General features: G+C 30.4%; 3 protein-coding genes across 3 annotated transcripts; all 3 read left to right on the forward strand.

Moving 5' to 3' along the window:
• Window positions 1-3,145: 3,145 nt before the first annotated feature.
• Window positions 3,146-7,458, forward strand: LOC132933359 (zinc finger MYM-type protein 1-like). Its single transcript, XM_060999654.1, has 5 exons — window positions 3,146-3,254; window positions 4,600-4,751; window positions 4,854-4,995; window positions 5,065-6,670; window positions 7,449-7,458. The coding sequence occupies exons 1-5, from the start codon at window positions 3,146-3,148 to the stop codon at window positions 7,456-7,458; spliced, it is 2,019 nt and encodes a 672-aa protein (XP_060855637.1).
• A 13,412-nt stretch (window positions 7,459-20,870) lies between these two features.
• On the forward strand, window positions 20,871-23,289 carry LOC132933360 (uncharacterized). The gene is made up of 2 exons (XM_060999655.1): window positions 20,871-21,516; window positions 23,078-23,289. Exons 1-2 carry the CDS (start codon window positions 20,871-20,873, stop codon window positions 23,287-23,289), a joined length of 858 nt encoding a protein of 285 aa, XP_060855638.1.
• A 7,919-nt stretch (window positions 23,290-31,208) lies between these two features.
• On the forward strand, window positions 31,209-32,063 carry LOC132933361 (uncharacterized). Its single transcript, XM_060999656.1, is given in 3 exon segments — window positions 31,209-31,253; window positions 31,323-31,488; window positions 31,567-32,063. Coding segments are annotated over 3 exon segments (708 nt in total).
• Window positions 32,064-72,089: the final 40,026 nt, after the last annotated feature.

A 72,089-nucleotide genomic window follows, 5' to 3' on the forward strand; every position in this document is an offset into this window, starting at 1 on the left:
TGTACGCATAGTATATTTTTAAACTAATGCTGTTGCTATCTAATTAGTATATGAGTAGTTGGAGCATAGAATAAAATTGTATTGTTAAAAAAATTCACAAATGACTAATAATTAATATACAATAATTACGATTGACGTAAATCGCAGGACTACGCAAGACATCGTCAATAGTATTATATTACGATTATTAGTAATATATTATTATATAATATTACGACGATAATAACGACAATGACTTTTTACAATCTGTATAACCCAGCAAAATATCCAAGTAAAATTGTGTTTTCCCAAAATATTATGATATTGATATTTATAAATATTTTATTATTATTACGATATTTCGACGAGTTTTACAATAATTAAAATTTTAAACGGTAATTTAAAAATATTATTGTGAAACTACAACTTGTGCAATTTTTTCACTCCGTTTAGAATTTAAAATAGTTTTTGATAATATTTCAGGTGATGGTGACACTAGTGTTACCAAAAACTCAATGAAGTATTACCATATGGGAGTGATTTTAAAATACAAAAGATTGAGTGTAAAAATCATCTTATGCGAAATAACTACAAAATTTACCGCGCTTACTAAAAGGACTGAATATTCAATTATAATACAGAAGTTTATAACTCAAAACATTATGCGTTTTCGTTCTGATATAACCAAGGTTATTGAACATCATAAAAACACTAATGTACCACTTCGCGTAAAAATTAATGGTCAGTGTATTTTTTTATAATATAAATTGAATATTGGTTGTGAACTTTTTATTATTATAAAAATAGCATTGTTTTTAATGTGTATTATTTTATATTTAGAACTTAAAAATGATATTTCTAATAGTGTTTATCATAGACTAGGATATCACAATAAGTGTGCAGCATATTTTTGTTCTGGGCCAAAAGTTGGTAAAATTAATTTAGTACCAGAAGCAGAAAAAACAGGAATCATGGCTGATATTAAGAATATAGTTTATAGATTGATTATTAATGTGGACAGTTTAATTGAAAGTATAGATACTAATCCATGTGAGCAGTTTAATGCTATAATAAATAAACATATAGGAGCAAAACGCATTAATTTTATACAGGGGTCTAACTATAAAACTAGGGTAGAAGCAGCTGTAAGCAGCTGTTATAGCATTTAACTCAAAAAATTATATACGAACAATACATAAGAAAATTGTTGCAACTAGTCCAGGTAGGAACTATATTATTTGATAATAACTGTACATAAATAAAATAAATGTAATTTTGATACTATAATATCATATCATTATAGGAAAATTTTCTAAACTGCACATTAACAACATTGAACGCATTAGAAAAAATACAACAATGAGAAGAAGAAAACTATTTGCAGAAGGAATTAAACGATCAAAGTCCAAATTAATGTCTAACGGACCCGATGTGGATTATGGGTTGGCCCTACCATTAGACGATATTATGAGCTCTGAAGAATTGCAAAAGAAAAAAATGTTGTTTTTAGAAAAATTAGAAACAATTGATAAAGAGGAATTAGAATATAATATATTATAATAATTATTATATTGTAATAATTTATCAATTCCTTTTAGGCTTTAGGTATATCTACTAAACTAAACTATATTCAGTAGTTATCTACTAGTTATCACTAGTTTTACTATTAAAAACTTGGCCATTTACCTGCATACCACATTTATATTTGTATATATAAATCTATAATAAGTATTTAATTTTATAAAAGTGTATGGTACACTAATGTAAGCATTCGGTATACTTAATATAGACATATAGTATCATTTAAATATTTTTGTATGGTTTTTTATCAATTTAAAAATGTTGAATACTATTTTAAATGTATAATACCAAAAAAACCATCACTAATGAGTAGGTAATGGGTAATTAGTGATTGTAGTAGTTTGCTAGTATTATTTCAGTAGTATAAAATTATAAAAGTAAATTATGACAACTACATACATAAAAATAAAACTTATTAAAAAAAAACAAAATTTATTAAAATACTGAAATATTAATTCAGACATTTGAAATATTTCATTTTTTTAAATTTCATGACATTTTCAAACACTACATACAATGCAATGGACCAATATTCAAAACATTTATTACGATAGTGAATTTTGGAACACTAAAATGGTTGAAAAATTAAAAATATATGATAAATTCATAAATTTTGCAAAAGTTATTTATATTATTTAATATTTGTATGGGTTACAATTTTTTACAGGTTTTACTTGGATCAACTATTTCCGGAAGCAAACATTCTAACTTTACGGAAAGAGAATACAAATTGAAGACATTAGAGAACCAGCTCATATAACAGAGTCAAAAAATTTGCAAAACCAAAAAATTGCAGCAAAACGACAAGTGGTTTAATGATGTTTTTATGTTTATGATATTTATTTTTACATTCAAAGTATAATAAAATATACTACTACATAATTTACTAGTCTAATTATTAATGCATACATTCATTCAACATAAGCATAGGCGTGCGCACGGGGGGTTCCGGGTGTGCCTGGGCACCCCCCGACAATGTAATTGGGGCCCTAAAATTTAAGACCTATAGTATATATATAGGTCCGTATTTTAACTAATTTTACTAGAATAAAAATGTTATTTTTTCTAAAATATGTGATAAAAAAAAATATATGTTTGGGCCGTTTGGGGATAAAAAAATAATACAACGTAAAATATTTTAAATTTTGCATGGTAAAACTTGTTACGATTACAACAGCTAGCTGCTAGATGTTATCGACTACAAAAGTAAAAATAATAAATAAATAATGCAATTATCTAAAAATAGATTTTAGATCCAACTATTTAATGAAATATTATATATAACTTGGAACAGTTGGAACTAGTAATACCACTGAATAATTTGTGATTTAATTCCGTGATACCATTAGAGACCATTATACGGGTTATGGAGTTATTTTTACATTTTGTAAAATCGAAAATAAACACAACAACTGATATCTACTATTTGTTATAATAATTATAACATTGAAATATTATGATTTGACTGTTAACTAAAATAAATATTATTTACGAGTTATTCTACAGCGATCACTGTCCAGTGTTCACTGATTACTGAACCAACGTTGTAACTTGTAATATTATTTTATTTTTTTAAATTTAAATCATGCCACCTAAAAGCGGTTGCCAAAAACGTAAAGAAAAAATTAAAAACGATTTGGAACTGAAGAAAATTCGAGGTTCTTTAGACAAATTTATTCTGCTCAAAACAAATCGTAAGTATATCAATTTTATAGTAATAGTATTATAGTAAAAATGTAAAATAGTAATGTTTAAGTCCTATAGATACTATTAAATTTAAATCCTAGATATAAAAAAAAACTAAAATATGTTTATTGTCATTTCTTTTTGCCATTAATTGTTATAAATTATTTATTAATTATTATTATTGAATTGAAAAGTGAGTTACCTACTTACTTAATAAAATAAATGAATAAATTATCGAAATAATTTTAATAATCAACTAAATATAAAATGTAATTAAAACATAAAAAAATCTGAATACAGGGCTGGATTTAGAGGGGGGCTCGGGGCCCAGGTCCCGGGGCCCCCACAAGATTCAATTAATAAGAGGGACAAAAATAATTACCAAAAAAATTAAAAATTACCAAAACCTTTTTTTTTTTTAATATTTCTAGTAATTTGCAAAAAAATATTATAATTTTTTTTTAAAAGTTTGACAAGTGGTGCTATTAGTGTGTGATTAAACGAATCACCAGATTGGGATTGGTAATATTATACCATTACTACTTAATTATAAATAAAATTACTCAACTACAGTGTTGAATGATGCGTCGTAAATCATTATAGTTATTTGAATATCAAAATACTATTGTAGTATTATTTCGTTGGTGTTGTATAAATTATTTTACATTTATATACACTACGTTCAAAATATGGTTTTTATTTCCCTTCAAAAATATTACTCAGTGTCTAAAAATAATGTTTTGTTTGATACTATCTGTTTTTTTTTTGCCATATCAATAATTAATATAAACTAGTCAACTAGATAGTGTTACTTTCATCAAGTTTATCTTTAGTGCAATAATACATTTTTTTCTAGAATAATAATTTATTTAAATTCAATGGTTTTGATGTACTAAAGTAAAAAATGAAAAGAGATGACTATAAAGGTTACTTGTATTTACTTATTAATTGTTTAAATTTAAATTATTAATTTTAAAGTTTAAGTTTTAAAGTATGTATATCAACTAAAAATTCTTATATTTCAATCTTATGTGGGCCCTGGTGCCCCTACAACCCTAAATTCGGCCCTGCCTGAATATAATGATAATATTAGGTAAAGTAAAAAATATAAATTATAATTATTTAAACAATAAATGGTCAAGTAGAAACTAATAGTTACAATATTGAATATATTTTTAAAACTATTAATTACTAAGTTTATATTTTATTATATTTTAATAATTTATTAATATTTTTTATTACACAAAATAAGTGCAACTTGCAGTTGCAACATAATTCATAATATCAAATTAATATTTGTATTATTATTATTATTGTTATTAAATATTAATGATTATAAATATTATATTCTAGCTATAGTTGGTGACGAAAAGAAAAATGATAATTTAGTATTAATTACATCTACTAGTTCTTCTTCTATACCATTTGTAAAGTTGCCTGCTGAAGAAGATAATATCACTAATTCTAATTTATCATATACTAGAAATATCGATGAATTAAAAAATGTTAATGATGGTAATTGAATATATATGGTAAATATTGTCTGGTAAATAGTTTTTCTATATGAATTATATTTTGCAGTTTGTATGGATGGAAATTTTCAACAGAATAATGATTCAACAATTACTGAATTAATGACATTAAATTCGCCTCAAAAAGAATGTTCTGATATTGCTATGAATGATACAGACTTACCATTTTCTACTAAAAATGAAAATATTTTGCTTTCATCTGATCCTTCAGAAAACTGTAAATATTATAATATCAATAACTAAATGTTTACATTTTTATCAATAAAATTGACAATTTTTGTTTCAGTAAATACGATTAGTCTTTTAGATCTTGTGCATACATTGCCAATAGACCGTTTTTGTTTCAAAGATCAAGTATTAAAAGGACCTTATCAGCCAATCTTAGACATTTATCCATCAACTATTCAAGGGAACAAACGTAGATCTTTTCAAAAAAATTGGTATACTTTGTATAACTGGATAGAATATAGTACCAAATTGGATGCTGTATTTTGTTTCCCGTGCAGATGTTTTAGAGGTAATGAAAGTAATAATAGTCAAACAACAATAACATTTTCAAAAGTTGGATTTAAAGGATGGAACAAGGCCAATGAAGCTTTTAAAAAACATCAATTGTCAAAATGTCATGTTAATAGTTCAACTTCCTTACATAATTTTTTAAATGAAAAATCAATTGACTGTGTATTAGACAATGCTAAAGAAGTATCATTGAGTAAAAAAGCAGAAGAACGTATTAAAAATAGACAGATAATGAATAGGTTGATTGATATAGTGATTTGTTTATGTAATGGAGGAAGGCCGTTCCGTGGTCATAATGAAAGTTCAACAAGCAATAACCAAGGACTCTTTAAAGAAATATTAAATTTGTTATCAAAGTATGATGATTTACTTAAAATTCACTTTCAGGAAGGTCCAAAAAATGCACTTTATAGAAGTAATAGAATCCAAAATGATATTATTACATCAATACATACAGTTGTTCTACAAAAAATTATTTCAAACATTAATAGTTCATTTATTTCAATCATGGCTGATGAGACAAGTGATGTCGGGCATCGCGAACAAATGTCTATTGTTGTAAGATATTTTGATGATAATGTTAATAGACCTATAGAAACATTTGTTTCGTTAAAACGCATGACATCAGTAACTGCTGAATCAATTTTCAATACATTATGTGAATTTCTAATTTTAATTAAAAAAAACTGGAAATCAGTGGTTGCTGTATGCTTTGACGGAGCGTCAACTATGGCAGGTAGTATAAATGGTGTACAAATGAGATGTAAAGAACAAAATAATGAAATTATGTATGTGCATTGCTATGCGCATTGCCTAAATCTTACACTAATTGATGCTGTAAATGAAAAAAATTCTAAAAAAGTAGTTAAGAATCGATTGATTTTTAATTTCCTTGGAACTATACAATATGTACACAACTATATAGAAAGCAGTCCAATGAGACACTCAACACTAGAAAAAGTTGCTAAAGAAACAGGAATTACTCTTCTAACATTAAAGTCCTGTTCAATTACACGATGGGCATGTCGTGCGGAAGCTGTAAAAGCTATTAAAAATAATTATAATGTTTTATTAACTGCAATTGATGAAATATGTGAAAACACTTCAGTACCTGAGATGAGAGCAAAAGGAATTGGTATTTTACAACAACTCCAAACATTTGAATTTATTTTTGGCATGGAATTAATGAGTCCTGTTTTAAATATAATATTAAAAGTAAGTTCTATGCTGCAGTCTCCAAAAATTGACCTTTTGATTGCAGCAGAAAGTGTAAATACTTTAAAGAATACCTTATTAAACATGAGAAATAATGAAGAAGAATACAAAATTATATTTTCCAACACTGAAAAAATGTGTACAATGCATAAAATCAATATTCCAGAAGTAAAAAAAAGAAAAGTTACAACTAAAATTGATCCGTCTCCTTCAAATCAAGTATTTTTTAAGACTAAATATGAAGAATTAAAAGTTTCTGTATATTATCCATTACTAGATGATCTTATTTCTGGAATAAATTCAAGATTTAAACAATGGCCCAAGACCGTCTGGAATCATTAATTTTACTTTTTACAGAACAAGAAATGGCCTCTAATGTTGAAGTAGATTTGGTTATAAATGAGTTTAGTAATTTAAGTAATAGACGCATGTTGTTATAAATTTATCATTTTTATATTAGAATATTAAATAAAAAACTGTAAGTAATGTTTATTTGTGCATTATAATTTATTAAAATATGTACATGTCTTGTTAAGAGAGGGCCCGAATTAAGAAAAGGGCCCGAAAAAAATTGTAGGCACCCCCCGAATTTCAGGTCTGCGCACGCCTATGAACATAAGTCGATCAGCTATATTGATCAGCTATATTAAGATAATATATATATGTATTTTTTTAAGTTTATAAGTTGTCCATAAGTTTTCCTTTAAATAACTATAAAGAAAACTATAACGACAACGATTTATCCCCAAACGATATTAAATATGTAATATAATTCAAAAAGCATAAATCATAGATACTTGAAATTTTCACCAGTTGTTTAGATTGCCATTTACTTTACATAATTTAATTTACAAAATTTTTCGTTTATTTTAAGACTATTTATAAAATAGTTCATTAAATGTTATAGCATTTTAAATATTCGATTTTTTTTTATAGATGTCGATAAAAGATTTGGCTGAGTCAAAATACTTGAAAAGTAAAGCAGTGTTTTGTTTTTTGAAATACATTTTGAACAATATTCTACTATCCTACTTGTCCAGTGTCTATATAATAGGTACATTAATTATGAATCACAAACTAATAAATATATTATTGAATTCACGCGTAATATTCATATCTTTGTTATTACTTATTAGTTATTAGTAAATAACAGGTTTCAAATTATTATAAGTAAGATAGGTAGAAAGGTACGACCTTTTAAAAAACATACCTATGTGGTAGCAGCATAACGTATAGTAATACTGTATTGAATATATTTTTTATGAAGTAAGTATTTAATAATGCAATAAATACAAGCCACGTAGGTACGCGCGAATATTAACATGATTACGGAGCGCCGCGGTGGCAATGTGGCATAATATGCGTGTATGCATTGTATACATATATATATATTATATATATTATATATATACTTGACCTGTCACAGACGAAGGTTGAGAAAATAATAAACGTCACTCCCGAATGAGCAAAATCTTCGGCCAATCGTCGACTACGAGTAATGGGCGCGGCTTAAATGCCGCGTGCCTGCGCATCGCGAAAACACTTAACAGCGTGTTCTCTCGGCCGTTGTATACATTTCGCTTTAGGTGTGGCGTCCTCTTAAGCTAAATTTTGTAAAATAATTGTATGATATCCTTATGTTGCAAAAATAAATTACTATTATTATTAAATTTGACATCCCAATCGTCTGGGTGCTCTATAGAACATTTTGATAACACTGAAATCATAGTGGCGTTTGAACGTTCTACCAGTCCGTTTGCTTGAGGGGTGTATGGTGGACATAGTGGATGTTGTATTTCAAATTTTTCTAAAAATAGTTTAAACTTAAAACTAGTAAATGAAGAACCATTGTCAGAAATATATGTAACTGGTAATCCATAGTGATTTATGATATCATTTTCAAGTGTATGGATGATGTAATTTGTGGCAGTGGTACATGTTGGTCTAGCTAAGAGAAATTTGGTTGCGTGACAGATGTGTGCTATTATATAACAGTTTACTGCTTTTGTAGTTGGAAGCGAAAGGTAGTCAGCTGAGATGATTTCGAAGGGGACTTCGGGTATGGGTCTCTCACCTAACATTCCATACGCTAGTGTAGTTCTTCTGTTAACTTGTTGGCAAGTATTACATCCGTGAACAGTCTTGTCTCATGGAACTCCACCAGTAACGTGCTCTAATCCTAGATAAAGTCTTCTTAATGTCGAAATCTGTGTTATCATGACGATGTTGTAAAATTGTATTATGGTATGAAAATGGAATAACAATTTTAGGTACCTCACCTACAGTTTCCATATTAACATGGACTAAAATGTTATTTTCATGTTTGTACATACGTTTTATCTGTAGAATATGAGCTGTGTTTTCTGTGCTCTTAAGTTTCTTATTGATTTGCTGGCAGAAGGCATCTGCTTGTTGAGCTTGTACTAATTTCTCGTTTTGTGAATTCATGATTGCCAAACAACATAGATTTTCATCGTTTACAGGTTGAGGATATCTTGATGGATGGTCTGCAATGATATTCATTTTTCCAGCTCTGTAGATGGGTTTAAAATCAAATGCTGACAAGTCAACAACATATCTGGCAAACTTTCTGTTAAGCATTGCTTTGTCGACAATGTACGCTGTGGAATAATTATCGGTTATTAGTTTGAAGGTTAGACCGACCAAGTATAATCGAAATTTTTCAGTTATAGCCCAATGTACTGCTGTAACCTCTAACTCATTACCGTGGTAACGTTTTTCTGGATTTTTAAGAGTCCTACTTGCATATTAAATTATACAAGTACTGTCATAATGTATCTGGGAGAGACAAGCGCCTAGGCATTCGTAACTTGCGTCTGTCTCTACTGTGGTTGGCACGTTTTGACGAAAAGCTGCAAGAACTGGGATATAAGTAATTGCTACTTTTAATTTAACAAAGGTTTGATATACATCATCTGATAAAACAATTTTGTAGTTAGATGATATGTTACTTGATATTGGTTTATTCTTCAAAATGTTGGTCAAGGGACGCAAAGTGATTTTTGTACCGTCGTAATGCGTTGGCAAATCCTAAAAAGCTACCAAGTTCATAAAGTGTACTTAATGTTTTATACCTTGGGACTGCTTGGGCACGTTCAGGGTCTAGTCTGTCTCCCTTCTCATCTAGTATTCTACCTAGAATCTTTATTTCCTGTGCAGCAAAACTACATCTTTTTTTGGTAAATTTCAGGCTGTATTTTCTTGTGTTTTCAAAAAGTGACTCTAGGAAATTCAAGTGCTCTTCAAATGAATCATATCCTACTGCTAAATCATCATAATACTTTGCTAGTCCTATTTTAAGTAAATCATCATAAGCAATCGAAATTGCCCTAGCTAGAAGTGCTGGTGCGTTAGCAAGTCCAAATGTAACTCTGCAAAATTCAATGTGGTAGTCGGGAGTCACCGCAGCAGTTTTAAAAATGTCATTTTCTTTAATCTTAAAATTTTTAAAAGCATTTGTAATATTTACCAGTGATTTGAATTTTTTTTCAGCTATTTTATTGATCATTAAGTCCATTTCATCCATAGGAAATTGGTTTTTTATTGTGATTGGATTGATAGTTCTTGAGTAGTCGACAACCAATCGCTTTGGAATTGACTCATGGAATGGTTGATGTACAACGAAGGCAGGTGCTGCATACGGAAAGTTAGACATGCGACACATTCCTAGTGCTATCCATTTTTCTACTTAAATTCTCATCATTATTCTGTCCGGATCTGTTGCTTTGTAAGGTTTACATTTAATAGGCTTGTCGTTTGTCAAGAAAATATCCATCTCTATGTCAGAAAATTCTCCGATTTCAGCTTCAGGTGTTGAAAAAATGTCTTCATATGAGTTAAGTAAAGATTCAAGTTTCTGGGGTTGTTCTTGATTAAGAAACGGTTGGTCTACTTTTTTGGTTTTCATCTCAGATGTTTTGGTAATATGTGGCATGTTGTTATATCAGTTTTGTACAACGCATCCAACAAATGCCTTTTTGGAATTAACATATCCAAATTCTTGCATTGATGCTGGTGTTGTTATACATACAGCACCGTTTGGTTCAATAGATATTGTTGCCTGTACAGCTCTTTGCCAATCACGGCCTAGAATCATTGCACCTCGATTAGCATCGTAGGTACCTTTGGCATAACATAATCCATGTTTCCAACTTGTACTCTGAGACTTATCCGACCGCTTGTTGTGCAATTGCCTTCAGGTGTGACGTATGATCCATCTTGCCATGGGAAAATGGTTGTGTTTTCTGGAACAAAACCCCTTCTAAGTAACGTTACACATGATCTGATATCGGGTAAAGAATCAATAGTCATATTGCCGTTTATGGCTGGAATTTGAGATACTTTAACAAGGTATTCTGAAAATAAATCATCTTGAATACAATTTATCGTTTTGGTTGTCACTGTTTCTTTAGATTTTACTTCTTTATTTAAATTATTCTTATTAAAATTGGTGGTATCTTTCGAACTTGTCTAGTAACTATGTGCTAATTTTTCTTGAGGTGTATTTTTACAATTATAACTGATATTTCCTACTTGCTTACATCTGTTATTCTTTGTGAACTGAAACGAGGAATGTAGTTACCATGTTCTTTATGGTTATCTTGAGATTTATGACTAGTTGTATTTTCTTTGGCATATTGACATTTCCGAATGACATATAACTGTACAGCCCTGTCTGGGAGGTCCTTAACAGAAACACACATTGCTGTTGTCAATGGAATAGCCCATTCATTTTTGGTTATGCCTTGTAAGATTAAAGATACTCTGTCTGACTGTTGTAGTTTGAACGGGGTAGTCTATGATAGTATCATATATATCATCTGCAATTAATTCGTTTGGATGTAGCGTACGTTTGGCTTGGAACTGTATAAATTCTGAAAGAGTCATCTTGACTTTAAATCTATCTATAATACCCTCTTTCCACGTGAGCTATTCTTCAAATGAGCGGCCAGATACAAATGTAGGGACCTGCGTCTTGCGACGCCTCGACAATATACGTGCTAGTGTAGGGAGGGGTTGGGGAAAAGACAAAATAAATAAGTTACGACATTTGCAGGGCTGCCACTCACATTTTGTTCAAAAAAAGTGAAAATAGCATGAATATAAGGAGGATATAGTGAACAAATAGGCTGACATGTGTGTATATACACAATATGTGCTTCAACTAGATCTCCTTTCTGAAGAGCGTTCTTCAGTCTTTCGTTATCTTCTTTTAAAAATTTATCTGATGCTTTTCTTTTATTTTGAACTATTACTTTATCATTTTTCAATTGCTGTTCAAGCTTAGAAATATCTATTTCTTTCTCCAAAACGTCTTCTTGTTTTCTTAGTTTTTTTCTGCTTCTTCTATCTGTTTTTTATCTTGTTCTATTTTTTATTCTTTTCAGATTCTATTTTTTTTTGCTCTTCAAGGTACAAAATATATTTCTGGTAAGTATTTCTAGCAGAACATATTAAATCTTTTGTAATTGGAACAAAATATGGTTTATTTTTAAATCTACGCAAACCGTCTTTAATGTTAAGACGAGAATTCAACATTTTACATGACGTAGCAGATTTGTCTTCTGTTAATACTTTACCAGAAATTGAAAACCCTCTTTCTACATCTGCGCTTCCACGAGACAAAGACAAAACACATTTCACAATAGTAGTTATTAAAGGAAATTTTGGTCCATCCATAGTATTTTTCATATTAAATACTTGTCTCCAAAAATGATCAATTCTTTGTCCACTAACATATGTTAAATTTTCTAATCTTAAAAGTTTCCATTCATCAGATAACATGGTTATATCTACCTTCACAGGTAAAAAAAACGAGCCACTTTGCCAATATCATAGCAACTTTGTTATTTTTTAATTTCTGGAGGCTGTAAACATCTGAAATACTTGATTTTTGGCGAAACACCATAAGAACTTTTATTCAAAATATATTTAGCTCCATTAATATAATGCTTTTTGATATTTTCTACGAATATTTTTTTATCAATTTCTTTGGTATTACTATTATTTAATAAATCTGAAACTTCTGAAGGCAAGTGAGGTATTGTCAACAAATTGTTACTATCAAATACAGATTCATTACCATACCATTTAATTGAAATATTTGGTTTGCATATACGTCCAGCAATAATGAGAATTAGCTTTTTAAGTTCATCATGTAACACATGAATCAAAGGTTCTTCTCTTTGAAATAAAATATTGAAATTTTCATATATTGAAGCACTATTAATTACAAAATATATTTCAGCTTTAAACAAAGAATTTTTTAATTGCTTAACAATACTTAGATACCTTGAGGCATTCATGAGATTGGAAAATTTTTGAGGGATAAAAACGGTAAAATACTCAATGGACAGTCCCATTGTTCAATAATTCTTAAAGCTGCTTTACCTAAAGTCAGCCATCCTGAAGAACAATGTTTTAAAAATTTGTGTTGAGTATCCGAAAGTTTTATTTGAACATTTGTAAATACTTCACAGCGTTTAGGCCATCCAATGAAAAAATAGTACACATCAATAATATATTCAGAAACAGACATTTCAATCACATGTAAACCCTTTAAAAAAGCATTATGCACAATATGTATATTACACGTACCCATATTGATTAGTCCACAACCTCTGCTACATAAAATATTTTCATTGATTAGTCGAAACACCTTTTTATTGACATTAGGTCCGTCATTTCCAAGCATGAGCATTTTCAAATGTGATATATTAGAGTTGTGTAAAGACAGCATTATACTTATATTCTTCCAATTTTTCACCAGTTGCAGATGCAATAAAAAATGTTTCTAAATGACAAGTAACTATTTCATTTTCTTGATCACTCCAATAACGTAATGCTACTTGTAGTTCTTTTTTTCCTTCGACATTTGTTGTTTCATCATAAATGAGGGTATAATAAACTTTGTTACATTCTTCAAGTAATATATTTCTGAAATATGGTCCTTAAGCTTCTGTAATTAAATATGATAATTTTGTACGACCAAGTGAGAAACACGAAGGAACTCCATCACTAAACATTGCTTTAAAAACATCAAATAAATCATTGCACGAAGCAGCAGAATAGTTACACAGAACTGTTTTCATTGACCAAATTATTTCTGCATTAGTTGATAGGTCTTTAGCACAAAAAGTATCTAATGTCAATGTTTTTGTTGATACATTTGAATCAGATTCTGAGAGTGGCAAAGAAGACAAATGTAGCTGGTTACAACCTAGTTTTAAACTACAATTACTTTTATGTATTTTTGTTGAAACGTGTCGAACAATGGCTTGGAATCCTTTTTTATCAATTTTTATGGAATTCACACATAGTTTACAAAATATTTCTGAATCGCCACTTTTGCTTGCCCATTTTGATATCTTGAAACCTAGACTATCAGTTCTATCAAGCCTAGAATATTGATTTGCACTTTGGTTTAATTCATTATTTATTCATTCACTTGTTGTCAGTGGTGTATTGGTAAATATATTTATGGGTATACCCACTAAGCCACTAATAAAATATGTATATTCCACATAAAAAATTTTGTCGCTCCGCTCGAATTGTTTTTTCTCAGAAGTCGTTACATTACAATAATTAACTTATATTATATTTTTTTATTTTTTATTTTTTTATTATAATATTTTGTTTTTAGATTCTGAGCGAAGCGATGAATGTATTGATTCTACAATGATGTGTGTTTTTTTTTTAAACATAAAAAATTTTGTCGCTCCGCTCGAATTGTTTTTTCTCAGAAGTCGTTACATTACAATAATTAACTTATATTATATTTTTTTATTTTTTATTTTTTTATTATAATATTTTGTTTTTAGATTCTGAGCGAAGCGATGAATGTATTGATTCTACAATGATGTGTGTTTTTTTTTTTATTTTTTTTTTTTATTTTTGTGTCTGTCATCACCTTTTAGGACAGTAAAAGTGCTTGGATTTTCTTCAATAGTAACTTTTCTGAGAGGAAAGTGAATCTAGTTGGTACTTTGGGGGGTCAAAAGCAAAAATTTCCCAGTAGTTTTCACAAGCGACGTTTTTGGTTTTTGGTGTAACTCTAAAACAAATGACCGTAGGGACATGACATTTTGACTGAATGTTTATATTAGCATTTTCTATACACCATAAAATTTACAGAATATTTTGACTCTTTTTGAGCTGTTTACGGCCATTGTCAGTTTTCAATTTTTTTAGTTTTTTTTTTCTATAAATATCAATAAAATTTTATCTTTTGATTAAAAAAGCTTGAAAATTTAATAGAAGGCTCCTAGGTTATTGTTTCAAAGGCAGATGAAAAAAATTAAAAATCCTTAGTCACAGTTTTTAATTATAAGCATTTAAAGTTCAAATTTTGACAAAATACGGAAAAATCACGAAAAAAAGCAAATTATTTTGAGTTGAGAATTCATAAAAATTTTTCTTTTTAAATCTAAGATTTGAAAATGTAATATAAGATTACTCATAAGTTTGTCTACCTTTATCAAAAAAAAAAATGTCTAGAAGAAACTTAAATTAAATTTTTATGAGCGTCTGAAATTTATATTTTTACAACATTTGATATTTACTCGATTTCTCATGTAACAATTTTCTTATTTTATTGTAATTAAAAAACGAATGACTGTAGATACTTGAAAATTTCACTGAATGTTCATATTAGCATTTTCTATACACCATAAAATGTTGAAAATATTTTGACTCTTTTTGAGCTGTTTACGGACATTGTCAGTTTTAAATTTTTTTAGTTTTTTTTTCTATAAATATCAATAAATTTTTATTTGTTGGGTAAAAAAGCGTGAAAATTTAATATAAGGCTCCTGATATATCGTTCTAATAGCAGTTGAAAAATATTAAAAATACATAGGCAAAATTTTTTTTTATAAGCATTTAAAGTTCAAATTTTGACAACATTTTTCAAATTTATAATTTATTAATTATTTTGTGGTTAAAAATGTATAAAATGTTTAACTTTTATGGCTAAAGATTGAAAATTTAAAACAAGGCTCCGAGTAAATAGGTTATATATAAATTACTTTATTCACAATAATATCATCAAATATACTTGGTAAAATCATAGGCTGACTGACCGTTTTCGCTCAGAATCGTTTTTCTTTTACAATGATATTATATCATTGAATTCAAATTTAACACCATCCATTACAGTGACCCACTTGTAACCTACTGTACAGCAGAGCGATATCCACTTATCCACCTTTTTTTGTAATGTGTTACTATATCTGTAAAATTAAAGGCCGGTAAAGTTAACGTTAAGTATCTATATTCTATGTCAACTCGTCCGGTAAACGTTGTTATCATATTATATCATCAAATATTTTTTCAACCACTGACTAATCTTAGTTCGAGGTTTCAACATTGTAAATCACAATATTCAAAATCAAAATAATAAACAATTTTTAAATTAAATTAAATTTTCAGTATATCTACTATTCATATTTTTATAAGAAATTAATAAATAAGTAAACCTCAACCAAAAAACACATAATGGATAACGACAATGCAATTTTGTAAAAGTTTTGATAGTAAATACTGTTTATTAGGTAGGTACTTAACGTTAACAAAAAACAGTTATTGCTCATTACAATTATTTAAATATAACCTTGGGCATATTTTATAATATTTGGCCCACTTAGAAAAAAATGTAAAAAAACAATAACGGTAAATATAAAATAAAACAATTAAAACAATATATTAAATAATACTATTAATATACAATTTATATTAATTATATATATTAAATATTAATATACAACAATTTATACAACCTATAGAATTTTCCACAAAGATTTTTTGTATTCAATATTGGGTTCATCAGTTTTCAATATCTTTGTTCTAGTATCATCAGCTTGTCTATGTTGGCTTATTAGCTATGACTTAACATATTTTTCTGAATTCCATTAATTCAGAGGTGGCCCGTTTATATTTAAAAACATTTTTTTTTTTTTTTTTCAACCCGAAGGTTGGTTTACAACTCCAATTCTCCATTCTAACCGATTTCTCGCCTTTTCTTTGAGTTCTTTGAAGGTTTTGACTTTTGCATCGATTTTAATTTGTCCTATATACGAGTTCCGCGGGCGTCCTGCAGTTTTCTTTCCTTCTATCATACCTTCCAATATTATATTATGCAATTCTTCCGGGTGTCTCAGGGCATGTTCAATAATTTTCCAGCGTCTTTCTCTAATCGCATCTATGAGTGTACGTTTTTCTCCCACTCTTCTAAGTACTTCTTCATTCGTTTTCCGCTCTATCCAGCTTATCCTTTCCATACGCCTCCAGCACCACATTTCGAACGCTTCTAATTTTTTCTTTTCGGTATCATTTATTACCCAAGTTTCACATCCATATGTTGCAACACTCCATACATATGTTTTTATAAGTCTTTTCTTGATATTAAGATGTATCCTTTTTGAAATGAGCAACTTTTGTTTTTTACTAAAGGCAATTTTTGCTAATGCTATGCGTTGTTTAATCTCGTGGACACTCTTGCCATCAGATGTGATTTTACTCCCTAGGTATACCATTTCTTCTACCTGTTCCAGTTTTCGATTACCAATGTATACCAGAACCACGATACAATTACGACGATTACTTATTTGATTTAAAAGAAAACATGCAAGTGTCACATAAGATAGCTAGAGAACAATTAGTTAAAAACAAAATAAAAAGTAAGGAAAGATACGATAGGAACGAAAATCCACAAGATATACATGTTAAGGATTTAGTACTCCTAAAAGAAAAGAATCATAGAACAAAACTCGATCCATTATGGTTAGGGCCATACGAAGTCATAGCAATAGTGGGAAATGAAAATGTAGTTATACAGCGTGGGCGGCGTAGCATCACTGTTCATAGAAACAATGTTAAAAAATATTATAATGATGCACAATCCGATTAAAATATATATATATATATAGTTATTTATATTTAATTAACGTGTAAATTATTAATTTGATTTTAAGAATAAAACTAAATAGGAAGCGTAATACAAGCAATGTAGGACTAAACATTTCTTTTAAATTCTTTAAGCAAAAAAAAAAAATATAAATTATAGATAAATTTTAATTTTAGGGACAGACAAAGGGAATTAATTTTGGAACTTGAAATCGCACTCCAACAAGAATTACACGAAACATTTACTATAGGGCCGGAGAACACACCGAGGTGTTTTATAGGTCATATCAATACTGCAAATAATAACGTTGAAGAACCTTTCACAACTCTCGAAATAACTAAAATAATAGAAACTATTACTAATATCATGTATGATTTTTCACCAAATTCAGTGACGTCAGTAGATATATTATGTAAACGACTAACAAATTATATGAAACTTTTATACGATCCAAGGGATATACTAGATTATGATAGGTGGTTTTAAAAAAATTATATACATATAAGATAATAAAATAAGGTAGTTAGTTTAATATAAATATAATTTTATACTTTTAGATTGGTGATGATGATTGGTTGTCTAGTCAAATCTGACGAAATAAATACATCAGAACACTTTAAATATACGCCTTATGGAAATGGCAAGGGATTATATTACGAAAATTTAGGACCTACTAGGATTATAGGGGCTGAATATAAACTTGTAACATATTTTTCGTTAAAGGAGTACAATACAAAATATGATTTATTGGGGGAAAAAATGAAAAATATCACAAAAATATGTACCGATCAAAAACATATCGATTTATGCGGGAAATACCAGATAGTAATAACGGATTTATATAGCGAAATAAGTAAACAAAAAGAACGTATGTATTTGTCATTAGGAAGTGGTATGGATCAATTCGATAATAAGCAACGGAAAAGAAGGGGGTTAGTAAACATAATAGGTAACGCTATGTACACGTTATTTGGCGTATGCGATGATAAATGCACTAAAAAAACACGGGAAGCTATAAAGCAAACAGAAGAATCGGGGGCTAATATACTACACATAATGAAGGCTCAAACAACAGTAGTAAAAACAATAGTAAAAAATATAGGAAATACGTTAGAACAAACTGAACAATTATATAGAAACATTTCTACTAAGGAACAACAATTATACGTAAGAATGTTACAAATACAAACTAGAACTGACGATGTTTTAGACTTATTAATGGCAGGAGAAGTACATAATTTATACACAATAATCACAAATCAATACGCCTACGAATCTCAAACGTTAGGACAAATAGTAACAGCCGCTAGAGAAGGAATAATACACCCAAGTCTTATGACACCGCAAGAATTAGCATCAACTTTAAAATCAATAGAACTAACAATTAAGAAACAATATAGCATTCCTATGGGAACAAAGGCTTCAGAATTAAATGAATTTCAAAAAATTACTAAAATGAGTATTTACTATGAAAACGATAATTTAGTATTCATTACAAAAACACCTGGTTACATGTGGGAAGTGAAGCACTGACCGTAAGTTGTACAGATATGGTCGAGCCATTTACGCTAGATACTAATAAAATTGGAGAAATAACTATCGTGAACAATAATTGTCAAGTATTTACACAAGATGCAGTACTAACCGCCACAGAAGAGATTACCAACACGAATTATAAAGACTTCATACCTACAACTAATATAAAAAGCATTTTAGAGAAGATACCTGAACACATACATAGATTCGAAGTAAATAAAGAATGGGGAGACAATCCAAATATACAATTAACGGATCTACACGGCGTATCCAAGTCCTTGGATGAAGTACAACGAATGATAGACCAAGAAGTTTTAAGAGAACAAATCCAAAAACACCAGTTTATACACAGTAACTTACTATATGTAACAATATTATTAGCAGCACTATCTCTCGTACTCATAATAGCAATATATATATTAATAAAATGCAAATATATTAGTGATGAACAAGTAATAGATATACCCAGAAGGATAGTTAAATATAGACCATCAAACAGAAGTGACTACATAAGGGGGTTTGAAGAGACACTATTCACTCCACCACCGTCACCAAGATAATAAAAAAAAAAGAAAAAAAATTTATAGAAAAAATATATAAATAAAAAAAATATATAATAATAAATAATAAGCTAATTAATTAATATAAATAATAATTATAATAGTAATGCAATCAAATAATATAATTATGTTTCAGAAAATAAACAAGAGAACGTCAAAATAAAATATACGTTAACCATTAAATTAAAATTATAAACATGGTCGAAAATGCACAAATATCTTTAGATTATTCATTTACATTACATGCAATCGATTTTATTAAAGAATTAAAGGAAGTATTATTAACTAGTGCGCATATTCAATTAGTACGAAGAAACATAGTATACGTAAGTTGTTTTGAACACCATGTACTAGAAGCAAACAATAGAATGCCCGTACGATTATCAGAAGAAGAATTAGATTTAGTGATGATTCCTTTGACCACTTATCTTCATCCATTTTGTAACCTTACATGTCCGAATAGATCAATTTGTTTAACTATAGGTGCAGTATTAAATCAATTAATTAATAGACGTATCATTACCACCGATTTCTTTTTATAAATAAATCCTTGTAAAAAAAAATAAATAAAAAAAAATAATAATAATAAATAAATAAATAAATAAGAATAAATCAAATAAAAATAAATAAATAATAATATAAATTATAAATACGTACAAATAGAAAAAATAATACGTAAAAATAATATTTCATAAGTAATATTAACAGAAATGTAGAATAGTAGTAATATGAACGTAACTATCGTAATAAGTAATGAAATTTTAACTATTTCAGAGTATAAGAAGAAACGAAATATAAATACACATAAAAGTTTAATATATAAAGATTTTAACAGAAAACAAACATGAACGAAAACATACCATTGTCGGCAGAACTACCGTTGACACTACAAGCAATAGATTTTTTCAGAGAGCTGAAAAACGAATTATTAAACGGGCAGCACAACCAGTTCGTCCGGGGGGATATGATTTGTGTAGGATGTTTCAAACGACATGTCATAGAGGCTAATAGGAGAATGACTATGCCGTTTACACAACGTGTTTTAAATCAAGCTATGGTACCGGTAACTACATTTATACACGCAGTAATTGTTAACCCTAGGGCAGATAGTTCAATCTGTGTAGAAGTCGGAATGCTTTTAGAGCAACAAATCTCACGATGTATATTATCCACGGACCATATATTCGAAGAGTAAAACAAAATAACAACAACACAAGAAAATTAAAATATATAGTAGTAATATGTAACCAAAGTAATAATAATATACATAAATTTAATATTTTATATATATATTCTAGCTCTCAAATCCGTTTTTTCATAATGGATTTCGAATTCACTATGATCAATAGAACCGAAATATTATTGGTATCCGGCGCCATCTCCAACAGTTTAGAAAAATATAAACCGATGAAACTGGAGGGGAATGCTCTTGTACTTACACAAGACGATAAGTTAAGGAGGTTCCAGCGCCGTGACTTGGGAAAAGTTGTGCAAACAATCAAAAGGGTATTCCGGAGTAAACCAAACTTGACCACACCATTGTTGGACCAATTATACAAAAGTATAAACCATCAGGGGGAGTCGACTTTGTCAACGGTATACCTACAGAAATATTTGCACATCGATAGCAGGGAGCCAATAATAGTTTTTTGGAACGGAACGACAGATCTAACAATTGTAAAAAGATTAAGGTTAAGGGGTATTTTAGCGTTTTTAAATATAACGGCGTACAGTGATAGGAATAATAATGAATTTAATTTAAAACTAACTAACATAGAGACAAGGGAAACCTTATATTCAGGTTATATAGGAAAACTTAATAAAAACGGCAGGATGTTACACTTATTAGAAGCACATGGATTGGTGTGCAATACGAATCATCATATCACGCATTGTCACGATCCAATTGCTGATGTAATTTTAACCAAATGCGTTTTTGACTATGTAGTCACGAAAATAAGGCCAATATATTTGTATAGACTAGGTAGAAAATATAGAAAAAAATAAAAATATATATAGAGATTCTTAGGATAATTTCACGGTGAAGGTAATTACGTAGACTTAATACAGTTATATTATTTTAGATTTATCGAAGAATTAAAAAAAATATTAAGCACCGAAGTACATATTTATAAACTTAAGGAAAATAAGATGGAATCGGTATGCTTTAACTGGCACATATTAAGAGCAAACAAAAGATTAAACGAACGTTATGATTTCAAAAAATTAAATAAGATAACCAGAAATATTGAACTCTTTATGAATGACCATTGTAACGGAGAATGTAAGGAATTACTTAAATTAATAGAAAAAACAAGGGATCCAAGCTATATACTCGAATATCCTAAGTAAATGAAATTATGTTGACATATATATGTAACAGTTTATTATATTATTCACATAACTTATCAATTGGTGGAAGATTTATTATAACTAACAAATATTGTATTCAAAAGGGAAAATAGAAACTTATATTATATAATAAACTAACATTTTAACACTTCTAATATTATAATTTCAGGTAATCAAAATTTTATATTATTATGTATTCAAATTTTATCTTATTGTAAAAAAAAAAAAAAGAGAACACAAATGTAATGAAATAATATTGTAAATTACATTATTAATGTAAAATGTCATAAAATATGTATAACAAAATTGTAAATGTAAAACATATATATCTATCAATTATTGTAACTTGTTATAAACAAGATTGTAATGAAATGTAAAAATTATAACAATTTGTAAATGTAAATGTATACCAAATTGTATAATCAACTACTGTTGAATAAAATACTATTAATACTATTGAACTTAAATGGTATTGTTAAAGATTCTTAACCTTACAGGCTAATAATCTTTTTTTTGGCAGGGAGGTGTAAAGGAATAGCTTTACGTACTCAATTCATTTATTAGTATATAAGTATTATTATACTCGGAGGGGCAGTTCTCCTTGAGTTGTTATGGTCTCCTAGACGTAACCTCATAGTTAGAAACTATATCCTATTTTGGCAAACTAATCAAGGGGAGCGGCCAACAACAAGTCACGAGCGGCGGTTGCGAGAATAACAACTTATTGAACCAGCTACATACACCGCGCCCCGTCCATGCGCAGGATCCATCAAAGGAACCGACATCATATATAGGAGGGCTGGAAACACAGTAAAGACAGATGTACCTGGACCAGCAACGCAGAAGCGACTTCACGCCACTTGCCATATACAGGACGACGACTACTACTACTACTATTACCACGACGATACTATACATTTTATATTTGTTCTAATAAAACATTGTATTATAAATCTAATTTGGCTACCATTATTCCCAAATCATCTACATAGTGAATCCCTGAAGGGGTAGCACGTAAAAATGGGGTGGATGGAGATAAATACGTGATATAAGTGACGAGTGATGAGGCAAGTCGGCAGGTATTATAAGAGTTAAACTAAATTTGGATTTAATTATTATTAGTTATATATTTTTCGATTATTTTTTGTTCAGATATGACATTTGCTGCTCAAATGTTAAATAAATGTAAGCAGCAGACAGAACAATTGCGACAGAGCATCTGCAAAAGCAGCAGACTGAACAACTGCAACAGCAGCATACAGAACTACTGCAACAGCAGCAGACAGATCAAATGCGACAGCAGCAGATAGAACAACAGCAACAGGATGATGCAAGTTTATTTAAATGGTCTCATGCTGCCATATTACTACTGATTGAGGAAAACGGCAATAAAAGCTCTATATGATTGGACAGATCAATGTCCAAACAGAATAGTAATTGGTGCCTCCCTAGATATTACAGGTGCCTTTGACTATGTCAGATGGACACCTATATTCGAACAGCTAAAATTCCTTAAGATCAGCAACAGGATGCTTGCACTACTTGAGAGTTATCTCGCAAATAGATCAGCTACGCTTACTTCTGACAATGTGACCAGTGTTGGACACAGATAACGTACATTACGTAATTATGCATATATTAATATAAGCCACAATCATCGGCGAACCTACCGTCTGATATCACTCCGCCGACGGGTCCCGTTCAAAGCGCACCGTGTCATAACGCCTTTTTTTACTATTGTAACGGCGTTATATACACAATATAGATATTATAATCGTGTAAACTATACAGTTAAGAATATCTTTTACCAGCTACAACCAAGAACCATTTTGGCAATCTCAGATCGGAACACGGACCTCCATATCCAACGACATCCGATGGTTTCGTGAGTCGGCTGACAGCCACATACCAATTATTGTTAATTATTATTATTATTCCCATTATATTATTGTAACCTATTATTTATACATATTATTATTATTACTACTATTCGTCATACTCCCCCTATTGGTCGCGACCGCCCCACTATACATGTACTATTATTATATACTTTGCCCACAATACATACCACAAAATCAGTTCAAAGTATTTTCTTGTGTTTTGGTACCCTATAATATCCGATATTAATTATATATAAGCAACGAAACGTCGATTAACTCCAGCGATCTGTGATCAACGACTAGTCACGTTACAACCAGAACAAGGCAAATGACACGGGGCTGTCCACAGGGTTCGAGGTTAGGACCGACACTCTGGAAAGTAGCGATGTCAGACGCATTCAAGTCCATGGGACATCAATCACACATGATTGCCTACGCAGACGACATAGCACTCGCTGTCGGCGGTGCAAGGTTAGAAACAGTAAGAAAAAGACTAATGCAATATTTTGACCAACTGACAAACTGGTCAAACAAGTTCAGCCTAAAATTCTCAATGGCAAAAAGCCAAATTATGACTCTAAAGGGTGGGGTCAAACCCACTTATACAGTGCCATTTGGCTCAAGTGCAGATGCAACACCGATTAAAGCAACCAAGACAGTAAAATACCTTGGAGTCATTATAGACCCAAGAAGATCATTCAGATATCACGTAGATGATATCTCAGACAAGTCCAAGGAAATGTTAACACGCCTACGCTCCATGACATCAGCCAACTGGGGGGTAGAACAGAGCACGTCATTGGTAATATACAAAGCGGTTTTCTTGCCAAGAATTACCTATGCTGCCTCCATATGGCAGAAAGCACTAGAGCTTAAATGCTCAATAAAAACGCTTGGAAGCACCCAACGAGACGCCCTACGTGCCATAACTGGCGCATATAGGACAACGTCCACAGCCGCTCTACAAGTCATATCAGGGCAATTACCACTGGACTTAGAAGTGAAACGCTTTGTCCTTCAAAGAACATTGAAGACAAATGATATATCATATCAAGAATATGAACGGAATCTACAGGATCTGTTAGAGGTCTGGCAAGAAAGATGGAATAATCAGGACAAAGGTGAGTGGACCTTTCAACTCATTCCGGACGTAAGAACCCGGTATGGATTACCACTTACAATGGACCACTACACGAGCCAAATGCTTACTGGACACGGAGACTTCCGAGGAAAGCTCCACTCGTTCAGCTTAGTACCGGCTCCGGGATGTGCTTGTGGAAATGGCAGCGAAACAGTCAAGCACGTTCTTCTCGCCTGCCCAAGAACCAAAATCCAGAGAGAACTCCTAAAAAGTAAACTCCAACAAGAACAAAGTCCGTGGCCACCATATGAAGGGGCCATTCTGAAAAACAAGACGACTTACGAGGCTTTCCGAACTTTTTCTCGGGAAAGTTTTAAGCAAAGAACGGATCGATGATCAAAAAGATCACCCTGCGGTCTGGGCGGTATTAGAATAGGCCCGCAGTCTCACCCGCTTGTCGTAAGAGGCGACTAAAGGGAAGGCCAGTCGGGGCCGGCGTCTAGGACGCGGACACACCGAAACCTCCGGGGACTAGGGTGTTGGGGGTCTTGACTGCAACCTCGAGAAGAGCGGGTCGATCACTTCGGTGATGCCTCTGGGAGGCGTGGCTAAGGCTACCGAGCCTCTAACTCGGGGGTCACGGCCACCGCGCCGGCGGCGAACGCTGCTGGTAAAGGCCCACCGTGAGCCTGTGGCACACGACCTGAATCTCGGAAGGATCACAGCCGAGGCCCTAGCCGACGAAGCTCGGTCCGACCATCCTACCATTGATGGGCTTTCCTAAAGGGGGCAAGAACGGTACTTCGGGATGTGGGGGGGCCCCGCGGTTCTGAGCAATTGGCGCCGTGCCCCCACACGGCGGTCGCGCACTGGCCTCGGTCAGGGTGTGGACGACGGCGGGTTGGTTTCGGAGTGGCTGTTAGCAGGAGCTAACCTTGTGGTTAAAAGACCAAGCTAGGTCTAGGGGAAAGATGCCGAGTGAGAAACCTCCTCAGCTCCAACCCAGCCTACCGGTGGGGCTATATGCACCGGAGGTTGCCCGTGACCAAAAACGGGAAGCAATGAGGATAGCTTGCGATCCCACTTGGATGGCGAAGGGTCCGTGAACGCCCCAGCCAACGGTACGGGCGCTATCTCTCCCGACTTCGGTGGGAACGGGTGTGCGCTCGGTGCTCGTGGTCCACAGACGACGCGCGGCCGGCATGCCGTCCGTGAACCTCTGCGACTCTCGACTAGTGCACAGCGCTAATGTGAGGTCCGCAGTTGTAGCCGAAAGGCACCAAAACCCAGGAATCTACGTGAGGAAAACGGCAGACAACTTTTGTTCAGGGCGGATTTTACAAAAGAAGATTTGGCAATCAATAGCAGATGAGTTGGTGAAGAATACATACAGTGTAACTGGTCCTCAATACCAGTGAAAATTTTGAGGTCTGAAGAGGACTTACAAGTCAATCAAGGACCATAACGGTAAGTCTGGAAATGACCCCAGAACTTGGCTATATTTTGAAATTACGGATGACTTGTTAGGGGTGAAACCCTGCATTACCCCCATAGCAACTGTTTCATCAACGGGGAAAAGGGACCAACCTGAAGTGGACAATTCTCTCGCTTCTGATGTAAGTCCTCATCGTGAACTTCCGAAAAAAAAAATCCAAATATTCATCTCCGGTAGACAAAGTGCTATTATCGATTGAGGAAAATCGAAGAAAACAAAGAAAAGAGGCATAAAGAGAAAATGGAATAGAAACGGGAGGCTATTAATCTTTTAGCTAGGCTTGTTAGGGTCTTAAGAGACTAAAAATTAGTAATTAAAATTCCTATTTATTTGTAAATAAAATATATTACCTGCCACGTTCCCAAACCTAAGATTGGATATAATTTGATATGTGACTGAGGATTAATATCTGTTAAGTACTTGATATTATATAAATTATTTATTATTTTGTTTTTAATGACCAAAGGCAATACCTTGGAAAATAAAGAGTAATGATTTAACTTATTTAACTTATTAATCCTATTTTTACCACATCATTTCCAAACTTTGGAAATCCAGAAAGTGTCAGTCACTTATATGTAGCCACAGGTTACACCAATCGGATAGTACTTAAGCTAAAGTATTAAAATACTTTTTAATTACTTAAATACGCTTATTCTACATACTTATCAAAATAAGCACCTATTCGTTTTACAATGATATGTTTTTTATTTTTTTCTGTGTACACTATAAGTTATTGAAATAATGATATATTTTCAACTTCAGTATCTTGTTTAATAGGAAAGTGAACATAGTTGGTCATTTTCATAACCTGCATGTTAGGAATTAAGACAATTGCTGAGACGATATGTCTATATATGTCGAAGTGGTAGTTGAATCACAAATATTATCCCTCTTAATTGCTCCTTGACGATTAATTGAAACTCTCCACGAGCTTGTACATTATCATCTACAGGTGGTGTTTCGTGTAGATCAGGAAACTCATCATCTTTAAATAAACATATATTATGTAAAACACGGCATGCAATAATATATTTGGCAATTAGATCGACACGTTTCATATCTAAGGTTGTCAGAAGACTTTGAAACCGCCCGTTAAGGAAACCAAAAGAATGTTCAATTGCCATCCTGGCAGAGGAATGACAAAAGTTAAAGTTCTTTTGCTTTTGAGTTAAGTGCCCATTGTCACGGTATGGTACTAGTAAATGTTCATGTAATGTATAAGCGGCATCACCAATCAAATGACTAAATGAGTGTTACTAGGAAATTTAGTTGGGTTGTTATGATCTAGCAATTGAGCTAACTGCTTAGTTCATAAGTTGCAGGTAGCAAGACCCTTGGTAAAGGATTTCTCAGGTAGGTTTGACAAAATAATTAGACTTGTTGAAAAGTTAAGTTGTTTATTAAATTTCTTCTGCATAAAATATTCTAAGTCCAATTTGACAAGTTGTTATGTTGTCTCTCGCGAAGGTGCTCGTCTGTACTATGGTGAAACACGTCTAATCTACAGGCCGTTCGGGTCTGGTTTTATAGGCCCTCTTGCTCTCCTACTTCCCCCTAGTCTATCGATTTATCTGCGGATTTCACAGGACGTTGTTCAATTAATCATTGATACATTCCCACGTCTGGTTATTCCGACAATCGTATCCTGTTATCGTGTTTGCGATATATGTCATACGCCATCCGTTACTTTCCAGATACTATGCACTTCATACATATATATATATATGCATATTCCATAACAATATTTAATTATTATATTCACGCATTTAAGGTGAGATTGTATCCTCCCATAGGTTTTCTATTTGCAGATATGACTTTGATTAATGTGCCATTGTTTATCTAGTTTTTTTATGTTGCCAAATGTAGCTGAAGGCGGAACGATCACAATAATATATTATGTGTATTATTGGGTTCGTTACAGGGTCATCAAGGTAATTTTTCAGTTCAGATAACCTGAAAACCCGTTGGTTGTGTACTGAACCAACATTCCCAGCATAGCAATGAATAAAACGACATTTATTATCACACACGGCCTGTGAAAAATCAGTAAATTAATACCGAATAATACTTAAAATGTAAAATGAAAATATAAACATACTTGTAATTGAATTGAATGGTGACCTTTTCTATTAACATAAGCTTCTTGATGGTCATGAGATGCAGGAATGTTAATATGTGTCCCATCAATTGCACCAAACACATTTGGAAAAGTGCTAGTAGATAAAATCCATTTTTAATTTCCTTAGCTTTTTCCTCGCTTGGCCAAGTTATGAAAGCTGGTGCCAAAATTTCCAAAGCAACAAAGACTCTTCTGATACATCTTTAATGCAGTTGCCCGCCCCACATCAAATTTTTCACAAATTGATCTAAATCATTTTTAGACATAATAAAATAGATATAGCTAATTATAATAATATAATACACACAACAGTAGCTTTGCATGTAACAATAATATTAAGTATGTATACCAAAAATACCTGTATGAGTCTGGAGTAGCCATTTTCCAAATTGCAATTAAAAATTGTTTATTTGGTGAAACGGATTTGTAACCTGGATTTGTTCTATTTAACTTTGGAGCAATTAGAGTCAATACAAATTCGAATGTGCTTGGAGCATATGGTCATGAAGTTAGCTCCCCCACTTTGGCGGATTCACTTCAAACCAGCGGCAATATTTAGCAAATTAATTGAAAATAATTGCAAATTGGTTTTTAGGATTTGCAAATCAAAATTGGAATTTTGGCGAATTCTTTTGCAAATTTTGTCAGCCCCCCCACTTCGTCCGATCCGTTCCAAACCAACACCAATATTTAGCAAATTAATTGCAAATAATTGCAAATTGGTTTTTAGAATTTGCAAATCAAAATTGGAATTTTGGCGAATTCTTTTGCAAATTTTGTCAGCCCCCCCACTTCGTCCGATCCGTTCCAAACCAACACCAATATTTAGCAAATTAATTGCAAATAATTGCAAATTGGTTTTTAGAATTTGCAAATCAAAATTGGAATTTTGGCGAATTCTTTTGCAAATTTTGTCAGCCCCCCCACTTCGTCCGATCCGTTCCAAACCAACACCAATATTTAGCAAATTAATTGCAAATAATTGCAAATTGGTTTTTAGAATTTGCAAATCAAAATTGGAATTTTGGTGAATTTTTTAAAAAATCGATAAAAGCCGCATTTTTTATAAAGTACGAATTTTTTATCAAAAATCGATTTTTTTTTTATTAATTTTCCTTGAAATACAGATTTTTATTGATTTTTATCCAACAGACAAGACGACAAACTTGGTATGACTTTGATACTTTAGAGTTAATTCATACACTTACGTACAAACAGCACGGGGTCCGCGATCTACCGCAGGTAGATTGCCTACCTGATAATAACTGCTGCGAATTAGAATTTTTATCTCGGGCAGCAGATAATTTAAGATAAATATAGAATATCAAACACTGAATATTTAATAACGCATTGAACAAAGTTTGAGTCATATAAAAGTTTGTACATTTAACGGGTAACGAAGTGCACGGTATCAGCTAGTTTGATATATTTTTTGAATAGTGTCGAAATGTAATTTTACGTTTTTAAGTTTTGTAATGCTCGTTTTATTAATTTTTCTTATGTAATAAGCAATAATGTTATTTTTTTTTCAGTATTATTCATACATATTTAATTTATACATAGTTTTTCGTTTTAAAAGGGCGTATGATTTTTTTTTTATTACTAAAGTAATATATTTTGAAGAGCTTAATTTTTAAATACTAGGTTTGTTTAATACATTTTTTTTTATATAATATACATATTATATTATATAAAATATTACTCACTACATAAATATTTACAATACATGATATTCTACTTACCTTAATGTAACTACTAGTCTTTCTTCAGGTGCACGGAAAAAAATAACAGACCATATTTTAACATAACTGTTATGCTAAGTGTTTTTATGTAGAGACAACAAAAATACAATAACCAGTACGCTAATTTAGATTGTAAACACCGGAATGTGAAGAAGCAGGAACAAACATTATTTTGTTAATAATAAATATTTTTATGTAACCTAACAACCATTTAAAACAACAATTAAATTATAAACGTTACCAAGTAAAAAAGAAATTTTGGTAAACTAAGCCTAACATATAAGTAATTTTTACCATACCATTTTGTAATCGTTAAGATTACCCATGTTAAAACAACTCATTTTTAGTGTAGTAGTAAAAATTCTATTTTTTGTAGTGGATACAGAATAATATAATAATGTACACAATAGTTTCTATTGTGCTTAACAAACGTGGCTGTATAGTTATTAAACAAAATAATATGACTATAACCGTACTTTTTTGTTATCATTAAAATACGTTAATACATTCGATATCGTTATGATTGGTGTTTCCAATTGAATGTATCATATTGTTAACATTAAGTTAGTTGTGCTTATTATAATTAGATTAGTTTAACTGAATCAACTGTGTCGGTAACACATGAATGATATAAATAGCCAAAAACCCGTTATCGCTACCCAAATATTGTACACAATATTGTTAACACTACCCAGTACTTAGTACCCGCAACGGTTGTGACTGTGAGGTTTACGGCACAAGTCACAACTCACAAGTGCTAAGTGCACAATGCACAATCCGAACTCGTTGAAGCGTTTTCTCGTTCTCTTGTTCTCTCGTTTTCTCGTTTAAGTTTTTATACTTTATTACTTTTATTACCTACATAATATGTCGGACGCAGATGTAGCTGATATATTTCCTGTAATCCATGGGACATCGTCAAACGGTATTGGACAATAACATCATCAAAACGTTTAGAAAAAATATTGGATACAAACTCTCAAGAGATATCAGTTTCTAAGTATATGGATGACTTTCCTGCACTCGAAAAACCATCTGGTTATAGACTTGTAAGTTTAAAATAAAAATTTAAATTAAAAACCTTCCTTATAAATAATAATTCATTGAATTTATTTTAGTTGATTGAAGATTTCAACTTTTTGTATTCTGAAAAAAAGGAAAGTCTTTTGGAAACATTTCCAATATACAAACAAAAGATTTTAGAGCTCGCAAAAAGTGTATAAAATAAATGAAGAGATAATTCACTCAAATGTATTTTAAAAGAATATTTAGACCTAGCACCAGGTATAGTAATATAATTGTATTTCATATTTTTCATAGTTACTATTTTATGTATTTATAATGGTTATTTAAATTTTTCAGAAAGTGAAGAAGCTTCTTCTATTGCTGCATTTTTAGTCTTACCATTTCTATTCAGTGCAGTTCCAACAAAAATAAAGAGAGGAAAGACTACATGGAAATCATCTAAAACTGAAATGAAGGATGGGTTCATCACTCATATCAAATCTCATTCCGAACTTCAAGCAACTATAACTCGTAGAAAAGATAAGTTTTTTCAACTTGGATTAACATTACAGCCATTGGTTATAATAGTTGGGGAAAATATAAACGAAATAACTCAGTATTTTGTTTATATCAACGGCACGTACTATGTATTAAACTCTATACTATCTTCAGTGGACTGTTGTTTTAAAGCAATACACGCCTTAAATCTGGAGTATCCACTGGAAAGCATGCCGGTTTGGTCATTTGTTCAAAAAGCTTTTTATCAAATAAATACTGCATGGGATACAGAGTTTGTGTCAGTCAATTCTCTGTTAAGCGATATTGGAATGTACGGTACTGTTGTAACACCATAGAATATTATGTTAATTACATTATAACATATTTTTCTTTTTTTAATTATAAATAATTTAAACTCATTTCTAAGCTTGCCTAAGCTTGCCTAACTTGCCTACTTATTTTATATGTAAAGAATCCTTTTCATTAATTTCAACATTGTGTAAACATTTTCAAATTAAACATGCTACCCATGATTTTGTAGAATATATTTGTATTGAATTGAACTGCGATAGATCTTTTCATTTGTTAAATTTGTATAAAAAACATTTAGCTACTCATTTAAACGATGTATAAATCTATTGTTAAGTTAATTCCTAAATTATTTATATGCTTAAAATGTTTAATAAGAAAAATTGTGATTAAAAATAATAATTATTAATATGATTCTTAATATTATAAGTATAACATACTGACTGAAAATTTATAAAAAAGAAATGTAATTTATTTATTTATTTACTTAATAATAAATATATTATTTATGCCATACAATGTTAAGTTTTGTTTGTTTATTTAAAATGTAATGTATTTATGTAATATTATTATATTTTCAGTAACTAGAAATTTAATAGAAATTCTGGTACTTAGTTCTACAAAACTCAATTGTAGGGTTGACACAATGTTTTGTAACAATAAAAAGCTACACTGGTAGGTTGTACTAAATTGTACAGTTAAACTTACCTAGTATTATTGTAATGATTAAAGACCAAATTGTAATAAACACCCAACTAAATTTGGTTGAATTTACAATTTAATGTGTGTAGCGACCAAACTATTAGGGATCTATAACAAAGCATATTAATGTATCTAAAAAAACAAATAGTTGTGGTAAAAAACAGTTTGGTAATCACTACATCTTTATTATCTATCTATAACTTAAATAAACTGTAACTGCTACAAAACTCAGTTTACCAAATGGAACATGTAATTTTAACCAAACACATTGTTGTCATGGGTGCAACCGAAAATTCTGGTAATAGCAATCATATTTTGGTAATGAATACCATTTTTTTTTTTCAGTGTGTGTAAAACAAATTCGGAAGTTTGAATATTTTTGAAGCTGGAAACGAATTTTATCAAGAATGTAGAAAAAAGTTTTCGGTGTCATCCTCATATACTTGTAAAATTTTACTGGTTGTTCCAGGAGTTTAGGGAAAAGAGTATGAAATTCACCAAATCTTTCCCCATCTTCATAAATTGTATTTACCCAAAATGTTATTTTCTTTTCATGTAACAGTAAGTATTTTAAAATAGGGCTTGTTTCTTACAAGTAAATGTGGTTACAGACGTCCATCCTGACAAAAATGTAAACCATAACTGAAACTTGAACGTCTATTATGCATAGGTAATTAATAATTATACATTTTCCGGATCCATTCGGATCCAATCTGACCGCCAAATTTTGATCCGAAAATTTGGACGATTTCGGTTGAAATCGGATATAGTCTGACCGTAACTTAAGGAAGGCGGCGGCTGTCGCTTTGAGCGGCGGCGGCGGCGGCAGTCCGATTATGTGGTATTTCTGTCCCGGGTAATCGCGTGTTGACGTTATCGGGTGGTGGTGGTGTGACCCTCTCGCGCTCTTGCGTTCCTACCTACCTACGTCGTGTGTGTTTGGACTTTGAAGCGTCGCGCGCGGTGTACTCGGTGCGTCCGTAAATCGGGCGGCGCGGCTGGTCGTTACGTCCTTATGTAATATGTTACGTAACGCCGGTTTTTCCGTTATCGTCAGCTAACAACGTTTTTGTCAGATCGTGTCGGGGGTAGTTGATGGTGGTAGTTAGGGGTAAGTTAATAAAGGTTTTCACTTACCGGTGATTCCTGTACGGGGAGCCAGTTGATGCGGATCTGTGGGGAGCCGTGAGGATGGGGTTATGAGGAGTCAGGTGACCAAGTGAATCAAGAAAAAAGAATGCGACACAAACGAATTATTATTCACGATATTAACCTGTGCGTATATTACGTGTGTAAACACAAAAAAAATAATAATAAGAACACTGTATTATCCGTTCAGTTTGAATGGATGATGCGACTCGCGGGGACGTGGGTAGACCGTGTCGTGCGGGTCGTCGGAAAAACTAGTGACATATACTAGACAAATTAATTGTTTATAGATTTTATAAATTGGTTATATGACATAAGCGCCAAAAGTACAAAAATGACATTTCTCGTAAAAATCTATATTTTTGCTCTTTAAACAAAATACACACAACACCTTTATTCGTAACAGTTTTTGTGAATTTATAACGATTTTAGTTAATTTGTTGCAATTTAAAAATATTATTCATAGGTATTTGACATTATATACGTTATAGACGTTTATGGGTGTCAACATTCCTTATCGATATTACCGTACCGATGAATTGCCATATGAAATAAGGTGATTGACGTGTACCATGTACATTGTCATTGTGTGGTACCGTTTATCCAAAAAATATATGCATAATAAGTTTCATTTGGGACATACTGTTATGTTAATTGATAAATGAACAAATTTCAGTGGACTCGATATTTTAACTCACATTTTAATATAAATAATAATAACAATAGAAGTAATAATTAAAAATTATTTTTAATTTTTGCGTTTCATTCATAGGACGTGCAACGACTATACTTATCAACGAAACACATTTATTACGTAAATTTTCTGATCATAATCACGCACCTGAAGCAGCTAGGGTTGATGTATGTACTACTCTTAGCCATTTAAAAGATCAAGCACGAAATACCAATGACCAACCCTGCCAAATTATTCAAAGTTACGTTACAAATATGCCAAGTACTGCTCATCCATACATGCCGAATAGAAATGCTCTACGGCAACAAATAAAGCGTGTTAGAATGGAAAATACGCCATCGCAACCTCAATCATTAGAAGATCTAACAATTCCCGATTCACTGAGAACTACAATTGGCGGGGAGTTATTTTTAATTAAAGATTCAACCATTAATGATGAAAAACTTCTACTATTTTGTACTAAAAATAATGTTCAACGGCTGTCGCATGCTCGTTATTTAATTATGGATGGTTCGTTTTGGACAGTCCCGACAATATTTAGACAGCTATAGGCGGAACTAGACATTTTAATTAGACTGGGCCACTCATGAGAGTCATTTTTCACCTATCATACTCAAAAGAAATAAGGGTGGAGAGTGATAATAATAATAAATGATAATAATAATGATAATAATAAGTGGAACATTAATGTTTTTTTTTATTACAATACAACTGTATAACATAGGTAATTATTGATGTTATAAATCTAAAATTGTATCACTTATAAGTTATAATATAAACTAAAATGTTACATGTGAAATACAGATACTAATAATATTTAAAATTGTATCTTAAAGTTAAGACTTATAAAGCTAAACGACGTTCATATGGGACCATTCATTTAAATTCTTCGATCACATCATTAATGTCGACATTTTTGGCCATGGTTTGTTCGATGTATGGAAGCATTAAATTTTCCAATCGCCCTTGAGTCATTGTCGTCCGTAGCTTAGTTTTAATATGTGTTAGCTTCGAAAAAGCTCCTTCACACGAAGCACTTGTGACTGGTATGACAGAGAAACCTTTTAATACTTTTCTATGCTGAAAAAAAATAGTCTCAATACCATTTTCTCGTAACCATTTTAACCAAAATGCACAGTCTTTATTAGTAAGAATATCATCTTTGTTTCGTGCCTTCAAAAGATGTATTTTACTTACAAATTCGTCCGTTGATAAATCAAAATGATTTGTCAATAAATTAATGTCATCTTTGCTCAATTCAAATTTTAACATTTTCCCCACACCAGTAATGATTGAAGTGCTTTCTTGATTAAAACGTTCGTCAATCCCTTGTACTAACGAATCAATCAATGGATACATTGTAGAAACTCGGATTTCCTCTTTCTTGGTCTCAAATACAAACTGATTTTTCCAATTTTCATCTCTACGTGCAGGCAGTTTTCTAGGTCTGACTGATGGTATGTTTACGCCATGTTCTTCACAAATGTGCTGACTTTGATCATAAATATCATCATAAAATAAACTATCGGAACGCATATTTTCTATTGCCAAACGAAGACACTTAATCTCTTCCAAAGCTATCAAAATACTTAATCCGGGATCTTGAAGTACTCTACTAACTTTTACAATCAACTGTAGAATAGGATGCATCAGTTCGAGACAGATGATAAAATTAAAATTTAAGCATTGGGAAATAATACCATTTCCTTTAGCTTTTATTTCTGGTTGCTTAGTTGAATAATTTATTTCGTTGACTGTTTAAATTATAACCGAGAAGTTGTCTCGAATTGCTGTTACAGCTTCTGCCCTACAAGCCCATCTAGTTATTGAAAGGGATTTTAAAGTCTTTAATTTTACACCAACACTTTTTTGAATTTTTTCAAAAACCGCGTGTCGAGATGGACTGCCTTCAATAAAATTGTATATTATTTGAACTGTTCCAAAAAAATCAAAAATCATACTATTCTCTTTACGCGAAATGCAATAATCTACAAGTACAAGGTTTAAGCAATGAGCAAAACAGTGTACGTATAATATTTTAGAGTTTTTTTCTTTACATCGGGACTGAACTCCAGAAATATGACCTGCCATTGCGGCTGCGCAGTCGAAACAAACGGAAGAAACAGAGAGCCAATCGAGTTTTAACTTATGGACTATTGTGTTTAAAACATAAAAAATGGATTGTACATCAGTAGTTTCTAGACGCTCCAGAGAGATGAATAATTCGATAGGTTTATTTTCTACATCATCAAAATATCTTACTACGATTGCCATTTGCTCAATGTGACCACAGTCACTGGTCTCATCAGCCATAACTACAATCTGTTGACCATTTAACCTCTTGCATATTTCTTGAAACATCACATTATGAACTGAGGCTATTAATTCATTTTGAATCTTTCCACTCAAATATTGTGCGTTCTTAGGCCCATGTTCTAAATGATTTTTTATAATAGAATCGTATCGTTTGAGTAGATCTACGATTTCTAAAAATAGTCCTTTATTCACACTATCTTCATGCTCAAGATGTCCTCTGAATGAACTTCCGCTTTTGATTAATATAATTATAACATCAATTAAACGTTTGATGATATCCCGGTTTTCTAAACGTATTTTTTCACGAGCTGCTAATGTGATTTCTTTTTGTTAATCCAACTTAACATCAATGGGAATTCCTTTTTTTAAATGTTCCCACGACATCACACTATCAATATGACATTGTGACTTCTCGTGTAATCTAAAAGCTTCAGTGGCACTTTTCCAATTAGTAAAACCTTTCTTTATAAACGATTGATCGATATGACCTTTTTTAATTATATTATTCGAAGAGAATGCTCGACAACAAAAACAAATGCTGCGTTTATACTTTCACTGTATTCGAACCATTTAAAAGTTTCGTACCATGATTTTTGAAAAGAACGAAATCGATCCCCGAATTTTACTCTTGGATAAAGAGATAAGTGAACTTAGCAGGGCCCTTTGAGTAATTTTGAGTGTCTTTCTAAACGATCAGATGGTATTGGTAAAGCTGGGTCATTATGTTCAATGAAAGATGTTTGCAACTTCAAATTTTCGGATTTCAAATGATCAGAAGGCAATGCAATTGCTGTGGTATTTTGAACTTCGACAGTTTTTAAATTGGAATTTACTGATTCCTTGTTTGGACTTTTTCGGATAATATATCTAAAAACCAACCAATATATAGATTTTAGAATATATTATGCCTGTCCTAGACAATTCTGTATATTATTAAACAATTTATAAAATCGTTTTATATTGTAATATGGACAAGATTAGAATCAATATTAGTTTATACAATTTTATAAATAGGGCGAGGATTTTTATGTAATAAAAGTCAAAATATGTTAATATTTATGATTTTTTTTTTGTTAGTAATATAATATAATAGAACTAGTAATTCAATTGTGAACAACTGTGCAAAATTAATAAGTAATAAATAATGAATAATAATGTTACATTTTACATTTATGTTACATATATTGTACTGTTTTATTATCAGTAACACTAAAAATAAAATAATTAAAATGGTTTTTACTATAAAATGATTGTAGTTCTTAAAAGGCTTAACTGCTGTTAGTCTGTATGCAATAAGCGAGTTGGTGCACATACAAATAGGGCCTGCTAGATAATAAATACCTAGATCTTACATCTAGTAATGCTTTAGTATACAATTAATTAAATTTAACACTTAAAATAAATATAAAATTAATAACTTACTTGTCCATTTTGCTATCTAGCGATACCACAGCCAAGGAGGTGGGGCCTGTGTGTTTCGCTGGGCGTCGCGGGGTTGACGGACCGCGGCGCTTGCCGATGGCCGGGGCGTCCACGTCGCCGGCGGATGGATACTGACTTAGAATCTTTGCTAACACCGAGCCAATCGTCCCATTTACGGTCGATTACGTGAATCAACCGGTGACACGAGATCCAATCATGGCGTCTCCGACGAACGACCCGCTGAAGTGCGTGAGATGAGAATCACAGAAGGCCGACGCTAGCTCCTATACTCTTAAGGCGTCGCGTCGGGTGATTACTTCTCCGAACATCCCTCATGAGTACCTTGACCGATAGATGGTTCGCATTAGCTATGAGCAAAGATGCGTCCCTGGCGGGAGAGATCAAACCGAGCGGATGGGAAAGCGCACTGGCGACTCGGTCGGCGGAGGGGCGGTGATCTGGATTCAGTCAATCGTTTACAAATGACCCAGCTCTAGAGGGAGGACTCCGGTGTTGTGCGCCGGAACCAACCTCGACGGCTGGCTGCCACCAGTGGCAAAACCTTGAACGCACCAGCCTTAGGGCCGGCAAACACAGTTTGTCGTTAAAATAAGCACAATTTGTTACCGTAAGACTGAAATCACCGAAGAGTGGGCGGAGTCAGGATCCACATGCCTGACCTACGGGCAGGTAACATCTTAGTAACGTTAGGCGGAAGCGAGGAGGCGGGGGCTAAGGCCCACCGCTGCCGTAAGAACGGCTAAAGAAACTGCGGTGACGACGGCGGCGGTGGGCTCGGATCCCCCGCTGCTGAGTGGAAACCGACCGCTACAGACAACACGAGGCCACCAGAACTCTGAAGGCGGCAGAGCGAGGGCAGGTCTGGGGGACCGCCGGCTACACCGGACCGGTGTTCCCGCGCCCCCACGGGTGAAGCGCCCGCCGGTCGGGGAGAGGCTGGCGGGCCCCCGGAGCGGTCCGACCTAGGTTGCTGAAAGGGCATCGAGGTAACCCCGTGAACACTTACTGGCGCTCACCCGCCTGGCAAGGACGGCCCAACCAGGTCATGACGAGCCAGGCGTGTAGACTGACCAGTACAAGTACACACCTGCTACCGGCCGCTCCTAGACGAGTCACGTTGAAAAACTGGCTGACTAATCTGGTCCTGGAAAGGGGCAGGCGGGGTACGGTCTTAAAAAAGCTAGCCCTAGAGCTTCGAGTTAACTGAACTGTAATCACAAGGGCTCGGGGCAGGCCATGCTTGGTGCTAACGAAATGACCAAGGACCTCCGAGTTCCCTGGGCCACTTGTACCTTCCAGGGTGGTAACCCGGTGGTTTAGAACACGCTAAGCCACAAAAGGTTTGAAATGGGTAGGAAGGCGGGGGGGCGCTCGAACAAGGCTACACCCTCGAGCGCCCTCACGAAAAGCTCACTCATGATTGTGCAGAACCGTTCGGAGCAAAAAGAGCCGCGGGATTGAGACCGTGGCTGGCGATGTCCTGCCCGGGTACAGGACTGGGCGGATGACGAACGGCCGGAAGGCGTCTTCGCACCCCCGGGCAACTCGAGGGCCCCGTCCCGATCTCAACGCCAGTGGAGGGTGCATATCCAAACCGAGCTTCCCGGGGTAATAGGAAGCACCTGGAGGTGGTCTCAGAGACTTACCGGTGGCGACGGGAAAGGGTCATCAATGAAGGAAAAGAGGACTGGCTAGGCATTTTTCAGCAGACCAGCCACTCCAACAGTATACCCCGGAGATGGGCAGCTTGCCAAATGCAGGTCCTCAAGGATCGCAGAGCATCTGCTTACACATACGACTGCCCGACCGTCAGCTACGAAAAAGATCCGCGCTCAAGGTGCAAGCGATCGGAGCGGACCGAAACGCAGAGCGCGGACCCACGGGAAAAACCAATAACCGTGTTCCAGGCGTATAAACGCACTGAGGAAGGGTAGACCTGATAGGCATGTCAAAAGACCCCGACGTGGATCCCCGTATAAGGACGACCGAGGTGATGGAGGGCACCTTCCTTTTCCGCACGGGAACCACCTACCCAAGTGGGGAATCATACCACCTGCGACAAACCAGTGGGCCTGAGCGAGAGGCGCCAGAGCATGACGTGGGAAGCAGACGCGGACCTCCGTCAGCGCGCTGGTTCTTCTAGCACGAACCTGACTGAGAGCACACGGGCCCGACCAACTCGTGTGCGAACACGTGCAAGGTTAAGTCCGGCTGGGGGACACTCACCGTCAAGCACTCAAACCCGAGCATTCGGTACGGACACGGCACCCGGCAAAAGAAAACCGTACCACTCAATAAAAGGTCGCATCGCGTTAGCGTAAGAACTGCCCCGGTGTCGATGCTAGTGGAAAAAGAGTCGTTGTGAGTACTCTGGATAACGGATCCTTCAATCTCATCTCGCGGGCGAAGAGGACAGCCCCACTGAAAACCCGACCTAGCTAACGCCCGAACGGTAACAGTGCCCGTCGAGCTGTGTGGCGTGCGTCCGGCCGACGCGCGCGTGTACCTCGCGTGCTCGCGCTCGCCGGCCGCGTGTTCGTGACATATGTGGATGGCCTCGCGGGGGCTGTCGGGAGTAGCGCCTTAGTAGAAGGGGAGGAATTTGACTGGGTCGAATCCAGCGCTCGCCGACGCGGATCAGCGAGACCCAACCATCTACCTCGGACGAGAGTAGCCGACGGGGGAACGTCAGCCTGGCGCCAGGGCGCCCTGAACTTAACCCGTCGGAGGGATGCGACCGCGTCACAAAGGCGTGAAGTAGCCGCCCTCGAGAAATATGGCTAAAGGTGTAAAAACCCCCGGGGGAATGGTCTTATACTCCCCGTCACACAGTGGTTTTCAATGTCCATTTTGCTAACCATGCATCTGTATCCTCAGTCCGTTCACCAGTAGGTATGGTCGTCAAATAAACAAAAAATATTAAACTATTTAAACTAATAAACTTATAATGTCTATATTTGGATTAATCGATAAACGATGATAAAAAAAAAAAAGATAAAACCCGTAAGTACTGAACGTATGAACAATGAAAATAATACGGCGAGACTCGCAGTGACATTTTCTAAAAATAAATATCAATAATTTAAAAACTTTTGATAATGATTTGATTTTGATGACCAGCTGTAATACTACTAAATATATTTTTAACATTTGAACTATTCTATTTATTACGTACAGTTAATTTCTCAATTTTCTTTTACATTTATATCTATTTTTTTTATTACATTTAAAACAATAGATTCTTAGGAAATGTATACATTAACACGGAACCAATTAGCCAGGGCCATGGCCCAGTTGGCCCAGGCCGTAGTTCCGCCTATGGCTATATACCATACATGCACCTGTAAGAAGAGACCACTTTTGCCACTAGCATATGCTTTAATGTCATCAAAATCTGAAACCCTGTATATACGTCTTTTTCAAGTCTTAATTGACTTTTGCGAAGATAATGGCGGGCAACTAAATCCATATTGGATATGACAGATTTTGAACAGGCGGCAATAAAGGCATCAAAAGCTGAGTTTCCTAACGTGAAAAACAAGTCATGTTTTTTTCATTTATCTCAAAGTACTTGGAGAGTAAGTACTCAAAGTACTTTTCTTCTTGTGAATAATTGTTTGATCATTCAGTTTTACTAATTAATTTCCAATTTTCCAAAATTGTTTACTTATTCTATTAGTGTTTTTATAATGGATCATTCTAATGAGCGTGATTTAGTTATCAACAATGCTATACAACAACGCTGTGATATTTATTTTCCTCTTCGTCTGATGACAGTGAAAATGACGGCAATGAATATGAATATGTAGTACATTGTTTAGAAAGTATAGAAACTAAAACTGCAATACCTAGGTTGCAAAATTATGTTGAAACGATCGTACCATAATTCAATGATGGCCAATTCAAAGCTCATTTCAGGTTAAAAGGTTTTAATAATAAAATACATTCGCCAAAGAGATGATTACTTTTAGCAGATAAGAGTAGATACAAATAAATTTAACAAATACTATTTTATAGGATGCTTCCAATGGTCATGAAGTTAGCTCCACCCACTTTGGCGGATTCATTTCAAACCAGCGGCAATATTTAGCAAACTAATTGCAAATAATTGCAAATTGGTTTTTAGGATTTGCAAATTTAGTGCACGCTCGCAAACTAAAAATATGATTTGGGGGGGGCTAACTCCATGCAGCCCCCCACTTTGTCCGATCCGTTCCAAACCAACGCCAATATTTAGCAAATTAATTGCAAATAATTTCAAATTGGTTTTTAGAATTTGCAAATCAAAATTGGAATTTTGGCGAATTTTTTAAAAAATCGATTAAAGTCGCATTTTTCATAAAGTACGAATTTTTTTATCAAAAATCGATTTTTTTTTTTATTAATTTTCCTTGAAATACAGATTTTTATTGATTTTTATCCAACAGATACATTTTTTCAGACTAGATTTTTTAAATTATGAATTTTCCATCAAACAGATTTGTATTCAATTTATATTTTTTACAAATCTAAATTGAATTAAATTCTAAAAAAAAACTGTTAGATAAAAAAGCAATAAGAAATGTAAAATCAATAAAAAAACCATATTTGATAAAAAAAAAATTTGGGTAAAAAATTCACTTTAAAAATATTAATTAATACCTCAAACTTTTTCCAAATCCCTAGAATTTCCTATTATAAATTATCCAAGAATAAATCGAACTTTTTGGCTGGTCCCTACTCACTTTATCTTCCAGTTAATCAAGTCCGACTGTATTGGCAAAATATTAAGATGTATATGTTGTTTTGTGAGTGTAAAAAATAATTATATATGTAGTCATAATTTTAGATTTTTACATAATATATTAATAAAAAGTTTATAATTAACTGGTTATATTTGTATATAGTCTATTCAAAATGAGATGATGACTCGGTGGCGACCAGTTTTGGTCGGCCGCCGGTCATACTCCCTCCACAAGCATGATCACGTGACCGAAGCAACGGGGATGTGTCACGCGAGACGTGGATGTGCGTGTGTGCGTCATGCGTTCCGCGTTAAGTAATAGAATGTACACGCAATGCATTTTAAATTATCCACACACATCGGCAGTCGATACTAGACTAATTAAAGCTCCCGTCCGCGGCGGCGCCTCAAGTGCTACCACGGAACAAAAGCCACACCCATGCGCACAACTTGGCCGCCTAGTCATCATCTCATTTTGAATAGACTATAGATGCCTTGAACTTCAAAGTAACCAACTGAATATTGAACTACACAAAACTACAAACCGCGAATCGAAAAGATTAAATTTTAATTTTACTATTAGGAACAGAAACACGAAAAGTCAATGCTGCTTATAAATTATGATTGTATTTTGCCAGTTATTATTACTTTGCTTTATCCTATACAATTTAATATAAATACAATAATATAATATATAGTGATAAATGATAAAAATTTTAAATGTATATACAAAATTTTAAATATTTTATCACTAAACTATGTCTTGCCATCTTGAAGCAGTTAAAACAATTAATATGTCAACTCATTCGTAAGTTACTTTAAATAGGTTAATAAATAATTTTACTGTAATAAATTGTTAAATTGTTAAATTTTGTATTGATATGACCTATACCAAATCCCTTAAAACATATACGTTATAAGTATAGGCAATTTAGCGACTAATTTTTTTAGTAAGTTTGAAAGGCAATCAACAACAGTATACCACACTACCATTGTACCAGTCAGTGGCGTCACGAACATTTTATTCTTAGGGGCAAATACTGAGGCTATCCACCCACCCACCCACACATAAAACTAAAACCTGCTGATGCATATATTTTTTTAATTATAAAATAAATATTGATATTATTTTACTATATCAATGAACATTAATGTAACAAGTTACCTATTATTGAACCTATGTGGCTATGTTTTTTTAACAAATTTTAGCAAGTTAGCAGTTTAGTAAACTATTTTAATAAGTATATTAAAAAATAACAATAGTTAAAAAATATATATATATAATAATAAAACATTAATCATTCAAAATATTATGACTTATGAGTATAATAAAGTTTTTTTCATCAATGTAGATCAGGGGTCGGCAACCTTTTTGGTGTCAAGGGCCAAAAAATAAAAATAAATTTTTTCACGGGCCATAATTTGAATACACCTTATTTTATTTAAACGAAATATTGTAGTAATTTAAAATTTAATTTATTTAAGTACATCACTGATTGGTACATTAATTATCGAGGTATCTACAAACAAAGTTGTAATAATAATTACACGTAATAATAATAATAAAAAAATACATAGTAAAATATAGTATAATATTGGAAAAAATAAATAAATAAAAATTAATGTGATTTTTGAGTTTGAAGAGCATCAACAAGTGTATTGATAGCAGGTTTTATTTTCGATGTAACCGTCACCCGCACGCGCACCGTCGAACCTGTCATCCGACGTCGCCGATCCGTAGCTGCCGTTGCCGCCGTCACAGGACGCGCTGTCATAGCAGCCACCATTCCGCGCCGCCACTAGTACGTCCACGCTGTCAAGGGAAAACAGATCACCGTAAGAGGAACCAGTGTTGTGCATCGAGGACGAGCAACACCCGATAGCCACATCCAATTCAGATACACCCACCAAACACCACCAACAGAGTCGGCTGTTTTGGTCTTCAACGGCCCGATCCATCAACCCTACGGCACCTACGTGAGTCGTACCACTCGTCAATAATAAACATACCAAATATCTGTAGCTCGAAGAGCACTTGTTAAACCAAAAGAAAAAACTGTAGAACATAAATAAACTGTTTTATTATTTTACGTAAGAATAAAGAACCATCATTCAATTACACAAAACAACCTGCGTTTTGCATTCTTACAACTTGACCAGGATACTGCAGTTTCTGGTGATTAGTAAAACAAGCCGTGCGTTTTCTTGCTCCAAAATATTCAACTAATGCTTGAATTTCTCCAAAAAAATTACGAGTATCCAAACATGAATCACACATATCTACTATAACCAAGTTTATGACATGGGCACAACACCAAATATATTTAGCACGGGGACATTGTTGTTGTACAAGTGTTCTTAATCCAAAATATTGCCCTTGCATCGCTGCAGCTCCATCATATGCTTGGGCATATAAATTATTTTTCCAATCCAATCCATGTTTTTCGCAAATCTTAGAAAATAGTTGAAACATCCCATGGCCTGTTGCATCCGTTGCTATTTCTAGTGCGATAAGTCTTTCTTCAACAATTCCTTCATCATTTACAAATCTTACGACAAACGTGATTGTTCCATTTTGGAAATATCAGTTGTTGTATCTATAATAACTGCAAACATTCTAGCATCGTTGACTTTTTTTAAAATTACTGATCTTATAGAAACACTCATTATTTGAAGCATAACATTTTGTGTCTGACCAGAAAGAAATGTTATTCTATTCTTTTTTTGATGCATTTTCAATTTTATTTAAATGAATAGCTAAAGGAGCATGATATTTTGACAAAACTTTAATTAGGGACAAGAAGTTACCACGATTTTTTGATGTCAAGCTTTCATCATGCCCACGAAATGCAATGTTTTGTCTTCCAAGATACAATAGAATTTCAAATATAACTCTAACTATTTCTCTTTTTTTCGCGATTTGGATATTTGTTGTTAGTCTGAATCTGACATCTAAACGATTATTAGAAGAATACTGACCTCGATTGATTCTGACTCTAAATGTTCTTTTGCCATCTCATGGTTTAACATTCTTAGGGCCGATTTCACCAACGCAGTTAATCGAAGTTAACTCACCTTAATCACGATTAACATTGATAACCAGAGATTACGGATTTCACCAAACCCGGTTAAGCGTAACCGCTGCTTAATCACGATTAAGAACTAACCGCCCAATTTCGGCCGATTATCGTCCTTAATCGCGGTTAGTTTTCGAAAATATTGATAATGTTATCAATTATTAAAATATTTTCTGTTTTGTATGAGGGTTTTATATTTTGTTTAAACTTCAATTGTTTTTTGGTTTCAAATATATTTATATTTTTACAAAATGCACCGAGCTCGTAAACGTGTGTTTCAAATTTGTTTTGAAAACGATGAAGACGACGAAGACGATTTTATAATTTTCGCTGTTCGCCGTCCAAGATGGATACGGGAAAGAGCCGAAGACTTCGATAGTCTGGATGATCGGGATTTCATTACAAGGTACAGACTGACAAAACCTACAGTTTTGTCAATTCTGGCAAAAATAGAACATCATCTCGAGTATGAAACAGACAGGTCAGTCGGTGTAGTTGGAGCTTATTATAACAAAAACTTTTCAAAGTACCTATAACAGTTTTTTTTCCGACAGAAATAACTGTATATGCCCGATTAACCAGTTATTATGCACTCTACGATTTTATGCCACTGGATGCTTTCAAACCACTGCAGGGGATCTGTGTGGCTTTAGTTCTTCAACAGTAAATCGGATAGTGCATAAAGTTAGTTGTACTATTGCGTCCTTGCGTAGTCAATATATTAAATTTCGTGGAACACCAGAGGAAATAAGACGGAACCAGTTAAATTTTTACAGAAGAGCCAAGTTCCCAAGAGTCATCGGTGCTATTGACTGTACCCATGTGAAGTTGTGGCAATCACCAGGTATTTACAAAAATAATTAATACTTAAACCTGTTTTTCTTATTACTAGGTACAAGTTATTACACCCGTAGACACAATTTTCTAACAATATAAATGTAATTAATTTATTTTTATTTTTACAATTATAGTTACATTTTACATTAGTGGTCTTTCTTTCTGAATTGCAGGTGGAGAACCCGCTGAGCGTTTCCGGAACCGCAAAGGATAATTTTCGTTAAACGTTCAAGCATATCGCAATGCTAATTTGGAAATAATTGATGTTGTTGCAAATGCCAATGAAATTTCAACAATAATCAGACATTTTCATAAATTATTTGTTTATTTATTATAATTTATAATTTATTATAATATATTAACATTGTTCATTGATAGGGTATTTAGGATATTTTATTCACTATAAATAAACTACGTTATCAGAAAACTAGAGTTTAAAACCAAATAATTGCGCAAATATGAACATTTTTTAGTGTTGGGGTAAACATTTCAAATTAAAAAAAAAACATAATTTGTTGATGAATAAAACTTTAGTCAATTGTAAATACATTAGTCAGCTATAGGTAGATGAGTAGAAGGCAAAACTATAATTTAGAACTCAATTATTACGTTTATAATGACATTGTTCATTGATAGGATAAATCTTTTCAAATTAATAAAAAACAAAATTTGTAGATGAATGAAATATTAGTCAATTGCAAATACACTTATCCACTGTAAATAAACTAGGTTTTCAGAAAACTATAGTTTAAACCCAATAATTACCCTTATATGAAAATTTCTTAGCGTTGGGGTACATCTTTTCAAATTAATAAAAAACATAATTTGTTGATGAATACAATTTTAGTCAATTGCAAATACACTTATCAACTATAATGAAACTAGGTTTTCAGAAAACTAGAGTATAAAACCAAATATTTACGCTTATATGAACATTTTTTAGCGTTGGGGTAAAACTAGAATTTAGAACTCAATTATTACCTTTATATTAACATTGTTCATTGATAGGGTACATCTTTTCATATTAATAAAAAACATAATTTGTTGATGAATAAGACTTAAGTCAACTGCTAATACATTAGTCACCTATAGATAGATTAGTAGAAGAAATAACTAGAATTTAGAACTCAATAATTACGTATATATTAACATTGTTCATTGATTGGGTACATCTTTTCAAATTAAGAAAAATTTAATTTGTTGATAAATTAAATTTTAGTCAATTGCAAATACACTTATCCACTATAAAGAAACTATGTTTTCAGAAAACTAGAGTATAAAACCAAATAATTACGCTTATATGAACATTTTTTAGCGTTGGGGTACATCTTTTCAAATTAATAAAAAACATAATTTTTTGATGAATAAGACTTAAGTCAATAGCTAATACATTAGTCACCTATAGATAGATTAGTAGAAGAAATAACTAGAATTTAGAACTCAATAATTACGTTTATATTAACATTGTTCATTGATAGGGTACATCTTTTTAAATTAATAAATAACATAATTTGTTGTTGAATAAGACTTAAGTCAATTGCAAATACATTAGACACCTATAGATGGATTAGTAGAAGAAAAAACTAGAATTTAGAACTCAATTATTACCTTTATATTAACATTGTTCATTGATAGGGTACATCTTTTTAAATTAATAAAAACATAATTTGTTGATGAATAAAATTTTAGTCAATTGCAAATACACTTATCCACTATAAATAAACTAGGTTTTCAGGAAACTAGAGTTTAAAACCCAATAATTACGCTTATATGAAAATTTCTTAGCGTTGGGGAACATCTTTTCAAATTAATAAAAAACATAATTTGTTGATGAATAAGACTTTAGTCAATTGCTAATACATTAGTCACCTATAGATAGATTAGTAGAAGGAATAACTAGAATTTACAACTCAATAATTACGTTTATATTAATATTGTTCATTGATAGGGTACATCTTTTCAAATTAATAAAAAACATAATTTGTTGATGAATAAAATTTTAGCCAATTGCAAATACACTTATCCACTATAAATAAACTAGGTTTTCAGAAAACTAGAGTTTAAAACCCAATAATTACGCTTATGTGAAAATTTCTTAGCGTTGGGGTACAGCATTTCAAATTAATAAAAAACATAATTTGTTGATGAATTAAATTTTAGTCAATTGCAAATACACTTATCCACTATGAATAAACTAGGTTTTCAGAAAACTAGAGTTTAAAACCCAATAATTACGCTTATATGAACACTTTTTAGCGTTGGGGTACATCTTTTCAAATTAATAAAAAACATAATTTGTTGATGAATAAAACTTTAGTCAATTGCAAATACTTATATTCACTATAAATAAACTAGGTTATCAGAAAACTAGAGTTTAAAACCAAATAATTGCGCAAATATGAACATTTTTTAGTGTTGGGGTAAACATTTCAAATTAAAAAAAAAACATAATTTGTTGATGAATAAAACTTTAGTCAATTGTAAATACATTAGTCAGCTATAGGTAGATGAGTAGAAGGCAAAACTATAATTTAGAACTCAATTATTACGTTTATAATGACATTGTTCATTGATAGGATAAATCTTTTCAAATTAATAAAAAACAAAATTTGTAGATGAATTAAATTTTAGTCAATTGCAAATACACTTATCCACTGTAAATAAACTAGGTTTTCAGAAAACTATAGTTTAAACCCAATAATTACCCTTATATGAAAATTTCTTAGCGTTGGGGTACATCTTTTCAAATTAATAAAAAACATAATTTGTTGATGAATACAATTTTAGTCAATTGCAAATACACTTATCAACTATAATGAAACTAGGTTTTCAGAAAACTAGAGTATAAAACCAAATATTTACGCTTATATGAACATTTTTTAGCGTTGGGGTAAAACTAGAATTTAGAACTCAATTATTACCTTTATATTAACATTGTTCATTGATAGGGTACATCTTTTCATATTAATAAAAAACATAATTTGTTGATGAATAAGACTTAAGTCAACTGCTAATACATTAGTCACCTATAGATAGATTAGTAGAAGAAATAACTAGAATTTAGAACTCAATAATTACGTATATATTAACATTGTTCATTGATTGGGTACATCTTTTCAAATTAAGAAAAATTTAATTTGTTGATAAATTAAATTTTAGTCAATTGGAAATACACTTATCCACTATAAAGAAACTATGTTTTCAGAAAACTAGAGTATAAAACCAAATAATTACGCTTATATGAACATTTTTTAGCGTTGGGGTACATCTTTTCAAATTAATAAAAAACATAATTTTTTGATGAATAAGACTTAAGTCAATAGCTAATACATTAGTCACCTATAGATAGATTAGTAGAAGAAATAACTAGAATTTAGAACTCAATAATTACGTTTATATTAACATTGTTCATTGATAGGGTACATCTTTTTAAATTAATAAATAACATAATTTGTTGTTGAATAAGACTTAAGTCAATTGCAAATACATTAGACACCTATAGATGGATTAGTAGAAGAAAAAACTAGAATTTAGAACTCAATTATTACCTTTATATTAACATTGTTCATTGATAGGGTACATCTTTTTAAATTAATAAAAACATAATTTGTTGATGAATAAAATTTTAGTCAATTGCAAATACACTTATCCACTATAAATAAACTAGGTTTTCAGGAAACTAGAGTTTAAAACCCAATAATTACGCTTATATGAAAATTTCTTAGCGTTGGGGTACAGCATTTCAAATTAATAAAAAACATAATTTGTTGATGAATTAAATTTTAGTCAATTGCAAATACACTTATCCACTATGAATAAACTAGGTTTTCAGAAAACTAGAGTTTAAAACCCAATAATTACGCTTATATGAACATTTTTTAGCGTTGGGGTACATCTTTTCAAATTAATAAAAAACATAATTTGTTGATGAATAAAACTTTAGTCAATTGCAAATACTTATATTCACTATAAATAAACTAGGTTATCAGAAAACTAGAGTTTAAAACCAAATAATTGCGCAAATATGAACATTTTTTAGTGTTGGGGTAAACATTTCAAATTAAAAAAAAAACATAATTTGTTGATGAATAAAACTTTAGTCAATTGTAAATACATTAGTCAGCTATAGGTAGATGAGTAGAAGGCAAAACTATAATTTAGAACTCAATTATTACGTTTATAATGACATTGTTCATTGATAGGATAAATCTTTTCAAATTAATAAAAAACAAAATTTGTAGATGAATTAAATTTTAGTCAATTGCAAATACACTTATCCACTGTAAATAAACTAGGTTTTCAGAAAACTATAGTTTAAACCCAATAATTACCCTTATATGAAAATTTCTTAGCGTTGGGGTACATCTTTTCAAATTAATAAAAAACATAATTTGTTGATGAATACAATTTTAGTCAATTGCAAATACACTTATCAACTATTATGAAACTAGGTTTTCAGAAAACTAGAGTATAAAACCAAATATTTACGCTTATATGAACATTTTTTAGCGTTGGGGTAAAACTAGAATTTAGAACTCAATTATTACCTTTATATTAACATTGTTCATTGATAGGGTACATCTTTTCATATTAATAAAAAACATAATTTGTTGATGAATAAGACTTAAGTCAACTGCTAATACATTAGTCACCTATAGATAGATTAGTAGAAGAAATAACTAGAATTTAGAACTCAATAATTACGTATATATTAACATTGTTCATTGATTGGGTACATCTTTTCAAATTAAGAAAAATTTAATTTGTTGATAAATTAAATTTTAGTCAATTGGAAATACACTTATCCACTATAAAGAAACTATGTTTTCAGAAAACTAGAGTATAAAACCAAATAATTACGCTTATATGAACATTTTTTAGCGTTGGGGTACATCTTTTCAAATTAATAAAAAACATAATTTTTTGATGAATAAGACTTAAGTCAATAGCTAATACATTAGTCACCTATAGATAGATTAGTAGAAGAAATAACTAGAATTTAGAACTCAATAATTACGTTTATATTAACATTGTTCATTGATAGGGTACATCTTTTTAAATTAATAAATAACATAATTTGTTGTTGAATAAGACTTAAGTCAATTGCAAATACATTAGACACCTATAGATGGATTAGTAGAAGAAAAAACTAGAATTTAGAACTCAATTATTACCTTTATATTAACATTGTTCATTGATAGGGTACATCTTTTTAAATTAATAAAAACATAATTTGTTGATGAATAAAATTTTAGTCAATTGCAAATACACTTATCCACTATAAATAAACTAGGTTTTCAGGAAACTAGAGTTTAAAACCCAATAATTACGCTTATATGAAAATTTCTTAGCGTTGGGGAACATCTTTTCAAATTAATAAAAAACATAATTTGTTGATGAATAAGACTTTAGTCAATTGCTAATACATTAGTCACCTATAGATAGATTAGTAGAAGGAATAACTAGGATTTAGAACTCAATAATTACGTTTATATTAATATTGTTCATTGATAGGGTACATCTTTTCAAATTAATAAAAAACATAATTTGTTGATGAATAAAATTTTAGCCAATTGCAAATACACTTATCCACTATAAATAAACTAGGTTTTCAGAAAACTAGAGTTTAAAACCCAATAATTACGCTTATGTGAAAATTTCTTAGCGTTGGGGTACAGCATTTCAAATTAATAAAAAACATAATTTGTTGATGAATTAAATTTTAGTCAATTGCAAATACACTTATCCACTATGAATAAACTAGGTTTTCAGAAAACTAGAGTTTAACGCTATGTCCTAATTGAATCCGGGCAATGCGGTGCGTGCGTTGCGTCTATCGCCCGCACCGCAAACCGCTGCGTGTAATTTTTAATGTGGCAAAATTAAATACTACCTTATCGCTACGATAGGCGGGTAAATTTTTATTTCTTTGACAGTTGTAAATATGCCAATAACGGATACACAACGAAAGTTATTACTTTCCGAAAACTTGTGGTTAAAATATATACGTTTAAAAAAACTAAATAAAAGAAATAATGTCAATACTGTTTATAAAGATCGTTTTATTTTTGGTGAATTTTATCATCTTTATCCAAAATTACGTGAAGACGAAACGTTATTTAGATCGTACACTAGAATGATACCACAAACGTTCGACTATATTCTAAATTTAATTGAAATAGAGTGTTCACACAGTACAACTAATTTTAAGAAACCAATTTCAGTGGAGGAAAGATTACTCGTAACATTAAGGTAATTATTTTAATTTTAAATAAGTAGATACAATTGCTTATAATGATTGAATTATTTTTGTACAATTGTTTTAATTTTAAAGTTATATTATAAATAATAGTAATATATTAATACTTAGTCCTTACATTTATTTTATAATTTAAAAATAATTAATATTGTTTGAATTATTTGAATCAGACGTAGACGATGAAGATGGTGGATTTGTATAATAATTTGTCATATTTTGATCATTAGAAAATTGTTGTGAGGATATTTCTCGTAATAATGTGTCTTGTATTGTACTCCTAAATCTTAATTTTTGCAGTGGATGTAACTGTTTCATGTACGGAATCAATGATTTAAAAAATAATAGATCTTCATCTTCAGGGGCTTGTGGTTCTAATATAGCAGCAACTTTTTTAGCTTCCAACTTTAATAGTTCATTTTCAAATGAAGATTTTGTGTCAATTTTTTGTTTTTTTTTTGTTGGACGATTTGGAGTTAAAGAACTTATATTTTCATCAACGCAAATATTTGAAATATTACTATCGTCTGTATGTTTAGCTTCCAACTTTAATAGTTCATTTTCAAATGAAGATTTTGTGTCAATTTTTTGTTTTTTGTTTGGTGGACGATTTGGAGTTAAAGAACTTATATTTTCATCAACGCAAATATTTGAAATATTCTGATCGTCTGTATCAAACTCAACCTCATCATTATGAATTAAATCGTCATTTAATTCATCGCTCTCCGAAATATTACCACTTGTAGTTCTAGATTGTACAGAGTCTCTCAAAAAAAGCAATAATTGGAAATATGACCATCTTCCATTATAATGTGCTGCAAACTCCTGACCACTACCAGATGCACCTTTTGGTATTTTTTTTATTTCTTTCAGAAATTGATCTCTCAAATTTCTCCATTTTTTTTAGCTTCTTCTTCTAAAAATTAAAAAAAAAAATGTTTACCACTTTTTTTTAAATTTTTTATTATTTTTAGCATAAAATAAATATGTTATCCCGTCATTAGAGCGAAAGAAAAAAAGCCAGCGCCAATGCGTTTATAAATTATTATTGTCCTTACTATTTATCGTATCATAAGACGTAATGTGGCGAATCACATAAATATTACTAATATTACTCGATCTGATGTTAACACTACAGTAATAAAGATAAGTCTAGATAGTAGATAGTAATTCATTGCATTTTATCGCCATGTAGGAAATTACATATTACATATCGGTGTATTTTTGTTCGAGTAGAAACTTACATAACGGGATTACCTGCTATGCTATAATATTTTATACACATTTAAATTTAATATTAAATTTTAATTTTAAGTTTTAACTATCACAGTAGTATATGCGACTGAAAATTATTATAAGTAGTATAAATAGTATTTACTAATTATTGATCTTTTTTATGATCAAACTAAAAATAATAAAATATTAATGGCGTTTTAATTTTTTTCAGGTACTTAGCTACTGGTACTGCTTTTAGACAAATTGCGTTTTCGTTTAGAATTTCCAAGACAACTGTTTCATCAATTGTAATTGAAGTATGTCGAGCTATTTGGGAATGTTCCCAGGAAATACATATGCCTACTCCAAGTATAAATGATTTTGAAAACATCGCTCAAGATTTTTACGACAAATGGAACTTTCCCCATTGTGTTGGGAGCATTGATGGAAAGCACATACGGTTAAAGTGTCCAAAAAATTCTGGAAGCATGTTTTATAATTATAAACAATTTTTTTCCATAGTTTTAATGGCCATAGCTGATGCGAATTATAAGTTTATTATGGTTGACATAGGTGCTTATGGAAAAGACAGTGATGGTGGCGTATTTTCCAATTCTAATGTACATATTTGAATAGAAAATAATTCATTAAAGTTACCTAAACCAAGATGTTTACCAAATTCAAATAATGTGGCACCATTTGTTTTCGTAGGAGATGAAGCTTTTCCTCTACGAAGTTATTTAATGCGACCTTTCCACGCAAGCAATTGGACGACGTAAATAAAGAATATTACAATTATAGATTGTCGCGGGCTCGAATGACAATTGAATGTGCCTTCGGTATTGCATATGCAAAATTTAGGATTTTGCAAAAAAGTATAGAAACCAAAGTGGAAAACGCTGATCATATTGTGAAAGCAATATGCATTTTACATAATATTATAATAGACCGCGAAAAAGATACTGCGAGACAAACAAGTTTGAATGAAGAACAACCGAATACATTACTAATGGTGCGAAGAAATAAAGCCAATAATAGATCATCTCGATTTGCAGAAAATATTAGAAATATATTCACTTCATTTTTTGAAAAAAATAAAATATAAATATTGTCAGCAGGATGTGCTTAGGAAAAATAATTCTAAAAACACAATTTTATTACAGTATATTTCTCTCCATATTTATACTTTACATGCATTATATAGTTATTTTAATGAAATAATTGTTATGACCGTGTTTTATTAAAATATTTTAACTACTTATTATAATTAACTATGATATTTAAAATGACTAAAGTACTAGACAGTACACGCCATAAATTTATAATAAAACATAATTTTTACTTACTTGGCATACATAATTCTTTCCCTACAGCTTCCCACTCTCGATCAACTTTGATTCTATCTTTAAATTGCTTATGGAACTTATCCCATAAAATACGCTTTTTTTGAACTTCTGAAATAAGACTCTCCATGACTTGCGATGTGCAGTGTATAACTACAGTGTGCAGTGTACATTCAAATGCAAGTTGGTATATTGTAGATATCTTGCCCGCCGTCACCGCAACAGATAAAATCAAACTTGTTTGATTATTAAATATTGCGTGCGGTGCGGTGCGGGTAGTATTACCGCACCGCATACTTTTGCGGTCGTATTAGGACATCCGTACTTATCATACCTGGTTTGTTTTTTCTCCGCACCGCACGCAACGCACGCACCGCATTGCCCGGATTCAATTAGGACATAGCGTAAAACCCAATAATTACGCTTATATGAACATTTTTTAGCGTTGGGGTACATCTTTTCAAATTAATAAAAAACATAATTTGTTGATGAATAAAACTTTAGTCAATTGCAAATATTTTTATTCACTATAAATAAACTAGGTTATCAGAAAACTAGAGTTTAAAACCAAATAATTGCGCAAAAATGAACATTTTTTAGTGTTGGGGTAAACATTTCAAATTAAAAAAAAACATAATTTGTTGATGAATAAAACTTTAGTCAATTGTAAATACATTAGTCAGCTATAGGTAGATGAGTAGAAGGCAAAACTATAATTTAGAACTCAATTATTACGTTTATAATGACATTGTTCATTGATAGGGTAAATCTTTTCAAATTAATAAAAAACAAAATTTGTAGATGAATTAAATTTTAGTCAATTGCAAATACACTTATCCACTGTAAATAAACTAGGTTTTCAGAAAACTATAGTTTAAACCCAATAATTACCCTTATATGAAAATTTCTTAGCGTTGGGGTACATCTTTTCAAATTAATAAAAAACATAATTTGTTGATGAATACAATTTTAGTCAATTGCAAATACACTTATCAACTATAATGAAACTAGGTTTTCAGAAAACTAGAGTATAAAACCAAATATTTACGCTTATATGAACATTTTTTAGCGTTGGGGTAAAACTAGAATTTAGAACTCAATTATTACCTTTATATTAACATTGTTCATTGATAGGGTACATCTTTTCATATTAATAAAAAACATAATTTGTTGATGAATAAGACTTAAGTCAACTGCTAATACATTAGTCACCTATAGATAGATTAGTAGAAGGCAAAACTATAATTTAGAACTCAATTATTACGTTTATAATGACATTGTTCATTGATAGGGTAAATCTTTTCAAATTAATAAAAAACAAAATTTGTAGATGAATTAAATTTTAGTCAATTGCAAATACACTTATCCACTGTAAATAAACTAGGTTTTCAGAAAACTATAGTTTAAACCCAATAATTACCCTTATATGAAAATTTCTTAGCGTTGGGGTACATCTTTTCAAATTAATAAAAAACATAATTTGTTGATGAATACAATTTTAGTCAATTGCAAATACACTTATCAACTATAATGAAACTAGGTTTTCAGAAAACTAGAGTATAAAACCAAATATTTACGCTTATATGAACATTTTTTAGCGTTGGGGTAAAACTAGAATTTAGAACTCAATTATTACCTTTATATTAACATTGTTCATTGATAGGGTACATCTTTTCATATTAATAAAAAACATAATTTGTTGATGAATAAGACTTAAGTCAACTGCTAATACATTAGTCACCTATAGATAGATTAGTAGAAGAAATAACTAGAATTTAGAACTCAATAATTACGTATATATTAACATTGTTCATTGATTGGGTACATCTTTTCAAATTAAGAAAAATTTAATTTGTTGATAAATTAAATTTTAGTCAATTGCAAATACACTTATCCACTATAAAGAAACTATGTTTTCAGAAAACTAGAGTATAAAACCAAATAATTACGCTTATATGAACATTTTTTAGCGTTGGGGTACATCTTTTCAAATTAATAAAAAACATAATTTTTTGATGAATAAGACTTAAGTCAATAGCTAATACATTAGTCACCTATAGATAGATTAGTAGAAGAAATAACTAGAATTTAGAACTCAATAATTACGTTTATATTAACATTGTTCATTGATAGGGTACATCTTTTCAAATTAATAAATAACATAATTTGTTGTTGAATAAGACTTAAGTCAATTGCAAATACATTAGTCACCTATAGATGGATTAGTAGAAGAAAAAACTAGAATTTAGAACTCAATAATTACGTTTATATTAATATTGTTCATTGATAGGGTACATCTTTTCAAATTAATAAAAAACATAATTTGTTGATGAATAAAATTTTAGTCAATTGAAAATACACTTATCCACTATAAATAAACTAGGTTTTCAGAAAACTAGAGTATACAACCCAATAATTACGCTTATATGAACATTTTTTAGCGTTGGGTACATCTTTTCAAATTAATAAAAAAACATAATTTGTTGATGAATAAAACTTTAGTCAATTGCAAATACACTTATCAACTATAATGAAACTAGGTTTTCAGAAAACTAGAGTATAAAACCAAATAATTACGCTTATATGAAAATTATTTAGTGTTGGAGTACAGCATTTCAAATTAATAAAAAACATAATTTTTTGATGAATAAAACTTTAGTCAATTGCAAAATATACTTTTATTCACTATAAATAAACTAGGTTATCAGAAAACTAGAGTTTAAAACCAAATAATTGCGCAAATATGAAAATTTTTTAGTGTTGGGGTACAGCATTTCAAATTAAAAAAAAACATAATTTGTTGATGAATAAAACTTTAGTCAATTGCAAATACACTTATCAACTATAATGGAACTAGGTTTTCAGAAAACTAGAGTATAAAACCAAATAATTACGCTTATATGAACATTTTTTAGCGTTGGGGTAAAACTAGAATTTAGAACTCAATAATTACGTTTATATTGACATTGTTCATTGATAGGGTACATCTTTTCAAATTATTAAAAACATAATTTGTTGATAAATTAAATTTGAGTCAATTGCAAATACACTTATCCACTATAAAGAAACTATGTTTTCAGAAAACTAGAGTATACAACCCAATAATTACGCTTATATGAACATTTTATAGCGTTGGGGTACAGCATTTCAAATTAATAAAAAACATAATTTGTTGATGAATTAAATTTTAGTCAATTGCAAATACACTTGTCCACTATAAATAAACTAGGTTTTCAGAAAACTAGAGTTTAAAACCCAATAATTACGCTTATATGAACATTTTTTAGCGTTGGGGTACATCTTTTCAAATTAATAAAAAACATAATTTGTTGATGAATAAAACTTTAGTCAATTGCAAATACACTTATCAACTATAATGAAACTAGGTTTTCAGAAAACTAGAGTATAAAACCAAATATTTACGCTTATATGAACATTTTTTAGCGTTGGGGTAAAACTAGAATTTAGAACTCAATTATTACCTTTATATTAACATTGTTCATTGATAGGGTACATCTTTTCATATTAATAAAAAACATAATTTGTTGATGAATAAGACTTAAGTCAACTGCTAATACATTAGTCACCTATAGATAGATTAGTAAAAGAAATAACTAGAATTTAGAACTCAATAATTACGTATATATTAACATTGTTCATTGATTGGGTACATCTTTTCAAATTAAGAAAAATTTAATTTGTTGATAAATTAAATTTTAGTCAATTGCAAATACACTTATCCACTGTAAATAAACTAGGTTTTCAGAAAACTATAGTTTAAACCCAATAATTACCCTTATATGAAAATTTCTTAGCGTTGGGGTACATCTTTTCAAATTAATAAAAAACATAATTTGTTGATGAATACAATTTTAGTCAATTGCAAATACACTTATCAACTATAATGAAACTAGGTTTTCAGAAAACTAGAGTATAAAACCAAATATTTACGCTTATATGAACATTTTTTAGCGTTGGGGTAAAACTAGAATTTAGAACTCAATTATTACCTTTATATTAACATTGTTCATTGATAGGGTACATCTTTTCATATTAATAAAAAACATAATTTGTTGATGAATAAAACTTAAGTCAACTGCTAATACATTAGTCACCTATAGATAGATTAGTAGAAGAAATAACTAGAATTTAGAACTCAATAATTACGTATATATTAACATTGTTCATTGATTGGGTACATCTTTTCAAATTAAGAAAAATTTAATTTGTTGATAAATTAAATTTTAGTCAATTGCAAATACACTTATCCACTATAAAGAAACTATGTTTTCAGAAAACTAGAGTATAAAACCAAATAATTACGCTTATATGAACATTTTTTAGCGTTGGGGTACATCTTTTCAAATTAATAAAAAACATAATTTTTTGATGAATAAGACTTAAGTCAATAGCTAATACATTAGTCACCTATAGATAGATTAGTAGAAGAAATAACTAGAATTTAGAACTCAATAATTACGTTTATATTAACATTGTTCATTGATAGGGTACATCTTTTCAAATTAATAAATAACATAATTTGTTGTTGAATAAGACTTAAGTCAATTGCAAATACATTAGTCACCTATAGATGGATTAGTAGAAGAAAAAACTAGAATTTAGAACTCAATAATTACGTTTATATTAATATTGTTCATTGATAGGGTACATCTTTTCAAATTAATAAAAAACATAATTTGTTGATGAATAAAATTTTAGTCAATTGAAAATACACTTATCCACTATAAATAAACTAGGTTTTCAGAAAACTAGAGTATACAACCCAATAATTACGCTTATATGAACATTTTTTAGCGTTGGGTACATCTTTTCAAATTAATAAAAAAACATAATTTGTTGATGAATAAAACTTTAGTCAATTGCAAATACACTTATCAACTATAATGAAACTAGGTTTTCAGAAAACTAGAGTATAAAACCAAATAATTACGCTTATATGAAAATTATTTAGTGTTGGAGTACAGCATTTCAAATTAATAAAAAACATAATTTTTTGATGAATAAAACTTTAGTCAATTGCAAAATATACTTTTATTCACTATAAATAAACTAGGTTATCAGAAAACTAGAGTTTAAAACCAAATAATTGCGCAAATATGAAAATTTTTTAGTGTTGGGGTACAGCATTTCAAATTAAAAAAAAACATAATTTGTTGATGAATAAAACTTTAGTCAATTGCAAATACACTTATCAACTATAATGGAACTAGGTTTTCAGAAAACTAGAGTATAAAACCAAATAATTACGCTTATATGAACATTTTTTAGCGTTGGGGTAAAACTAGAATTTAGAACTCAATAATTACGTTTATATTGACATTGTTCATTGATAGGGTACATCTTTTCAAATTATTAAAAACATAATTTGTTGATAAATTAAATTTGAGTCAATTGCAAATACACTTATCCACTATAAAGAAACTATGTTTTCAGAAAACTAGAGTATACAACCCAATAATTACGCTTATATGAACATTTTATAGCGTTGGGGTACAGCATTTCAAATTAATAAAAAACATAATTTGTTGATGAATTAAATTTTAGTCAATTGCAAATACACTTGTCCACTATAAATAAACTAGGTTTTCAGAAAACTAGAGTTTAAAACCCAATAATTACGCTTATATGAACATTTTTTAGCGTTGGGGTACATCTTTTCAAATTAATAAAAAACATAATTTGTTGATGAATAAAACTTTAGTCAATTGCAAATACTTTTATTCACTATAAATAAACGTATCCACGTAGGTTTTATACTCTAGTTTTCTGAAAACCTAGTTTCATTATAGTTGATAAGTGTATTTGCAATTGACTAAAATTTAATTTATCAACAAATTATGTTTTTTATTAATTTGAAAAGATGTACCCCAACGCTAAGAAATTTTCATATAAGGGTAATTATTGGGTTTAAACTATAGTTTTCTGAAAACCTAGTTTATTTACAGTGGATAAGTGTATTTGCAATTGACTAAAATTTAATTCATCTACAAATTTTGTTTTTTATTAATTTGAAAAGATTTACCCTATCAATGAACAATGTCATTATAAACGTAATAATTGAGTTCTAAATTATAGTTTTGGCTTCTACTCATCTACCTATAGCTGACTAATGTATTTACAATTGACTAAAGTTTTATTCATCAACAAATTATGTTTTTTTTTAATTTGAAATATTTAGCCCAACACTAAAAAATGTTCATATTTGCGCAATTATTTGGTTTTAAACTCTAGTTTTCTGATAACCTAGTTTATTTATAGTGAATAAAAATATTTGCAATTGACTAAAGTTTTATTCATCAACAAATTATGTTTTTTATTAATTTGAAAAGATGTACCCCAACGCTAAAAAATGTTCATATAAGCGTAATTATTGGGTTTTAAACTCTAGTTTTCTGAAAACCTAGTTTATTCATAGTGGATAAGTGTATTTGCAATTGACTAAAATTTAATTCATCAACAAATTATGTTTTTTATTAATTTGAAATGCTGTACCCCAACGCTATAAAATGTTCATATAAGCGTAATTATTGGGTTGTATACTCTAGTTTTCTGAAAACATAGTTTCTTTATAGTGGATACGTGTATTTGCAATTGACTAAAATTTAATTTATCAACAAATTAAATTTTTCTTAATTTGAAAAGATGTACCCAATCAATGAACAATGTTAATATAAACGTAATAATTGAGTTCTAAATTCTAGTTTTGCCTTCTACTCATCTACCTATAGCTGACTAATGTATTTACAATTGACTAAAGTTTTATTCATCAACAAATTATGTTTTTTTTTAATTTGAAATGTTTACCCCAACACTAAAAAATGTTCATATTTGCGCAATTATTTGGTTTTAAACTCTAGTTTTCTGATAACCTAGTTTATTTATAGTGAATAAAAGTATTTGCAATTGACTAAAGTTTTATTCATCAACAAATTATGTTTTTTATTAATTTGAAAAGATGTACCCCAACGCTAAAAAATGTTCATATAAGCGTAATTTTTGGGTTGTATACTCTAGTTTTCTGAAAACATAGTTTCTTTATAGTGGATAAGTGTATTTGCAATTGACTAAAATTTAATTTATCAACAAATTATGTTTTTAATAATTTGAAAAGATGTACCCTATCAATGAACAATGTCAATATAAACGTAATTATTGAGTTCTAAATTCTAGTTTTACCCCAACGCTAATGTTCATATAAGCGTAATTATTTGGTTTTATACTCTAGTTTTCTGAAAACCTAGTTTCATTATAGTTGATAAGTGTATTTGCAATTGACTAAAGTTTTATTCATCAACAAATTATGTTTTTTTTTAATTTGAAATGCTGTACCCCAACACTAAAAAATGTTCATATTTGCGCAATTATTTGGTTTTAAACTCTAGTTTTCTGATAACCTAGTTTATTTATAGTGAATAAAAGTATATTTTGCAATTGACTAAAGTTTTATTCATCAAAAAATTATGTTTTTTATTAATTTGAAATGCTGTACTCCAACACTAAATAATTTTCATATAAGCGTAATTATTTGGTTTTATACTCTAGTTTTCTGAAAACCTAGTTTCATTATAGTTGATAAGTGTATTTGCAATTGACTAAAGTTTTATTCATCAACAAATTATGTTTTTTATTAATTTGAAAAGATGTACCCCAACGCTAAAAAATGTTCATATAAGCGTAATTATTGTGTTTTAAACTGTAGTTTTCTGAAAACCTAGTTTATTTATAGTGGATAAGTGTATTTGCAATTGACTAAAATTTAATTCATCAACAAATTATGTTTTTTATTAATTTGAAAAGATTTACCCTATCAATGAACAATGTTAATATATTATAATAAATTATAAATTATAATAAATAAACAAATAAATTATGAAAATGTCTGATTATTGTTGAAATTTCATTTGCATTTGCAACACCATCAATTATTTCCAAATTAGCATTGCGATATGCTTGAACGTTTAACGAAAAATATCCTTTGCGGTTCCGGAAACGCTCAGCGGATTCTCCACCTGCAATTCAGAAAGAAAGACCACTAATGTAAAATGTAACTATAATTGTAAAAATAAAAATAAATTAATTACATTTATATTGTTAGAAAATTGTGTCTACGGGTGTAATAACTTGTACCTAGTAATAAGAAAAACAGGTTTAAGTATTAATTATTTTTGTAAATACCTGGTGATTGCCACAACTTCACATGGGTACAGTCAATAGCACCGATGACTCTTGGGAACTTGGCTCTTCTGTAAAAATTTCACTGGTTCCGTCTTATTTCCTCTGGTGTTCCAGGAAAATTAATATATTGACTACGCAATATACCTATCCACTATAAAGAAACTATGTTTTCAGAAAACTAGAGTATACAACCCAATAATTACGCTTATATGAACATTTTATAGCGTTGGGGTACAGCATTTCAAATTAATAAAAAACATAATTTGTTGATGAATTAAATTTTAGTCAATTGCAAATACACTTATCCACTATAAATAAACTAGGTTTTCAGAAAACTAGAGTTTAAAACCCTATAATTACGCTTATATGAACATTTTTTAGCGTTGGGGTAAACATTTCAAATTAAAAAAAAAACATAATTTGTTGATGAATGAAACTTTAGTCAATTGTAAATACATTAGTCAGCTATAGGTAGATGAGTAGAAGGCAAAACTATAATTTAGAACTCAATTATTACCTTTATATTAACATTATTCATTGATAGGGTACATCTTTCCAAATTAATAAAAACATAATTTGTTGATGAATAAAATTTTAGTCAATTGCAAATACACTTATCCACTATAAATAAACTAGGTTTTCAGGAAACTAGAGTTTAAAACCCAATAATTACGCTTATATAAAAATTTCTCAGCAGTGGGGTACATCTTTTCAAATTAATAAAAACCATAATTTGTTGATGAATAAAATTTTAGTCAATTGCTAATACATTAGTCAGCTATAGATAGATGAGTAGAAGGCCAAACTAGAATTTAGAACTCAATTATTACGTTTATATTAACATTGTTCATTGATAGGGTACATCTTTTCAAATTAATAAATAACATAATTTGTTGTTGAATAATACTTAAGTCAATTGCAAATACATTAGTCAACTATAGATAGATTAGTAGAAGAAATAACTAGAATTTAGAACTCAATAATTACGTATATATTAACATTGTTCATTGATTGGGTACATCTTTTCAAATTAAGAAAAATTTAATTTGTTGATAAATTAAATTTTAGTCAATTGCAAATACACTTATCCACTGTAAATAAACTAGGTTTTCAGAAAACTATAGTTTAAACCCAATAATTACCCTTATATGAAAATTTCTTAGCGTTGGGGTACATCTTTTCAAATTAATAAAAAACATAATTTGTTGATGAATACAATTTTAGTCAATTGCAAATACACTTATCAACTATAATGAAACTAGGTTTTCAGAAAACTAGAGTATAAAACCAAATATTTACGCTTATATGAACATTTTTTAGCGTTGGGGTAAAACTAGAATTTAGAACTCAATTATTACCTTTATATTAACATTGTTCATTGATAGGGTACATCTTTTCATATTAATAAAAAACATAATTTGTTGATGAATAAGACTTAAGTCAACTGCTAATACATTAGTCACCTATAGATAGATTAGTAGAAGAAATAACTAGAATTTAGAACTCAATAATTACGTATATATTAACATTGTTCATTGATTGGGTACATCTTTTCAAATTAAGAAAAATTTAATTTGTTGATAAATTAAATTTTAGTCAATTGCAAATACACTTATCCACTATAAAGAAACTATGTTTTCAGAAAACTAGAGTATAAAACCAAATAATTACGCTTATATGAACATTTTTTAGCGTTGGGGTACATCTTTTCAAATTAATAAAAAACATAATTTTTTGATGAATAAGACTTAAGTCAATAGCTAATACATTAGTCACCTATAGATAGATTAGTAGAAGAAATAACTAGAATTTAGAACTCAATAATTACGTTTATATTAACATTGTTCATTGATAGGGTACATCTTTTCAAATTAATAAATAACATAATTTGTTGTTGAATAAGACTTAAGTCAATTGCAAATACATTAGTCACCTATAGATGGATTAGTAGAAGAAAAAACTAGAATTTAGAACTCAATAATTACGTTTATATTAATATTGTTCATTGATAGGGTACATCTTTTCAAATTAATAAAAAACATAATTTGTTGATGAATAAAATTTTAGTCAATTGAAAATACACTTATCCACTATAAATAAACTAGGTTTTCAGAAAACTAGAGTATACAACCCAATAATTACGCTTATATGAACATTTTTTAGCGTTGGGTACATCTTTTCAAATTAATAAAAAAACATAATTTGTTGATGAATAAAACTTTAGTCAATTGCAAATACACTTATCAACTATAATGAAACTAGGTTTTCAGAAAACTAGAGTATAAAACCAAATAATTACGCTTATATGAAAATTATTTAGTGTTGGAGTACAGCATTTCAAATTAATAAAAAACATAATTTTTTGATGAATAAAACTTTAGTCAATTGCAAAATATACTTTTATTCACTATAAATAAACTAGGTTATCAGAAAACTAGAGTTTAAAACCAAATAATTGCGCAAATATGAAAATTTTTTAGTGTTGGGGTACAGCATTTCAAATTAAAAAAAAACATAATTTGTTGATGAATAAAACTTTAGTCAATTGCAAATACACTTATCAACTATAATGGAACTAGGTTTTCAGAAAACTAGAGTATAAAACCAAATAATTACGCTTATATGAACATTTTTTAGCGTTGGGGTAAAACTAGAATTTAGAACTCAATAATTACGTTTATATTGACATTGTTCATTGATAGGGTACATCTTTTCAAATTATTAAAAACATAATTTGTTGATAAATTAAATTTGAGTCAATTGCAAATACACTTATCCACTATAAAGAAACTATGTTTTCAGAAAACTAGAGTATACAACCCAATAATTACGCTTATATGAACATTTTATAGCGTTGGGGTACAGCATTTCAAATTAATAAAAAACATAATTTGTTGATGAATTAAATTTTAGTCAATTGCAAATACACTTGTCCACTATAAATAAACTAGGTTTTCAGAAAACTAGAGTTTAAAACCCAATAATTACGCTTATATGAACATTTTTTAGCGTTGGGGTACATCTTTTCAAATTAATAAAAAACATAATTTGTTGATGAATAAAACTTTAGTCAATTGCAAATACTTTTATTCACTATAAATAAACGTATCCACGTAGGTTTTATACTCTAGTTTTCTGAAAACCTAGTTTCATTATAGTTGATAAGTGTATTTGCAATTGACTAAAATTTAATTTATCAACAAATTATGTTTTTTATTAATTTGAAAAGATGTACCCCAACGCTAAGAAATTTTCATATAAGGGTAATTATTGGGTTTAAACTATAGTTTTCTGAAAACCTAGTTTATTTACAGTGGATAAGTGTATTTGCAATTGACTAAAATTTAATTCATCTACAAATTTTGTTTTTTATTAATTTGAAAAGATTTACCCTATCAATGAACAATGTCATTATAAACGTAATAATTGAGTTCTAAATTATAGTTTTGGCTTCTACTCATCTACCTATAGCTGACTAATGTATTTACAATTGACTAAAGTTTTATTCATCAACAAATTATGTTTTTTTTTAATTTGAAATATTTAGCCCAACACTAAAAAATGTTCATATTTGCGCAATTATTTGGTTTTAAACTCTAGTTTTCTGATAACCTAGTTTATTTATAGTGAATAAAAATATTTGCAATTGACTAAAGTTTTATTCATCAACAAATTATGTTTTTTATTAATTTGAAAAGATGTACCCCAACGCTAAAAAATGTTCATATAAGCGTAATTATTGGGTTTTAAACTCTAGTTTTCTGAAAACCTAGTTTATTCATAGTGGATAAGTGTATTTGCAATTGACTAAAATTTAATTCATCAACAAATTATGTTTTTTATTAATTTGAAATGCTGTACCCCAACGCTATAAAATGTTCATATAAGCGTAATTATTGGGTTGTATACTCTAGTTTTCTGAAAACATAGTTTCTTTATAGTGGATACGTGTATTTGCAATTGACTAAAATTTAATTTATCAACAAATTAAATTTTTCTTAATTTGAAAAGATGTACCCAATCAATGAACAATGTTAATATAAACGTAATAATTGAGTTCTAAATTCTAGTTTTGCCTTCTACTCATCTACCTATAGCTGACTAATGTATTTACAATTGACTAAAGTTTTATTCATCAACAAATTATGTTTTTTTTTAATTTGAAATGTTTACCCCAACACTAAAAAATGTTCATATTTGCGCAATTATTTGGTTTTAAACTCTAGTTTTCTGATAACCTAGTTTATTTATAGTGAATAAAAGTATTTGCAATTGACTAAAGTTTTATTCATCAACAAATTATGTTTTTTATTAATTTGAAAAGATGTACCCCAACGCTAAAAAATGTTCATATAAGCGTAATTTTTGGGTTGTATACTCTAGTTTTCTGAAAACATAGTTTCTTTATAGTGGATAAGTGTATTTGCAATTGACTAAAATTTAATTTATCAACAAATTATGTTTTTAATAATTTGAAAAGATGTACCCTATCAATGAACAATGTCAATATAAACGTAATTATTGAGTTCTAAATTCTAGTTTTACCCCAACGCTAATGTTCATATAAGCGTAATTATTTGGTTTTATACTCTAGTTTTCTGAAAACCTAGTTTCATTATAGTTGATAAGTGTATTTGCAATTGACTAAAGTTTTATTCATCAACAAATTATGTTTTTTTTTAATTTGAAATGCTGTACCCCAACACTAAAAAATGTTCATATTTGCGCAATTATTTGGTTTTAAACTCTAGTTTTCTGATAACCTAGTTTATTTATAGTGAATAAAAGTATATTTTGCAATTGACTAAAGTTTTATTCATCAAAAAATTATGTTTTTTATTAATTTGAAATGCTGTACTCCAACACTAAATAATTTTCATATAAGCGTAATTATTTGGTTTTATACTCTAGTTTTCTGAAAACCTAGTTTCATTATAGTTGATAAGTGTATTTGCAATTGACTAAAGTTTTATTCATCAACAAATTATGTTTTTTATTAATTTGAAAAGATGTACCCCAACGCTAAAAAATGTTCATATAAGCGTAATTATTGTGTTTTAAACTGTAGTTTTCTGAAAACCTAGTTTATTTATAGTGGATAAGTGTATTTGCAATTGACTAAAATTTAATTCATCAACAAATTATGTTTTTTATTAATTTGAAAAGATTTACCCTATCAATGAACAATGTTAATATATTATAATAAATTATAAATTATAATAAATAAACAAATAAATTATGAAAATGTCTGATTATTGTTGAAATTTCATTTGCATTTGCAACACCATCAATTATTTCCAAATTAGCATTGCGATATGCTTGAACGTTTAACGAAAAATATCCTTTGCGGTTCCGGAAACGCTCAGCGGATTCTCCACCTGCAATTCAGAAAGAAAGACCACTAATGTAAAATGTAACTATAATTGTAAAAATAAAAATAAATTAATTACATTTATATTGTTAGAAAATTGTGTCTACGGGTGTAATAACTTGTACCTAGTAATAAGAAAAACAGGTTTAAGTATTAATTATTTTTGTAAATACCTGGTGATTGCCACAACTTCACATGGGTACAGTCAATAGCACCGATGACTCTTGGGAACTTGGCTCTTCTGTAAAAATTTCACTGGTTCCGTCTTATTTCCTCTGGTGTTCCAGGAAAATTAATATATTGACTACGCAATATACCTATCCACTATAAAGAAACTATGTTTTCAGAAAACTAGAGTATACAACCCAATAATTACGCTTATATGAACATTTTATAGCGTTGGGGTACAGCATTTCAAATTAATAAAAAACATAATTTGTTGATGAATTAAATTTTAGTCAATTGCAAATACACTTATCCACTATAAATAAACTAGGTTTTCAGAAAACTAGAGTTTAAAACCCTATAATTACGCTTATATGAACATTTTTTAGCGTTGGGGTAAACATTTCAAATTAAAAAAAAAACATAATTTGTTGATGAATGAAACTTTAGTCAATTGTAAATACATTAGTCAGCTATAGGTAGATGAGTAGAAGGCAAAACTATAATTTAGAACTCAATTATTACCTTTATATTAACATTATTCATTGATAGGGTACATCTTTCCAAATTAATAAAAACATAATTTGTTGATGAATAAAATTTTAGTCAATTGCAAATACACTTATCCACTATAAATAAACTAGGTTTTCAGGAAACTAGAGTTTAAAACCCAATAATTACGCTTATATAAAAATTTCTCAGCAGTGGGGTACATCTTTTCAAATTAATAAAAACCATAATTTGTTGATGAATAAAATTTTAGTCAATTGCTAATACATTAGTCAGCTATAGATAGATGAGTAGAAGGCCAAACTAGAATTTAGAACTCAATTATTACGTTTATATTAACATTGTTCATTGATAGGGTACATCTTTTCAAATTAATAAATAACATAATTTGTTGTTGAATAATACTTAAGTCAATTGCAAATACATTAGTCAACTATAGATGGATTAGTAGAAGAAAAAACTAGAATTTAGAACTCAATAATTACGTTTATATTAATATTGTTCATTGATAGGGTACATCTTTTCAAATTAATAAAAAACATAATTTGTTGATGAATAAAATTTTAGTCAATTGCAAATACACTTATCCACTATAAATAATCTAGGTTTTCAGAAAACTAGAGTTTAAAACCCAATAATTACGCTTATGTGAAAATTTCTTAGCGTTAGGGTACATCTTTTCAAATTAATAAAAAACATAATTTGTTGATGAATACAATCTTAGTCAATTGCGAATACACTTATCCACTATCAATAAACTAGGTTTTCAGAAAACTAGAGTTTAAAACCCAATAATTACGCTTTTTTGAAAATTTCTTAGCGTTGGGGTAAAACTAGAATTTAGAACTCAATTATTACCTTTATATTAACATTGTTCATTTATAGGGTACATCTTTTCAAATTAATAAAAACATAATTTGTTGATGAATAAAATTTTAGAGAAATAACTGTATATGCCCGATTAATCAGTTATTATGCACTCTACGATTTTATGCCACTGGATGCTTTCAAACCACTGCAGGGGATCTGTGTGGCTTTAGTTCTTCAACAGTAAATCGGATAGTGCGTAAAGTTAGTTGTACTATTGCGTCCTTGCGTAGTCAATATATTAAATTTCCTGGAACACCAGAGGAAATAAGACGGAACCAGTTAAATTTTTACAGAAGAGCCAAGTTCCCAAGAGTCATCGGTGCTATTGGCTGTACCCATGTGAAGTTGTGGCAATCACCAGGTATTTACAAAAATAATTAATACTTAAACCTGTTTTTCTTATTACTAGGTACAAGTTATTACACCTGTAGACACAATTTTCTAACAATATAAATGTAATTAATTTATTTTTATTTTTACAATTATAGTTACATTTTACATTAGTGGTCTTTCTTTCTGAATTGCAGGTGGAGAATCCGCTGAGCGTTTCCGGAACCGCAAAGGATATTTTTCGTTAAACGTTCAAGCATATCGCAATGCTAATTTGGAAATAATTGATGGTGTTGCAAATGCAAATGAAATTTCAACAATAATCAGACATTTTCATAATTTATTTGTTTATTTATTATAATTTATAATTTATTATAATATATTAACATTGTTCATTGATAGGGTACATCTTTTCAAATTAATAAAAAACATAATTTGTTGACGAATAAAATTTTAGTCAATTGCAAATACACTTATCCACTATAAATAAAATAGGTTTTCAGAAAACTAGGGTTTAAAACCCAATAATTACGCTTATATAAAAATTTCTTAGCGTTGGGGTACATCTTTTCAAATTAATAAAAAACATAATTTGTTGATGAATAAAATTTTAGTCAATTGAAAATACACTTATCAACTACAAAGAAACTAGGTTTTCAGAAATCTAGAGTTTCAAACCCAATAATTACGCTTATATGAAAATTTTTTTGCGTTAGGGTACATCTTTTCAAATTAATAAAAAACATAATTTGTTGATGAATAAAACTTTAGTCAATTGTAAATACATTGGTCACCTATAAATAGATTAGTAGAAGGAATAACTAGAATTTAGAACACAATAATTAAGTTTATATTAACATTGTTCATTGATAGGGT

The sequence above is a fragment of the Metopolophium dirhodum genome, chromosome 1, assembly GCF_019925205.1.
Source record: "Metopolophium dirhodum isolate CAU chromosome 1, ASM1992520v1, whole genome shotgun sequence".
NCBI lineage: Eukaryota > Metazoa > Arthropoda > Insecta > Hemiptera > Aphididae > Metopolophium > Metopolophium dirhodum.

What these genes read in the sequence shown, in the direction of transcription:
- LOC132933359 (XM_060999654.1), top strand. Translation starts at nt 3,146, where the DNA reads ATGCCACCTAAAAGCGGTTGCCAAAAACGTAAAGAAAAAATTAAAAAC. An exon ending in ATATCGATGAATTAAAAAAT is followed by an intron (nt 4,752 to 4,853) that starts GTTAATGATGGT and finishes AATTTTCAACAG; the next exon opens with AATAATGATTCAACAATTAC. An exon ending in ATCTGATCCTTCAGAAAACT is followed by an intron (nt 4,996 to 5,064) that starts GTAAATATTATA and finishes TTTTTGTTTCAG; the next exon opens with TAAATACGATTAGTCTTTTA.
- LOC132933360 (XM_060999655.1), top strand. Translation starts at nt 20,871, where the DNA reads ATGATCAATAGAACCGAAATATTATTGGTATCCGGCGCCATCTCCAAC. An exon ending in AATATATTTGTATAGACTAG is followed by an intron (nt 21,517 to 23,077) that starts GTAGAAAATATA and finishes AAATGTAAGCAG; the next exon opens with CAGACAGAACAATTGCGACA.